Here is a 54,470-nt window from a genome sequence, read left to right on the forward strand (position 1 = left end):
AGGCTGTCATGGATACACTACACTTGCAGGCAATTCAAGCTTGCTATTTCAGAAGAGTCCTGCTGCTGCCATAACACATCTCAACACAGAAACACCAGTCAGCAGCCTTAGTAGTGGACAGAGCATGAAAGAATTTTCCCTCTTGTAATGCTCTTTCTGCCCTAAAATTCCCATTCCGAAACAGTCTTCTTCATCCCAGGTACTTTAACAAATATGTCACCAAATGGTGACATTCCCAAACTTTTTTTTTTTTTTTCTGGTGAGGGAGAGCAGGGTGGAAAATTATTTACATTCTGCTTGCCTTTTTTTTTTTTTTAATTTCTTTTATTCTAATTTCTGTTGCTTCTAAGTGGTAGAACATCTACATTAGTCATAAACAGTACCAGATATTGTAAAGCAAAATAAAGTAGTAAATCTAGTATCAAAATTGAGCATTTCATTTAACTCTCTCAAGCACTGGGAATAGCATTTGGCAGAAGCCACCTGGTTGGTCAGAACTCTACGATCTATCAATGGAGATGGTCCTGCCCAATCCAGCTTCCTCAATACTGTAGAGGGAGATAAGGTCCCTGCAGTACATGTAAAGAGCGTGTTCGGAAAAGTGATTTGTGTCCTTCCAGCTTCAGGAAAGGGTAAACCTCTCTGTGGAAAAGACTGCAATAAGCAAGAACAGCCCTTGGCCAATCACCACTCTCCTTGTAATATCTTACAAAAAAGCCCATTCACTTTTGTTACAGTTTTTATAGAAAATCAGTGAAAGTGATAATCAGAGAATCAAAAGTAGACATAATTTCTAATGTTTTTATTTTATTAACAGAGAAGAAAGAAAGTTGAAGTTCTAACTATGTTACATCCTACTTATAACAGCCTGTTTTCATGCCATGGTTATGATGGAGAAGAGACTTATAATGTCTACTCTTGAGCAGCATTACTCTTGCAGAATTCCATGTTTCTGACTGTTATGGCCACTGATCAAAGCTGGCATTACAATCCATTAAAGGACAACATTGTCCCATTATTTTTACTGTTTGAGTTTATTGAAACATACTATTAAAACGAACTATTAAAAAGTATTTAAAACATACTATTAAAAAGTATTTAAGTAATCATTCATAAATTGAGACAATACAAAATTTGTTTAAATAATCTTTTTTTAATTTTGTAAAGCAGTGTATGAGAATATATGATTAAGAAATTTTTTTTAATCTGCAATATTTTATACCCATTTAAAAATAATCTCTGGCAGACATTACTAAGAGTAAAGAGGCTATTTTTATATCTCTTTTTCTATTTTTCTTATATTTTTATATTGTTAGTCAATATGTATGACATAGAGCACTTTAATCATTCTTCTTATCCTATATGAGTGATTTTTTCCCGTTAAGTGTGGACATTGTCTACTTTTGATCTGTTGCCAAACATTTCACAATATTTTGGTCTGTCTTCATACTATGATACTCTGAAGAGTCAGTTTAACAAATGAAAGAGTATGGACTAGCAGGCTCAGTAGTGATGTTAGTATGAACTTTTAAATTTCAGGTTTGTTTGGAGGGCTTTCTTCTGTTTCATCCCCTTTTGTTTTACGTTCCATTATAAAGGTCCTCCATGTAAGATTTTTCTTCCAACTACTTTCAAGTCTATATTTTCTAAAACACATATTCTTAAGTATATATTAGATTTATTTAAACTATGTTGCTGGCATATTTTGTCTGCATAGAATTAATAACAGCTTCTGTCACTACATTTTTCTATGTTTGGTCTTTTTACTATGTATCATTCATGTTCCTTTAGCACTAAGAAAAACCATCAGATTCTGCACTTACATTCCAAAACTAAGATTAAAAAGACTTCAGTTTTGTTCTACAGATTCTTAACTTGTATTTGATCTTAAGTGGTAGTAAATTATTAGTGAACTATGATCAAGTGAGGAAAGATACAAGACATATTTGAAAGTTAATATGAACTACATAAGATATTATTATTATGGATAACAACTTTAGTAATCATTTTTACTGCTTCTCACACAGTAGTTCATATAAACTGTCTCTTAATAGCTTTTCATCAGGTTAATTAAAGTTTGATTTGACCAAATAAGATCCTCTCATATACTTCTTCGGTTAACAAGATATATGCTTGCTTGGAATTATCTAAAAAATAAAGAGGATCAGTAATTGTAGATGGATTAAAACCTTCTTCCACTAATCTAAATTTTTGTTGTTTGAAAGTTCCAGTCATTTCCATTGTTTCCTGTAGAAGAGAGAAAGATTTATTATTTTTTGACTCACGCTTCCACTTGCTTTTAAAAGTTTTACTTGATACTGTTTGGTCTCGTTTCTCCAGAAAACTGTTTTTCCCAGAACTTCTATTCTGCTGTGGACCAACAAATGTTGATATAGTGGGAAGAAGCTGCAGTCACTTGCAAGCAACTAAGAGCGCTGTGAGGGTAGTGTGGCACTGGAACAAGTTGCCCAAAGAAGCTGTGGGTATTCCATAAACCTGGAGGTGTTCAAGGCCAGGTTGGATGGGGCTTTGGGCAGCCTGATCTGGTGGGTGACAACTCTGCCTATGGCAGAATGGGACTGGATAATCTTTTAAGGTCTCTTCCCACCCAAGCCATTGTGTGATTTTTTTCTTCCATCTAAAATCTTTGTCACAGACACCAGTAAACTCTGTAATGATTACCTTGTTTAATTTTCATCTCAAACTGAGCTTATGATTTACTACCAGCCCTGAATTCAATTCCTCCATTGCCAGTCTGGTTAAATTACAGCTAAATTTCTGACCATTGTGCTCCTTCCTTCATTAAGTAATCTTGCCAAAGTTCCTAATGGACTCTTACTTGTGAAATTTTAGTGCAGTTGTTATCCCTTTGGCCTGCCATCAACCCTCAATGCAACCATTAATACTGCTCTTCATACTTTCTCATACTGCATGGACCTCTGAGAGTGTTTCTTCCTCAAGTTGCACCAGGGGAGATTCAGGCTGGACATCAGGAAATACTACTTCTCCAAAAGAATGGTCAGGCGCTGGAATGGGCTGCCCAGGGAGGTGATTGAGTCACCAACACTGGAGGTGTTCAAGGAACGTTTAGACGTTGTGTTGAGGGACATGGTTTTGTGAGAACTAATGGTGATAGGCGGACAGTTGGACTGGATGATCTTGTAGGTCTTTTCCAACCTTGGTGATTCAATGATTCTATGATTCCTGGATCCTCTTTCCTCCCTCCTTCTTCTGAGCTCCACTTCATGACCTCTCTTCCTTTATCTTCTGTTTGTTGTGTCTCCTGCTTTACCTAAACTTTCCTATTCTCTCATTTCCAATGAATAAAATGGATTTTAGGTTATTTTCTCCAATTGAAATAGTTCACATTTTAGTAATCCGAACATCTTGTTTCCCGTGTTCATGTTTCTAATCTCCACAAATCCTTTTGTGTGATATCTATTCTTACTGATTAATACATTTCCTCCTATTTTAAAATAATCTGAAAATTGTATTGACTTTTTTAATGTAACTCCCCCCACAAAATTCCATTAATGAATACAGAAAATAGGACGAGCTCTAAAATTAAACTAAAAGTAAATCATATGATATACACACATGAACTTTCTGATATTCCATTAGCATTCTGTGTTCAAATGGCATAGATGTTTGTATGCACAGTGCAGACATCCAGCTTACCTGGACTCTTAGAAAAAGAGGACAAGCATAGCCTGGGAGATAAGTCACCACTTGCTTATACATTTGCTCCAGGTCCATTGCTCTATTCTGCTTTAAAATAAGAGAGACCATTCCCGCTTTTCCTTCATGATCTGGAAGAAATGAAGTGAGATGAAAGCATTACAAAAAAGTAATAATGATGGACTGACAATTACATATAATCTTCTGAGTTTCAGTAAAAGAGTAGAATTACATTTTGATTTTATACACTATTACATATTTTGGAGCTTACTCAAGTGATGAGTTAAGCAACAATGCTATAAATGAGTAGAGAACATAAGAGTAAAATGGAGAACCATCATGGAGTACCATGCTCAACATTAATCAATATATGAGGATAAATAATAAATTCATCCTTCTCTCAAAAACAGAGTGCTGATGTGCTTTCCCGGATTAGTCAATTGTATGTTCTCTTCACTTTCAGCCTTTCTCTCTTGCCACTATGTCCTCTCAAAACTGTGGATCTGAATGTTGTCAACAGAGAAAAAGATTAAAAGCCTTAGTCCATTTGAGTGGAAAGCCAGTAGGTCTTTGAGAAAAATAGGTAAAATATAAGAGAAAAAAAAATCAGCAATAAAAAACCCTTCACATTTTAACCACTGTTTAAGTTGTAACAGCTAACCTTTTTCTCCTTTGTATCTCTTTTTTCCTAATGCTACAGTTTCTGTATTCTGTATTCCTTTCAGATATTTCTTCATACAGATAAGAATCAGAAGGTAAATACTGTGTATGAAATGAGAAACTCTCGTATTTTTGATTCAGATTTTCAGTCAGTCTTCTTCAATATGATTTTTCTTGTTTTGTGGCTTTAAACTGGTGGCAAGTGACACCTTTTTCACATTTTAAGCTTATCATTTTGTAGAGGTTTGACCTTGGCCAAGGGCTAAATATCCACCTTGCCTTTCACTCACTCCCCTCTCCCACATGACAGGGTCAAATTGAAAGAAGCTGAGAAGACTCATGTATCAAGATAATGGCAGTTTAGTAGGGCAAGAAAAATTTGTGTGCACAAGCAAAGCCAAAAGCAGAATACATTTGCTGCTTCTCACTGGTAGGCGGAAGTCCAGCTAAGCAGTGCTGTGTTATCAACACTATTTCAGCCACAAAGGCAAAACACAGCACCACACAAGTTGCTAGGAAGAAATTCATCTCCCTACGAACAGACTTGCTATACAGTTTTAAAAGCCTTTAGGATTAATGGGAGTCAGGCCCAAATAACCTCAGGAAAATTAATTTTAAAAAAAATATATAAAGAAAATAACATAATTTCTTTACAATAATTTCTTTTTCTTCTTTTTATTCCTTGTCATGACCTTGGTTTTCTAATATGCCTGTTTGTAAATGGCTTATGAGGCTTCGTTATAATTGAAATAAAATAGGATTTATTCATACACTTTCCTTTAAAGCAATGTTAATTCTTACCTTGTTGACATTATTTTATTCTGATACATGAAAATGTGAATTTTCTATGTCAATTTAATAAAGCTTGAAACTTTAATTTAGATTATGCACCTATCACAAATTCATGAAAGATAATTTTTCAAAAGTACACATCATTGCACGCACATAATAATGCACTGGCTCATTCAGAAACAGTTGGCATTTTCGTTACCTACATACACATTTTAGCTGGGTATTAAAAAGATGACTCAATCAGAAATGATTCATGGGCTTACAACATGAAATAGAAGAGTTATGAAGGCTTTTACCTGGCACCGATACACCATACACATTTGCTTCTTGTATGAAGTCCAACATTACAATGACATCAGAAACTTCCGTTGTTGCAACATTCTCCCCTTTCCATCTAAAGTGTGGAAAAAACAATATTTTTATCCTATGGACACATATGGGCGTATCTTTAAAAAGCATTACCTGTAGTAAGGATTCCATTCATTTTAGATTATTAATAGCTCACATTTGTTCTTGCTTGTCATCTCAGTATGTTGATCTGATCATCAGAAGATATCACTAGTAATTAAAGTGCTATTGGATATTATCTATCATTGTAATGCACAATGAACATTTATCATAATCTGATGATTAAAAAATTTGATGTATATCCAAATATAGCAGATGAGGCCACGTGTTAGTATTTTATATGTTTTTATCTGTTTCTGTATCCAATTCTTCTTGCCTGCAGCAAAACTATCATTGGTAAGTATGATCACTGGAAGGATTGTTCAAAGACCTGTAATTCCTACAAAATCATCTGGAAATCAATTATTCAGCTCTGCAGGAGCACTTTTTGCAAAATTAAGCCCCTATCTTCCTTTTCAAGATAATTGTAAACTGCATCACCATACTTATAAACTGGCCACTTCCAGCTGAAAACAAATAGATCGCTATTATTCTAACCTATATGTCTGTTTTTTAATGAAGAAATGTGAAAAGAAATATTGATTATACCTGAAGGTATCTCCAATCCTGTCCCAAAAATACAGGAAATTCTCATGGTCTTGAACCATTAGGTCTCCAGTATTAAAATAAAGATCACCCTTCTTAAATACCTCGCTGAGTAATTTCTTTTCTGTATGTCTCTTATTGCCAGCATAGCCGAAGAAGGGGTTCTTTGCACTTACTTGGGAAATGAGAAGACCAGCCTCACCTATAAGAAGACATGGAAACAAATGTAAACTTAAAATACACAAATCCTGTATTTTGCATTGGTGTTAATTTGCTACATAGGACTTTACAAAACCAGGAACCAGGTTTAGCAGGGTTCATTATTGAAGGCGAAATTATAAAAGCTTAATAATCAAATAAAATAATAAAACCTGTTACCACTGCTTTGCAATTCATTTAGTCACCTCTACATACAAAATGACCATAAACACACAGTGCAACATTGTGTATTCAATTTCTTCTTGTTGACTAAACAGTTCTCATCCATCAATTCTGAGTTCACTAATACATTTTTTTTTATCATCTCAAAGTGCACAGAGCAAATAGTATGTCCCTCTTCCTACACCTTACTGACTTTCTAGTGATGAGTCCCAACTTTAGCAGCTCCCTACTTAGTTAAAAAGCCAGTGTATCTAAAAGAGCAGCTGTTTGACCAAGGCAGTAAATCCATACTTCGGCTCAGAACTTCGGAAGTTCTGAGAAAAATTCTGAAGAATTTTCAGTAATGTGATAAACATCATTCCTTTCATTTTAGAGTAAAATCTAGGAGTTTTAATATAATTTTTCTTCCTCAAAAATCAAGGAGATATGAGATTAGGGTGATCCTGTTATGCATATCGAACATCACAATGTTACTTACTGAAGATTGAGTTGTACAAACTCCTTACCTTTTTGGAAGCATGATCTGAACAACAAATCTTAGAAGTTACATTATTTTGTCACAGACAAGAATTATAATAGTGAATATAAGAGAAATAAAAATATGTCCAAAGATACGAAAAAAATTCAGAAGTAATTTAAGACTGCCTCCTTGTAAAAGAGCTGTGCATTTTTTTAATTATCAGTAGCGTTTGAGGTGAAATCATTTAGTTCACTGTTAGTGCATCCATGAAGGTCTGAAGATAAAGGGCATGAGTAAGACATAGAAAGAAATAGTACTTCTTAGACTGATTGGTATACTTGTTAAAACATAGACAAGGTTTTGAGCATGCGTGCCCACTTCAGGTCAGTCTGACATCCTTACTTTTCATTTTCTACAGCATTTCAACCACTTACACCTTTTGGGAATAATATTTTCCTGGAAGTGCCAATATTTGTTTAATATGTCCAGGAGAATTGCCAAATTGCTTTGAAAAATCTGATCCAGCTCCCTGTTAAAATGGTCTGCCTGACCTTTAAATGTCAGTCTTATTTCAGCTTCCAGACATTAATTACAGTTGTTATCTTCCCATAGTACAACAGGGATGCTTTAGAATCTTTAGTATCTCATAAACACTTTGAAAATAGGCATAATCAAGAGATACTAGATATCTGAGAAGCATTTTGAAAACAGTTATAATGAAGCAACTTAGTTGATAAACTAAATACAGGAGCATTTAATCAAAAGCACTTAATGTCTCTCCGAAAAGCTTTTCATCTAATCCAGCAGTCTTTCTCATAGATCTCCCAGGCAATCACCTCAATATGTTAACTTCTTTTAAAAACGCAGATCACATTTCCTTCATATTTAAAGACTACATCACACTGTCATTTTTGCACGCTGCTCTTCTGTGAATATATCCAAGGATCTCCTAAGTTCTTTTGGTGTCAGCACTGCAATGCTTAATAATAGTCTGTCTTACAACAAAGCTCCTATTGCTTTTGTTAGAATGAAGATTAATAGTTTATGTTGGTACAGTACAGTATCCCAGTAGTAAGGTCCCTTAAAAAAAAAGATCCTGGAAGTATTTGTATTACCATTGTGTCCTATTATAATACATACTTACCTTTCTTAACTTTCTCACACCAACCATGCTTATTTCTAATTGGTTCATCTTTCTGGAAATCATACTTGATTAAATCAAATGGAAAAAAAAACTGAAAAAGGGGAAAAAGGTCATCAGTTATTCATCTTCACAGTGACATCTGGTGGCAGCAGATATAAACAAGAAAACTTTTAGTCTTGCTGATCTCAAAGTAGAACAGTTTCATCTGAAACTGAAAATATTCTGTCTGTAAACTTACACAGTTTCCTGGAGATAACTAACACACAAACATATTTGTGATCTTGTAACTTTCAAAATTACTTGGTGAAGACACAGAATTGTATTGTTCATTTTCTTACAAATGAATCGTGGGAACCACATATCAGTAGCACAGTCTACGTGGATCAGAGTAGTAGAAGCATATATGAAATCTGAACTGACATTTTGAGCTGATACAAAAAAGCTTCTTGGGGTATTTTGGTGTCTAAAACAACAGGGAGTGCACATTCTTAACTGCTGATTGAAAGAACAAAGTTGTATTGTGCAAAATCAAGTCATGATCCAGAAATGAGACACTTTTTCAATAAAACCAGGGGGAATTTTTTTTATATAACACCATAATATAGCTCCTAAATTCTTGCGTTTGATAAATGCTACAGAATTTACCTTAATTTCAAGATAACTGCTTTATTCTTGATAAGTAGAATGGGAGGTATCCTTCACAAATACAAGATTCTTTTTTCCTTCGAGTCTTTTCTTTGCATTTCTGCATTAAATTGCTGTTCTTTTTCACTTCTTTTTTGCACTGATACTTACTACTTCAATGGGTTTCATATAACAAAACAAATGCAATGAATAATGTAAATAAGACTGAAACAGTGTGATATGTAATTCTGATATTTGTTTGACTAGAACAGCAGCATGCCCTGCTCATGTTCATTTTTATCCATCTGCTCCTTCAGAGATCAAAATCTGTATCTGTATCTGTAGCAGACTGTTTGATCCATTATTTTATGTTCTTTAAAATGCTCAGAAGCTTTAAGATAGTATTTGAGATCATCTAAATGACCACTGAGGTTTTTATTATTTATGCTGCTGCATACATCTATTACTGCTTCCAACTGTGGAGTATTAACTGTGCCTATTCCAGTTAGATAGTTGAAATAAGTCATGCAAATACACAAGTAAAAGGAGAAAACAGCACATATTAGACATTAGACATTCAAAATGAAAGTATATGCAAACAGCTGTCTCTGCGCAGACAACTTTCTTTTCATATTAAATAATACAAAATGAAAGCTCCAGAGCAAAGCGTTTAGTCTGGTTCTGGCCTACATTTCTTTTATCTCATTTAAAATGTACTGGAAAACAGCCTGAACTACTGAAGCATTACAATATTATTTTCACAGACTAGTGCATGCAGCACTCATCATTTTAATCTGTATTTTATTCTCCAGAATGCTATGTAAATGGATAAACCAAAAATCACCATTCATCTAGCTGAAACTTAAAATGAGTTAAACTGCAACATTATTGTCTGTTACTGTGCCACCTGGATGTTGTTTAATAGTGGTATTGCAAAACCCTGTGTATTTTTTAAAAAATGGACTGGCAATGTGAGTGTTTAAATATTGCTTTAAAAATAGTTTTGAAATTCCTACAGTTTCAATCTGTAGTCAACAACAAAAAAAGAAAGTACCAAAAACTGACTACAAGCTATACTTGATACTAAGTGAAAGCAGAAGCAACATTTATTTTTAGTTAATCTTATATCGTCTTTCTCATCCACTGGTCAATGAAATTCCAGGAACACATATCAAAGTTTTGCCTGTGAATACAGTTTGCCAGGATGTTAAGACATGGTTAAACACGACTTCATTTTTAAACTAAAAATTACCTCTTCTGCCACATAGTTCTATAGCTGTATGGAAAAATTCATAATACTAATTCAGCGTTGCTGTTTTACATAAGATGTTTTAAATGTTGAGATGATTCCAAGTTTGTTATCAACTTCTCCATTAAATATGACTTAAACGTATCTCAACTTACATATGATTATCATCCAAACTATTCTGAGTAAGAGATTTAGAATTGTACAATAGTTGAAGCCTTTAAAATACATTTATAAATAAAACTGGAATAATCTTGCAGAGTTGTCAAGGATTATTTTTAGTTTTTACTATAAGATTCCTTGGATTTCATCAGTTCTATTCCCTCCATTGCATATTCTCTGCTGTCACACAGAATATATTTCAGTGCAAGACATAGATTTACATACATATTTGATAGATGCTGAGAGCATGGCTTTTTCCCATAACCAATTTTTACAAATATATATGTCATAATACTTTAGAACTTGTTATGTCATAATAACATTAATCAGAAACATTAGCTATATAGAGATGTGTATCAAGTGTAAATTTCAGACAGTAGTTTATTACATTAGTAATGTAATCATCTATACACAATCTCCTCTGTAAAAAAATTTCAACAGCTATCAAATAAAACACTAGCCAGAGTTTTCTACAATTGTGTTCACTGAGTCTGTATTTACATTATGAATATCCGTATTTAAGGATTTCTTTATATACCACACTAACACTTTCAAGCAATCCTTCATATAAAGAGTATAGTTTGAAAATAAACAAGTGGAAACAAGAGCATTGCCTTGAGTTAGCATCTCCTACACAATGGCTTCTTGGGTATCTGGCAATTACTATGCCATTCACCTGTTTCTATGCATTAATTTGCATCCTCCAAATTATTCAGGAAAATAAGTGTGTAGAACCCCAATATTTATCAGTATGATTTCCCACCACCACCACCACTTGGCAGGTACTGACAGAAGACTTACTTTCCTCATTTGGAGTGCTCAGTTTGTCTTTTACAGCTGTATCCCTTGTCTGCATTTCACCTTTAGAAACTGCCTTTAGGGACAACAGAAATGACTTAAATGACTTCATACCTGTTTAGTTTTTCTCCATTAAAAATATTATACCTGGAACGTACCTGTTGTTATTCCAGCTACACATCTCATACCTGTATGGATGGATGGACTTTTATACTATATTTAGTTCACCCTGACTGTGCAGTTATGCCAATAGAAAGTGTACGTTTCTTCCTTTAATGCTACCACATAATCCCACAAATCTCTTTTCCCCTTCTTCAAACTTCTTTCTATTCCCTTGTTAAGAAATAGTTGTATTGGAAATTCCCAGAATGTTTAAGGATATTTCTTCATATCATCCCACGTCAAGAAAATAAGATTTCAAATGTTGTTCTTTGATTTCTTTGCAGAAACAAGATAATTTAGTAAGCAGATGCGTGGGTCTTCCTTGTGCCATATTCTGCTTTCCAGCAGGAGACAATCTCCCTTTCCAAATTCAGGTTGCACAAGAATCAGAGAATGAGAAATAAAGCTGCTATCCTTTACGTATTGGTAAATAATCAGTAAATGTTATTCAAACTAAGAAAAACAAACACAACAGCTACACTTCAGAATGTATTGTCTAATAACCCGCAACCTGTAAGACATATTTAAAAACAACAAAAGCCTGAAATAAGTCAACACTAACTTATGTCATTACAGTATAGAGTGAGCTTGTGTCATGATACTTGATTGCAGAGTAATCAAAAACACAAATGAAAGTAAACAAACTGTAGTATTTAAATATGAAAATCACCAAAAGTATATCTTACGCTGTTTTCACCACTGTCTCTCTCTCTGCCTCTCTTTGACTTCTCTGCAACTGCACAAACCTTTGCTCATGTCAACACTGCACTGCTTCAGCATACGGGTGAGCTAGCTGCTCCTGCAAACTAGTGAGTGTCACAAAGCAGACTGAAGGAGCTGTTCCAGAAGGACTGTGCAGGTAGTAAGAGCAAAGCCTCAGCAGTTAACATATTAGAAAACTGATAATTTGACATATCTAAGTACTGTAATAAAAAAAAAAAAAGAGTCATGCCATTTTGTTCTGCTGGCAGAAATTCTTTGAGAGAGACTGGGTACATTATGCAACTATAAATGCTCTAGATCAGCACATACTGGTTATGAAACAATGCCTGATGCTGCTTTGCAGAAGTCTTTGAGAACTCCTCAATTTGGAAGATAATCTTGGCTGATATGTTACCATGTAATAGGGGTCATATAAGTTACCCAACACCCTAGTTAAACATACCATGTCCACATAACTGAGGTGAGGTTGTGTGTCTCCACGCTGAATCTGGTTTTCAGTTACAACCTTAATTCTTCTCAAACTCTACAGATATAGAATGCCAAATTAATATACACTGGTGGAAGAACCAGTATACCTCAGATCCCTGAGGAGAATAGTAATAGCTAAAAATTGTGTCTGCTGACAAAAACGTGCTTTAGTTACTTACAGTAGAAACTACAGAAATAACTGAAGACTTACTTATTTTTAGGGAAAAGAGAGCACTGAAAAAGACAGAATACACATTGATTTAAAGTCAAGACAAATACAATGAATGGCTTTTTCTCATTCATAAAATCTATTATCTTTCCATATACATACTAAGTAAGAGGACACTCCCTAATTATCTTAGCAGACTATGCTGATGTTTCTATAGACTATACCAGTTTGAACTTGGAGCAGTATACAAAGTAATGGAAAGGTATCTAGTGGAATCAAGTATTTAGTTATGACTGCATTCATTTATTTTTAATTGCAGTTTGCAAAAGGTATTTTTCTTCTAATATGCTGCAATTTTAAATGGTCTTAAATTTTAAGTGTGATCATTAAAGAGGAACAAGTAGTATGTTTCATGGGCAAAAAAAGAAAACCAAAATACTAATTTTCCTTTTGGAAACCAAAAAGCAAATTTTATTAATATATGAAGTGCCACTATTAACACATAAAAAAAAAAAAAAAACAAAACAAAACAAAAAAAAACCACTAACTGATTAAAAATACAGAAAATAAAGTAAATAAATAGGTAATTTCAAGTCTGATCTTCTATGTGCTGAAACCTTCCAGGAGGTTGACTTCTGACTAAACAGTCAAAAACTCTAAAATTCTGAAAACAAATTTATTGAGGTTTTGAACAAACGTAAAAATTCCTAAGAATTTTAAACCTTTTAAAAAAAAAGGTTTACAAGTAATCACAACATGTTGTTTAGAGTCATCTGAAAAAAAATGTAACATTAGCTCTAGGGTTCCTAATTCAGCTACTGCTCCTTACATTCCAGATTCCTTATCTCCTGTAGTGGATCTGTATCTTTCTAACGATATCTATTAGCACTTCATGTCCACTGTGTGTACTACAGAGTACCAATGATATAGATCACAGAAAATCAGAAAAGTCTGATTTAGTTCCTGAGAAACACAGTAGCTCCTGTAGACTCCCTCTGAGTGTTTCCTGGTTGTTCCCTGCAGGGTCCGATGAAACACCAGCTGAAAGATACGGGAACCGTTCCAGCCGTTGAACTGTGAAGTAGTCTATGTGATACTGTACTGAAGTTGTGGACCCCAGAACATATAAGCTGTAAACAAACTCATTTGGTCTTCATCTGAAGTCATCTCACACAGATGGGCTTCCAAAAAGTACTGTTACTTCTCTGTGATAGCAGATTGGACTTAACATTTTTCTATCACTTTTCTTCAGAAGCACAAATGCCACTTAAAGTATGAGGATTTGTATACACAGGTAGGTATTGGTTACTTTTGCAAATTCTAGGTAATGTGCATAGTCCTAGTTATTTCAGGAGTACAAATTTGCATAAATATATTATTAAATATCTAGTCTCCTTGCTAGAAAGCATTACTAAGTAATCCTTCATGTTAATAGCCAAAGCTTGAGACCTATGTTATTTACTGACCTCTGTAGCCATTTCAAAAATAGTATTAATAGAATCCAGAGGGCGAAACCCATGAATTTCTTGGTGAAATACTTGAAAGTATGTGTATGAACACACAAGTTGTAAGCTGACCCTTTTCAAAATTCTTCCATTACTTGGATAGGTGAAGGAAAAATGTGTATAACATAAAGAACAGGTACTGCTCTTCCTCAAGAGACATGACTTTGCCAAAGATACTAAAATACAAAAGATAGACTATACAGTAAGTACTGAAAAAAAAACTTTCTAAGTTTAGTAATCTAGAACAAACTAAGTAAATATAGAACACATGGTAGGCAAACAGGCATGGAATTTTTAAATTACTACAACTGCTAAGTACTGCCTTTCATATTTATACAACAATGTTTATATATGGAATATATTAGCTTTGAAATTTAAGAATAAGGAAGCAGATTACATGCAGGACAGTTTGAGTTATATTTAATTGTATCTAGATAAAAAATATCCCTTAAGGTTATTTATGTTACTTTATTACTGCCAATTCTCATTTATGCCAAATATCTACACAGTATTATATAATATAAATATACTCTTTGAAAACAGCTTTAAACATCATATGTGGATCACTAAGTCAGAGCAGAACATTTGTATGTTTTCTTCACAGATGCTAAGTTCATAGGTACTAAAACAAATCTAATTTCCTTTTTCATCCTTTAATGTAGTAGAGATTTGATCTTGATATTCAGAACCTACTAAAAACTCTTCTAAGAGTAGCAAAAGCATTTATGACTTCTGTAGATTCTAAAAATCTCAGTGTTACAGCTGAAAGTGTAGCTGGGTTGGGTGCTAAGCATTATCAGCAATACTTTGGCAGCCAAGGTTTTACAGACAGTCAATCAATCTTGCAGTAACAAAGAATATTTACTTTATACCTCAAGTCCCATGTCCTGTGGTCAAACCGAGAACCACAGTAACTTTCAGCATTCCCCTTTACAAAGTAAAATGTAAGTAGTCACCTTATAGAAGAAATTGGTGCGTCCAACAGATCCAATTTTTCCTGTGTGGTTCATGAAACAAATGTTTCCTTCAGTAGCACCATAAAACTCACAGATCTTAACAGCACCAAATCTGTCTAAGAATTCTCTCCATACATCATTTCTTACTCCATTTCCAACTGCTAGTCTGACTTTGTGATTTTTCTCTCCATCCTTCTGTAAATTAAAAAACAAAACAAAACAAAAACATTAAACCAGAACAGAACTGCATTTGATTGTTGCACACGTGTGAAGAAAGATGGCATAACTAGCCTGTAGCTACAAGTTAGAAAACTATTAAAAAACAATCAAAAAACTATTGTCTTGTTGAACATGTAAATGACTGGCTGAATAATGGCTACACTAATTTGTATAAGTGATTACATATCATCTACATCTGTTTTCATACAGAGTAATTAGAAAAATAGGAAAATTACAGAAAGGTAGGCATTGTTTCTGACAAGTAATTAAAGTCAGCAGAGATTAATAGTAACTTTCTTGTATTTTCAGACTTCTTAAAAGAAACAATCATTTTTCATACACTTGTAGTATCTGTTCCTTCCTACACATTACATGAGTCATTTTCCATATTTTTTAATATTAAGACTTGCAAAGTTTTGTTCAACGTTACTTGGAATACAGTATATCAATATAGGCAATATATACATGGCGATCTTGAATCTTTACTGTTGTCAACTCCCATGTTTTATTACAAGAAACATTACAGTATGTGCTCAGCCAGTTCAGTGAGACTGATTTTAGGAATACTTTCCCAAACCGTATGGTTGCAAGGAGCACCTTAAAAATGCAATCAGATTTATGCTGAAGTGCCAGAAAGCAAAAGACCTAAAATGTGGGGTTTTTTCATTTCACCTATTTTAAAACAAGACTCCCTTTTCAATCACTGCAAGTGGCAATAGAGAATACCACAGAAATGAGACAATGCAAAAAAAATACAGGTACCATTCTGTTACCATATACCTTTAGAACTCTGTATCGCTGCAGTACTCCAACACCATCTATATGTATCTCTGTATATATATACTTACGCATTTTTATGCAATCTCTCTATATACATACATACACATACATGCACACATATTTGTTTCATTTATATGCATATATATATATCTGTGTACACACATATATGTCCCTAATTTCTTTATATTTCAATCTCCCTTTCTCTTCCCAACTCCAGTCCAGGATAAATGGAATTTTTGGAATGAAAATCCATTTTAGCACCTTTATTCTAGCATAAAAGCAGAAAAAAAAACATTACTGGGAAGAGATCTGGTCAGCTGACTCTATGTATTTTGCATGTTAAAAACAGGAAAGTTTCTACTGAGTACATGACAAGACTGTGTCTCAGAGGCTCACTGATGAGTGAAATTCAGGTAGTTTTTCATGAAGGTAGTAAAATTCCCATTTCCATCACATGGTAACATTTCAAATTCATCACCTAAATCATGAAAACCAACCAAGTTTTTCTCTCATCCCTTCAAAATCAGTAACTCAGAAAATTCTTCATCCAATTTCAAGAGTCTTTCTTCAATGGTTCAGTAAGGAATTAATACATTTCACTAAATGCTGACAGCTCTTGGCAGATTAAAATCTGTGTCACTATCCTCCTATACTATCCCAGAACTACATCACTCACAAGCCTCCTTCAGTTACTATTTGTTGGGTTTTTTAAACATCAGCTCAATTCTTCCGTTTCTTCTTTCTCCTCTTCTACCTTACTGTCGATAAAAAGTCATTTCTAATTACATAATCACAAACTTCACGGACTTTCTGCTAAATCATTACCAAGTGTTGTATTACATAGCACAACGAAACCATCCATGGACATGAACTGTAATAAAGTGTCTAAAACTGGCCTAATGATGAAATTTTTAGAGCAATTTGTTTCCTCTATATTGGATGCAGTACCACAAAGCAATTGTGTAGATTTTCATATATCTGAAGTAATAAAGTGTGTTCCACATTCAAAGATCAATACTGTCAAGGAACAATAAGTAAATAAATAAATAAACAAACAAATTTTTTAAAGCAAGTGTTTCAGTTCTACTTTGAACATTGTCTAGGAAGTCTTTTTTTTCCCCCAGAAAACTATCTGCCATCTTTGGAACTTTCCAGTCAGCTCAACTTAAATTTTTTCAAAGTGAGCTATTTTCCTTAGAGTTTCAATGCTAATCTGAAATTAATTTATCAGTAACTGAACTGCAGTTACCCCTCACTAACACCACTAAATTATTCAAATGTATTGCCTGTGCTAAGGATATGAAAAGTCACACAATAGATCCTTTGTTCCAAAATGAAGAGAAGAGACAAATAATTATGTATTTATACACACTAATTTAGTGGGGTCATTCATCAGTCTGGGAACATCTAAAGCTTGTGTTAATAAAAAGGTGAGTTAGAGTCTGTATTTATATTTTAGATTAATAAAAATATTGTTGACATTTTGCTGAAAAGACTGCTTGGATGAGGTAGAAAACAATAACATACACTGCTTATATTTTTTTCAAAAGGACAAGTAAAGCATCATTTATAAAGACAGCTACCAGCTCCTTGACTTCTTCACATTATTTTGGCCAGTTTGTATCACTACAGCAGAAGGTTGTTTCTCTAGCAGAAGGGACACAAAAAAGGATCACAGAATTTCCCAAGCTAGAAGAGACCTAAAAGGACCACAGAGTCCAACTCCTGCCTCCTCAGAAGAGCACTCAACATTCAAACCCTACATCTGAAAGCACTGTCCAAATGCTTCTGGAATTCCAGCAGGTTTGGTGATGTGACCACTGTCCTGGGGAGCCTGTACCAATGCTCAACCATGCTCTGGTAATAAAGAACCTTTTCCTAACCCTCCGCTGACACAGCTCCATGCCATTCCTTCAGGTCCTGGTCAGCATTGTATTGTGCTTGCAACTATATACTGACTACTTCATTTTAGGAAGTACTCTCTTACACACTGAGCCCTTCACAAAAATACAGAGAAAGTGTCTTAGGTCACCTAAAATACTGTAGAAAGCAAGCCTTCTTAAAATAAGGAATAATAATTCAATTATCATTCACAGGCAAGATAAATTTTCTATCAGACTGCATTCCCGCAACCGCAATACTTGTGATTTAGGAAGACCATCATAGTTATAGCTGTTGATGCAAGATTCCCAACAGGTTCTGCAGGTCTTTCTGGGGAAAGAGCATTAAAACTAGCCTAAGCTTTAGCAGTTCATCAACTGGAAGACTGGAAACTATATGTAATTAATCTCCCAGCAGATGTTTTATAAGTACGAAGAGATGGATTTTAAGTGAGGTACATTTTAAACAGTAAATTCACAGAGCTGATTTTAATATATTTTAACCTACTCTTTAATATAACTAATAGAGAACATCAACTACCTCTACATATAACCAACTTTAAATGAAAGTGAACAGTAAAGTAAATAGATTTAGCCATAATAACACCTACTTCATGATTAAATCTGTATTTATTTATTTACTGTCCAGCTTATTGCCAGACTGTAAATCTTGCAGACACACATCTATCCCACAGGCAACATGGCAGAATACTCAAGCAGTAAATAAAATACAAAAAATAAGAAGGAAGGAAAAGGAATGATAATTCCAAGAAATTCTAGAAACGTAGTTAAGCGATGCACAATATTCTATACACATGAAAATCTAAATAAAATAACTATGCAGGAACAGACTATGGCACCAAACAGTCATACTTTGAATTTCCACCACATTTGAATGGCGTTTCATCAACTAGCTTCACATCACCATAGGATACAGCGGTATAAAATAAGGAGAGATTTCAAGGAGTCACCTAGTGCACACCTTTGCTGGGAGATAAACTCTGCAACCCCTAACAACCAAACAAGCTGCAGCAAGTCAGCCAGATACAGGACCACAGCTGGTATGCAGTAATTGCATGTGTATTCCTGCTCCGGCAGAGCAGGAATAGATGATCTTACGATGTCCCTTCCAATCCCTAGTATTCTTTGATTCTGTGATTCTGCTGCAAAAGTGGAGTACCTAGTTAACACTCCCTTCACTAAGAGCTAAATTTCCTCACAATAACTCATTTAGCAAGGGCCTTGCCCCGGCTAGCTGTCACAGATCACTTCCAATAATGTGTGTGCTGTGATAATTTCATCATGCTTTGTGTTTCCGAATGTGACTAATATTTCTCAATGGGTGATGGCAAAGATAGTATTCGTAATATAATTTTAGAATAACAGAATGTTAGAACACTTTCTCAAGGGTTTTGAAGTTATTTATTTTCTTGCACTGTGATTTTATGTCATTATAGAGTAATTCTGAAACAGCCCATATCCATTTACGTCTAACAGTAAAGGTGAAAATATTATTTTAACACTTTTCTGAAACATTACCAAGATAGCATTGTTCATACCTTACATCCAAACTTTTCTTTGGTGTATTCAGCCAAGATCTTTGAACCATGTACAAAATAGCTGCATACATTTTAAATGAGTTTCTTTACACACCATTTCTCCATTTTGACTGCTTGTTTCATTTGTACAGTGATTAATTGACAAGTCAAGATCTGCCTTATTAAATACCACATAGCTAGGATTCTTCATCTGCCAGTCCTTTCCTCCTTAAGCGTTCTTTGTAAACTATGTGGACTATTTACGTAACTATGTTGCTGATTAAAGAAAGTCTTTTAAAGGGCCATCAACAGTTTATTAATTGGTTGTGGGAAGCACTCATGATGGCAGCTATATAGAAACGTACCTAGCAAATGCATTAGAGAAATCCAAGAAGTAGGGTTCATTGCCCTACTTTTATAACTTGTGCAGCAAGAGAAGCTGACTGGAGAAAAGCAAAGGCAGCCTAAAATGCCTCCCCTGCAAAGACAGGCTGAGGGAGCTGGGCTTGTTCAGCCTGGAGAAGAGAAGGCTGTGGGGTGACCTCATTGCAGCCTTCCAGTACTTAAAAGGGAGCCTACAAACAGGAGTAGAGTCAACTCTTTACAAGGGTAGATAATGGCAGGACAAGGGGAAATGGTTTTAAGTTGAATGAGGGAAGATTTAGGTTGGATATCAGGGGGAAGTTCTTTACTATGACAGTGGTGAGGTGCTGGAAGAGGCTGCCCAGAGAGGTTGTGGATGCCCTGTCCCTGGAGGTGTTCAAGGCCAGGTTGGATGGGGCCCTGGGCAGCCTGGTCTAGTATTAGATGTGGAGGTTGGCGGCCCTGCCTGCAGCAGGGGAGTTGGAGCTTGATGATCCTTGAGGACTGTTCCAATCCAAGCCATTCTATGATTCTACAATGATTCTATTACTTTTCAGCTTATATTATTTTGTAAAATAATTTAATAAGTTTATATGTTCACTGTGGAAGAAATATCCAGAATACTACTGTAGTGCTGACAAATTTTGTACTTTTTAGTATCTCAAAAAGCTCTCAAAAAGTACAAAATAATTTGCAACATGTTTTTAATTAGTTTTGTGATATGTACTTGATTATCTTTCCTGCTTTTCTGACCATGTGGGGCAATTTGAGAATAGGTTTCAAGATTGCACAAAAAATCATCAATTTTTTTGTATTTTTGATACACCGTTTTCAGTCAACATAAATACACCACCTACAAATTTTCAAATGGAATGCATGTAGTTGCAATCAGATATTGAACTCAAATAAAATTTGATCATTTTTCCAGATTTTTCCAAATTTCCTTTACTTCATGTCTTATTCATGTCATCACTTTTTGGCAGTACATACATTTGTGAACAATTATTTTCTAGGATGAAACACAGAGAGTAAAATTAGATCAAAAATCTCTGACAAGCACCTTGAGAACTCACCAAGAGTTCTCAGCAACCCAGATATCAATGCATTATTTACACAAAAACAAGGTAAAATATCCCACTAGTTTTATGGGTTTGTTGCCCTCTTTGATGTTTTAATAAAAATATATTTTAAAAAAAGTTTTGCTACCTGCATACATGAACTACATTATATATTTTCTATGCAGCTCCAGACAGTTCCTCTTCACTCAATGGCCCAGGCAAGCCAAAAGGTTAGACATCATGAACTATTAGGTTTAAATTTTAACAGGAGTTTCATTTCTTTAGTTGTTCTAAAGGGAATGTTTTCTTTAGCTGTACCTTTAATTCCTCAGAGAATATCTAACCAAGAAAAAGTCCCTTTTGTCTGTGTTTCACCCAGTAATACAAAGTAGATCATTGTATTTTTGGCAATAGCCCCAGGAGTCCACATGTCAAAACAAACTACATAAAACTTTCCAAAAGTCAATTCAGAGAATTAAAGCATGCACAGAAACTTGCAAATATGGAGCTTCCCTTTGTAAAATCATGAATGTGATTTCTAGCCTTCGGTATCAAGACATCAGAAACAGCATGGTCAGCAGGACTACAAAAGTGACTGTCCCCTTTTACTGATGAGACCACAGAATGAATACAGTATTTGGCTTTGGGGCCCTGGATAAAAGGACAGTGAACTTCTGTCACATCTTCAGAGAAGAGCAACAGAGCTGGAGAAAGGAATAGAAAACAAGACACAAGAGGTCTGCTAAAGGAACTGGGGCTGTTTATACTGGATAAGAGAGGGCTTCAGGGAGACCTCATTGCTCTCTACAATTAACTGAAAGGCTATAGTGAGGTGGGTGGTGGTTTCTTTTCCCACATGACAAGTGAAAGGATTTAAAGAAATGGTCTGCAGTGGCATCAGAGAATGTTTAAACTGAGTATCAGCAGGATTTTTTTTTTCATGGAGACAGTTATCAAGCATTGGAACAGGCTGACCAGGGACTAAGTGGAGTCTCCACCCCTTGAGATATTTAAGAGACATGCGAGCACGGCAAAAAGGGACATGGTTTAGCAATGGGACTGAGCAAGTCAGGTTGGTGGCTGGACTTGAAGATCTTGAAGGTCTTTCCCAACCTAAACGATTCTAACATTTTCTGAATGACTGCACTAGTTTAACTGAAAAAAATGAATGTCTAAGGAAACAAGTTGGAAAGAAAGGAATTCACCAAAATACAGGACCTCTTAAAGACTCCATTAATCTGGAGTCACCATATTAGAACCACTAGCTGATATCTCAACTAGCTTTCAGTGCTCATTTGGGTATGAAGAACCAGTGCTTCCTGAGGCCAACAGAACTATAGGAGCAACACAGAAGGCTTTCAGGAATAAAAGCAGAAAATCTTCACCCTCGTGAAGAACCAAAAACCAGACACACAGTCATCCTGTGGGCAGATTCCAAGAGAAGTAGGTCAGTACATTTAAACAGAAGAAGGAGACAGACAAAAAGGTCAGGATCATAACCTGTTTTTAAGTCCCATTTTAAAACAATGCTGTTGTTGTAGTCATGACAGTTTAAAGCTACCACAAAGGCAAAGTTTGTTAGGATATACAGTTTATGTTTTTTAGATCAATTGATGTAATCTTGAGGCAAAAAATAAAAGCCTCCAAATCCTCAGTCTGTCTCTAAGCTTATTCATCTGAACATTGCATTTTCTCTAATTATATTAAGTTTTACTAACTTGTACAAATATTGGTTCAGTTCTTCCTTCAGGCATTGTTAATACCAGTAAATAAGTAACAACTTGGATTAAGAACGCTGCCTGCTTATGACATATATAACTGCTCAAAGATTTTAAAAAAACATAGGTTACTAGAAAAATTAAAAAGTGCAAAATCCGACTCTCATCAAGTAAAATATAAGTGACAAAGACAGAGTATTCAGAGTATTAAGATAGAAGGTAGAGATATTGTTGTCTGTAAATGTGATACATTACTGGTTTGGGATATTTATTAAAATGTTTATGCTGAAAACCTACAAGGAGCTTCACAAACTTCCACATGTTAAGAGAAAGAACAATTTCTAGTACTGAACGTAAATTGAACAAAACTGTAATTGTATTAGGGAATAAAATGAAATATCAGGTAAATGTTGTGTTGTAGAGAATTGCCTTCTGACTTGCCTCTTCTGATATCAAAATTGCTGCCTTCAAAGAAACTTGGGCCCAGGTGAATGATGGCGTTATCCAACCAACATAAGCACTGTTCTTACACCCCTTCTCACACTTGAGTCAATAACAGGGAACTAATTGACTACTGTTTGCTGATCCCAGCAGTGTCAGCTTCCTTGTCTTCCCCTTTTAAAGTACTGTTGTTCTAATGCAGCAGAATTTAAATAAAATAAATCCTTAAGCATCTTTTCTAAAGTCAATGCAGCACTTAATCCTATCCAAAGAAAACCTTGGCCAAACTAGTAGTAGAGATCGGCTTGCTTCAGCTTAACAAAATTAAGTCTGAAAGCTTATATACACAATCTTAAGCATTAGAGGTAACCCTAAGGAAATGCTACTGATGCCAAAGGATAACACTGACTCAATATCAAATGGAGATAAAACAGGACAGATACTTAAAAATACTTAAGAACAGTGGCTTATTGAACTGTGAAACAGACTTTGAATACAAGTAGAAGTGAACTCTAGATTTAATACAGAGCTAAAGTAAGTTCATGCAAAGGACTGTAAATGAAATAATTCATGTCATAATGTACAACAGCTTAAGACACAAAAAAGAGGACAAAATAATCAAGAACACTGACTTCTAATGTACATTTGTAAACTATTTCAAGATTCATGTCTCCTTTAGAGAAAAGCATGAAAGAAATGCTGTGTTACCATTCCTATCTTTCCAAAAGCTTCAGGACTCACTACGTTATTTAAGTAAATCATTACTCTAAATTGGAAAGAGATTGTTTCTGTTGACTCTCTCCCATCCTTGAGGAAAATATATCCACAGATTAATAGAAAAGTCCTTCCAAGACCTTTGCTTAAAGATGAAATAGGGAGCTATACTGAGTCAGATTTTCTCGTTAGAGCACTGTAACTAGAGACGGTAAGCAATATCAAGCAGCAAGACAAAGTTGTTAATGTGCCGAATATGCTCTTTCATAGGAGAAGCCATACTAATACATCAGATTTGTTGTTTACATTTTCTATTATACTGAATGTTATACTTTCAGTATGACCAAAAAGAGCAGCAAAATTGTTGGGAAGAGACAAGGCATGAGGATTACTCATTTAGGAGCCCAGAAAAATCCGTAAGCATAACATAATTGTTATATGTTAACACTTGTTGTGCTTTTACTTAGAGAAAAAGGACTTTCTTTTCTAATGAATGGTCTTTGTGGACAACGTTACTAAAACAGACTGGATGTAGAATAGGTTTCAGAAAAATTCTACTGCAACAAGTCTTCAGGAGCTGCTGCAGATGTGAGAAGCAGAAAGATCAAACAAGAGAGAACTCACAAGGACAGCTAAGCTAAGAATCTTGGACTTGCAAAAAGTTCTGTTCAAAATCTTTGAAATAAGAAGCATCACAGAACTGTAGACTCCAACTGTACAAATACAACATTTACTTCAAATTTAATATTAAAGATAAAAATGAAGCACTTGAGAGAATTGCTGTGGTTTTAATATATGTTTAATAGAAGGATATTAGAGTATTTGAACCTTGAGAACACTTCACAGAACTTTAGCATTTGTATTAGCTGGACCTTTTTCATGATGGCAGTATATGTGCTACGTTTAAGTTGATGAAACTTAAAGAGACATACCAACTTGGCATTTTATTTCCCCAAATTGAAAAATAACAATGGATTACATAATGTACATAAAATCCTTACTTGTGTGAACATGTTTCCCTTCCAGTTTAAACATGACAAATAGTTAGTACTTTTTTTCAAGTAGAATCTAAATAGCTTTCAAACTCATTCATTTTATAATTTTAATTTTTCTACAGAAGGACCATTAGGTTTCTCTTCATCCAGCTAGTAAACAAAAAGTAGCCTCACAGGCTAAAGAATTTAGATATGTCAGCTCTTGGAAAGTACATAGATAAATTAACAAATATAAGGCTTATTTACTGATGGCATAGCTAACCTTATTTGCAAAATGTAAAACCTCTTTAAATTTACAATGGTTTGGGAAGGTTTTTAAAGAAGACTTTGTTTTATAAAAGAAGTACATAAATCTATCGTTCTTGCTTTAAGTTCCTGAACAGGATAAAATGGGTAAAATAAAATGCCGTGTTCTGAAAGACAGAAAAGAGGAACAATTAATATCTGAGGTTGTAAACACAGCAAAAGATGCAGTGTTGGAGAGAAGGGGTTTGTCTCTGGGGAAATATGTTGGCTTACACTGAAGAAAAATCACCATATAAAAAGCTGTGCCCTTTGTATTTTCTGATCTTTCTTTAAGTCTTTAACTGGATTTTTCTCTACCCTATACCTTTTTCTCAATTTTATTATAAAATTCAAAAGAAAGAAAAGAGATAAAGGTATCACTATTCTGATTCCACATCACAGCCAGTGGTGGTTGCTACTATATTACCTATATTCTCTATAATCCAGAAATATTTTCTTTATTAAGGCATGCATGGATAGAATGGTGTAGGTCCACTCAAACTCAACATTAAATAAATAAACTTCTGAAAATGTTCAGGAAAAAAACATCCAATTCTGAACACTGATCTTTATCATTAACTTCTTTGGAGAGCAATTTGAGATAGAAGTGTATACTGGTACTCTGGTCTAAAGCAAGGGCTATTTTTATTATTTTTCAGTTAATAGAACACTACTGAAGGCGATTACTATTCTTTTGAGTCATAAAATGAGGATCTGGATAAGTAAAGAATTTTCAGATTCATTCATTTGAATTATTATCACCATTTCCTAAGTGAGGAGTTATTTGAATAAAATTCAGCAAAGAAGAAATAATCATCGAATTATACAATACTTAGAGTTGGAAGGGTCCTTTTTGCATTCTCCTAAACATCATGTTAAATTAAGAGGACGCCATTCCATATGCATAATATAGGTACTTCCCAGCAGTTACTTGTTTTTATTTATTATTCAATAAAAGCTGTTTATGATCATAATTTACCATTCAAAAGCATTTACTGTAATGTTTTACCAGAGAAGGTAATCCATGATGAAAGATTTAGCATTTATTATATAGTCTATTACTGAAACATAGTAGGACAACCTGCAGCTCATAAATGAATAGAACAGTAGTTGCCAGCATTAGGAATATGAATTTTAATACTGGACTTTGAATATTTGTTTCATAGTCATTTGGACACACACAAGTGTTTTCTATGAAACAAGTTATTTTCTTTATCCATTCTAGCTGTATTATTCTATAACAAATCTTGAATTAATGCAAACAAATTTTATGCACTTAACTTAGCTTAAATCTTTGTGTCTCTCTATCATCAAGGAGTAGATATAGGAAGATACAATAAAGTAGTTAGACCAAGCGTTAATTCAATTAACTAGAGTCAGCTCCGTCTGATATTTACAATAGGTTCAGCACACATGGCACTCAATAACCTGCAGAAAGAACATCACACTGCTGAGTACCAAAGGAAAAGAAATATTTTCAAGTTAAGGCTTACGTGGTGTAAGGGGGGAATGTCACTTTAATGAAATCTGCATTGTTCTCTGAAAAGGCAAGTCCAACAAACCAAAACAGTGATGAAACATAGCCTGCAAAATTTTAGACCTCTCAAACACTTAAATGCCAAAAAACAAAGTTTTGAAAATTCTGAAAAAGTATTTAAGAGTAATCCAGGTTTCCTGAAATTAGTTTGTAAAACTTTAATAGTTATTCACTAAATGACACTGGCTCCATTTTTAATCTCTAAATCTTTTATTTTAATACCTTAACATTTTCACAATTCAAACCTTTTTTTTATTATTTTTTATTTATTTATTCATTTATTTTTTTACACTCTACAGATCACCAAATATTTCAGGAATCTCATGCAAGATGAAGGGCAGAAGAACAAGCTGTATACAGCTTTACTTCCTTTTTAACATAACCACTGTAAGAACAATAAGTGTACGAGTTACAGATGAATAGCCATCATCTTTGTTCCACTTACCACTGGTTGGCTGCAAAGGTAGCGGCAAAGTTCTCCAATGTACTGGATGACAGTCACATTGTACTTTTTGCAGTCACTCCAGAACTGACTAGCTGAGAACTTCTTTCTTAAGACACACGTTGCACCTTAATGGAAACAACAGAAGAGGAAATGAGTTGTTTTCTCTAAATGGCAACTTATCTAGCTGTGTTTGCCAATCTTTTCAAGTTCACCAAAGTACATTTTAATTATACTGTAGTGTACGATACTTAGTCTGTACATACACTAATGTGCTATGCACCCTGTCAAAATATATGCTTCTATATATGTAATATATGTATTTTTACCAAAATACAAAAAAAGTAAAAACATTTTTGACCCAAATAACTGTGTAACTACTGTTCAAAGATGGCTAGCAAAAGAGGTCCTTCTATATTACAAGACCCTCCTATTTCCTCAAAATACAGAACCATAAAGCTATTCAGAAAATATTCATTTGATTTAGTTTCTCTAAAATCAGTGAGCCCAAATTTGTTTAAACACATTTATAATAATTAATTCTCAATTAAAAATTAAATAAATCCCACCTAATTCAATGCATCCACCGATACCAAGAAGAGATGCTGCACTGTGGTAAAGAGGCAGAGTAATATAAATTATGTCTTCTGAAGTAGCACCAAAAGCCCAGAGTCCAGCAGCTGCTTTAAGAATTTGCATGTGACTGATGACTGCTGCCTTTGGAAGACCTGTAATGAAAACACAAAACTTTGCATAAAGCTTACCTTCAAGATAAGCCATTTTTTTCTTTCAATGTGAGGTCTCTAAAATCATAATTGTATCAATACTTTCTTTGACAGCCATCTATTCAGCTAGATAGACAAGTGGATCTTTAGGACAGTATTGTATGTTTTTTACACATAGTGACATGAGACAATTTGTAAACTCATGTGTTAGTTATTAAATCTGATGTAAATCAATTCAAATAAGAGGAAACATAAAGAAACTTCATGACCAATACACTATCAAATTATACAGAACTAGCAAAGGGTCAGCTATACATATGGACTTCTTTTCACATAAAACAGAATAGCACTAGGTCTTTTTCAGGCAAGAGTGTCTAGTGTAATTAAGAAAACTATGGGATCTGCACCAGATAGACGGAGTACACTTATCTAAAGATATGTTCATCTAAGTCTAGATGCTTGTTTTAGAACACTGTGAAGACAAACAGCTGATAATAGAGTGTGCAAGACAGTACTTACTTTAAAGTCAGCTAAGAGCCAATAACTTTATACTAAATACTAGGCTCTTACATTATCAAAAGTGCTTAAATGTTTAATTTCTTTAAAGTAGGTATCCCATACTCCTCAAGCTAAGAAATTCTTATCCTTCTAATTACATTGCACAGGAATAAAAAAATGAAATGTAAACTAATATAACGCATACAAGTATCCCACAACATCCTTCTCTCCAAATTGGGAAGATATGGATTTGATGGGTGGACTATTCAGTGGATGAAGAACTGGCTGCAGTATCGAGTCCAGAGAGTGGCAGTCAGTGGCTCAATGTCTGGATGGAGATCAGTGACGAGTGGTGTTGCACAGGCGTCAGTGCTGGAGCCAATGCTCTTTAATATCTTCATCAGTGACATTGACAGTGGGGTTGAGTGCAACTTCAGCAAGTTTGCTGATGACGCCAAGCTGTGGGGTGCGATCAACACACCAGATGGACAGGATGCCATCCAGAGGGACCTAGACAGGCTTGAGCAGTGGGCCCAGGTGAACCTCATGAGGTTCAACAAATCCAAATGCAAGATCTTGCACTAGGGTTGAGGCAACATCCACTACCAATGCAAGCTAGGGGATGAAAGGACTGAGCACAGCCCTGTCAAAGAAGACCTGGGAATACTGGTGGATGGAAGCTGGACATGAGCCAGCAATGTGCCCTTACAGCCCAGAAAGCCAACCAAATTGTGGGCTGCATTAATAGCAGCATGGCCAGCAGGTCAAGGGAGGTGATCCTGCCCCTCTACTCTGTGCTGATGAGGCCTCACCTGGAGTACTGTGTCTAGATGGGGAGTTCTCAGTACAGGAGAGACATGGAGCTGCTGGAGCGTGTCCAGAGAAGGGCCACAAAAATGATCCAAGGGATGGGACACCCCTCTTACAAGGACAGGCTGAGAGAGCTGGGGCTGTTCAGCCTGCAGAAGAGAAGGCTCCAAAGTGACCTGATACTGGCATTTCAATATCTAAACGGGCACTACAGGAAAGAAGGAGGCAGATTCTTTAGCAGTGTCTGTGATGACAGAACAAAGGGAAATGGCTTCAAGCTTAAAGTGGATAGATTTAGGTTGGATGTCAGGAAAAAGCCAGTGAGGGTGGTGAGGCACTGGAACAGGTTGCCCAGAGATGTGGTGGATGCCCCATCCCTGGAGACTGTCAAGGGAAGCTGGATCAAGCCCTGTGCAACCTGATCTAGCTGTGCATGTCCCTGTTCATTGCAGAGGAGCTTGTCTAGAAGACCTTCTAAGATCCCTTCCAACTCTAAGGATTCTAGAATTCTATGATTCTATGATCTCTGTTAGTGTTATTTCAAATATAGCTGACATCTGGACATTTTGAGCTTTTTAATTTTTTTATTCTAGGCCAACATTTTTACTTTTTAGATCTTCTCCCAGAAGCAGAAATAAATACACTAAATAATTATTGATATGAAGGAAAAAAAAAACATTAAAAAAATCTTCATTTAATTCCTCTTGTTGCTAAAACTGAATGAGAATGCCAATCTGCTTATCTTAGCAACGTCGTTCTCCTTTTCAAGTCACTAACCAGTTGGTGATGGTTTTTAAGTCTTAGCTTCTTAGCTGCTGGACAACTGGTATTAAACTCAGCCATCTGTTTCTAAACTAAAAGGATAATAACTTAATCCTATTTTCTGTCACTACATAAAACATGATTTAATGAAGAAAAAATGTCTATTTGTTTGATTTAAGATTGTTTTTTAAAGTTCTGGATACAATGTTAGTTATATTAGCCGTAAAAACACAGGAAAACATTTTATAAACACTTCAGCAGTTAAGTAGGTAGCAAAGCTTCTCTCATAGTATTTGTACAATCTAGCAAATAAGAAAAGAAAAAGCACATAATACTTTGAATATAAACATCCATCAGTAAGAAGAATGCTAATTTCCCACCAAAATGATATGAAGTATGATATTCTACTATAAAAAGATTAATCAAAAGATGAGAGTGTCAAAAAAATCAATCCTCTAGATGTCAGCTTTAGGAAAATACTATCTCTTTAGGAGACCTGTACCTGTTGTTCCTGAAGTAAATATATATAAAACAGATGACTTGAGGTTGCTGGCAGAGCGTCGACTAACTGGAACGGGGTCTTCAGATGCATCCTCCATTTTGTCTAAAAGGCTATGCACACTTGGAGAAGTGGAATCCTTGGTCATTACCCAAACACTGATGTCTTTCTGAAGATTTGGAAGAATTTCTTCTAATGTTCCAAGCAAATCTTAAAATTTAATATAAAATAATGTTAGTTAGATTATGTCTTCAAAAATTAAATGCAAATAAGGAACGTTTCCTCTGAAAGTTTTAATTTTTATAACGGAAAGAGGAACATTATTCATCTTCATTGATGTAAATAAATAAGATAGTGATGAGCTAGAATGGAAATTGAATGAAAACAGGATCTAAAATAATAAGAGTACTGCTGACACCACAATGTCTAATTGTCATCTAATTTGCCATCTTGTCTCATGGCAAAATGGTGATCCTTGATTATTAGCTCCTGCTCTCCCACTTATCACTGCATTATTGACAACTCTTTGTCATTGCTAAGAATAGAAAGCAGTATCATTAAGCTTCAACTTCAAATAAAAGATGAATAAATATGTTAAAAATGAATGGTAAATATATACACAGCCACCAGTTAAAATGCAGGTTTCCTAGGATGTCCTCAACAGCAATCTCTTGAGTATTTTTTTTCTCAAAAGCACGGAAGTGATTCAACTGGGGAAAAAAAAAAAAAAAAGGAAGGAGAAGAAGAAAAAAGAAAGCCACTATGTTATGTGTACAGACACTTGAATTTCAAAGAATACAAACATGATACAGACCTGTGGTTTATTCAAACACTTTCAGAAAAGCATGTGGCTATTTCTGTGGTTCTTCAACTGAATCTTCACCTGAGTCTGATTTTAGGTTTCAAACAATTTTATTTATTTATAACTACAGATTCATTCACAAATAACAATCCTTCTATTAGCTTTTACCTGAGTTTAAACGCAAACTCACTTAAATAAAATAAAATCAGTAGTATAAATAAGATGTATGTTGTTTGCTTAAGCAGGAAAGAAACTGAGAGAGAGAGTCCCAGATTAAACAAAAAGAAAAAATATAAACAGAGGCCAATTCCTAAGTAATACATTTGGTATTTATATTTTTAAGCATTTTTTTCAATCTGTCACTTTCACAGAATACCAAACAGACAGTAAAGTACTAATCCAGCAAAAATCTTAGGTATACGAATAGTCACATTGTTTTCAGTTCAAACATTCATACACTTAAAGGCATGTTTACGCTTAAGTGCTTTACTGGATCACAGCCTACACAGTTAATCCTGTAAATATCTCCATGGGTATAAATGTATGTTATAATCTCAGGTTTTATAAATGAATAAACAAATATAGTTGAAATGACTCACCCAGAACCTCACAATGAAGCACTGCCAGAGTTAGTATTTGAACTCTGGATATCAACCCCAAGCTCATTTTGCAAATAGAAGCCTTTTGCATATACTGTACACCATAATGGTGCAAGATATTTAATCATTTTTTAAAAAATTTCCTCTTGACAGACTGCTGTGTTTGTTTCAGTTAATGACACCTCTATTACCTTAGAGATACAGCCTCCCGTCCCCAACTACAGGAATGCCTTATAAACCTGAAGATGACAGAGGATGGTTTCTGTACATTTTGTATATGTTTTGCAAATATATCTGATGGGGTGTGACATAATCATTTTTGTGTCTGCATTCTCTGCAGAAGATATTTTTGCTTAGAATTGTACAACATAGAGAAATTCACAAATATTTCTGGTGCTGGTTTTTTTTTTTTTGCACTCAGAAATTCCAGATAAGATAAGCACCTGGCTCTTCAAGTGTTTGAGTAATAAGAACTGCAAGTCTATAAAAAAAGAAAAAAAAAAAGAGAGAGAGAGAGAGAGAATTTATCTCTAATTTCTTTTTTTCCTTTTTTCCTTTCTTTCTTTGAAGGAAAGAAAATGGTAACTACTAATATCAACTTCACATGTATAATCATTTAATATTCAAGAATGACAGAAGGGAATAACTCCCTTTTAATACATTGAAACATTTTTACTCTAAATAAGATCCAGCTTCAGATTAAAAATGCATGCTGTTTGCTGTTTCTCGACTCACCCAACCGAAGACCATTTTTGCTGTACAATAACTTGCTATTTTTTTTTTAACTACTACTGAACATTAGTTCTATGAGTAAATTGTACAACAGAATAGCATCTTTCTTGTTTGTTCAGGAATCTAGTACTTGGAACAATATGTGAACAGTTTGTAATGATAAAGAAGAAAGGGGGATTTAAAATAGCAGTTTTCAAAGTGCCAGGAACATAAAATTACTTCTGGAACAGGAATGAGCAATAGGGTGTTGAAAGACAGAACTCTCAGTTGTACTAAGACATTTCCAAAGAATAATTCTGATGACAGTCAACTAGTCGTTTGTTCCATGAACAAAGAATTTACGTGCCTGATGTTGCATAGAGCTCATTGGTCTTTACAAATCATCTTGTCCTTGTGTCGGAAATAAACAGCCCTCTTAGAGGAACTACTACATTTCATAATTTCTAGAGGTACCTGGCACGTGTACTTAATCATCTAGCAAAGCAATAATAGTAAAGCAATTTAGCTATTTAAATTTGTGGTTTCTCTCAAGTACTTGTTTGCTCTTTAAACTACACAATTTTATTCAGGTTTTGGTTTATTTGTTTTGGAAGAACTGACTGTTTATCTAATGTTTGGCAATATAGTCAGCAGCTCTGTGTGCACTATTCACATAGTTTGTATATGAATATTCACCATTTGCTAACTATTTGGCTTCCATTGGAGAAAAAAAAAATCTATAAATTTGTCAAAAATGAATACGCTTCTCCGAATATTTTTTTTCCTTTTTATAGCTACTCATTCTTTAACAGAAAGCTTGTGAAACTGTGTTACATTAAATTCACATGCATATATAAATATTCATCTTTTGAGAATCTTTTAAGAAAGAAAGGAAAATACGCTTTGGTTATAAGCTACTGTCCAAGACTGCAAGGTGTACAAAAGGTTTTTTATATTATTTCCTAGTAAAGAAGCAGCATGGCTTATTAGCAAACAGACAAGGGTACTACACTGATGAAAGGAATAAACCAGATTACGAGATCAACTTGCATTGAACAAAAAGTTTTTCAAAAAGCAAGCTGTAAGAAATTGTTCTTACATAAATTTGTTGAGCACCCTGACTCAGTAAACTATAGCAAGTCCAAACTGTTTCCCACACTGTCTGGCATCAGAAAAATTACTGTTCCCTGTACCTGATCCCCAAGTGACTCCTTACACTCAGTGCCTATTCTCACTAAGTAATAAGAACAGAAATTTCAAGTCAGTTGCAGATCAGAACCAGTGATGGAATACTGAAGTGCCACTGTAGGCAGAAAACATTCAGTGGCACCACCTTCTCATCAAAGGATATCTTGGGACAAAGACAAAGGCTTAAATAAAACAAATGATCAAAGAGATATTGTGTCATATAGAGCTGTTAAGAGTGCCTTCTGTGGGTCTGCTATGCTTTCCTTCTGTATGTTTAGGTCCAGATACCTCTGTCCACTTATTCCAAAGTTTAGAAAAGATGAAGGTCTTGACAAAATCCAATTTTTTTTTTACCCAGTGACTTACACATGAAAGATGACACTGCTGTTTGTACGTAATGCCATAAATAATTTAAAAAATACCACAAATACTTTCTTTACTCGTAGACACATTTCTGTCTGAACTTTATCAGCATAAACCATGGTTCTGAGCTCAAATGACAAAAATGGTTAGATTACACTAAGCAGCACAAAGCACTGCTGATGACTAAAGAGTAAAGAACTCTGGCCAAGAAAATGCTGTTCTTTGCACTGCTGGGAGATATCATTCTGAATGGCAGAATCACAGAATGAATGAGGTTAGAAGGGATTGATTGTTGGAGGTCATCTTAGTCTGACATGGTCATCGTTTTGCTTAAACACAGTCCTCTAAGAGCAGCTGCCCAAGCACATCCACTCAGCATGTACTCTGAATAGCCCTTGCTGTCAGGGCTGCTGTAACACAATTCTTTCACAGCTAAATCCTTCAGACAGAAGTCTTGATGGCAATCAGGGCTCAGCTGAACCCTTCCCAGTAGCAGCATGCTACAAATGCACTAACAAATTCCATATGTATCTTTCTGGTGGGTCACTAGATTATCACTGTTCTTTAATGGTATTGCTTTTACACAGCTGTTGTCCTAAAGATAAAATGTAAGTTTCTTGTTCAAGCAAGACTTCAATTAATAGAAATATTCCCTAGGAAGGTCAGGGTGCCTTTAAAGTTAACACATAACTCAATACCTTAATCCTCTGTTTATGCTCATAGTATTTAAATGAATAAGGGTGATAGAATGTGGCAATATATGTAGTAAGGATAAGCACCTTTTACCAGATCAGATTCCTGATAAACTGACAATCTGATAGACGGAAGCCATACAGCTTCCTTTTTCTCCTTTACAAGTTCCTTATTTACCCAGTTCTTAGGTAACTGCTGTTTTATTAAATACAGTTTCAAACTTCTGACTCTTAAAACAAGTATTCCCCAGAATGGGGGAGGTGATAGAAAGTTACATGTTTTCACGTTACATGAGAAATTAAAGCAAGAGCTAAAAATCCCAAAATCATTGAAATGCTTTTGAAAAGACAGCAGACAAGTGAAAGTAGCTAAAGCAAAATTTCGCTCTGAACTACAATGGCAAGTGGAAATACTAGAAAGGAACACAAAGTGTATATATTGGCAAAACAGAATCTGTATTTGGTTTACAGGCTATGTTCAAATGAGAATAAACTAAGTTACTAAACTGTGCTAAATGAACCACAAGAACATTGCTATTCCATTAAAAATCCAACTTCCTAGAGATATTCATTTCATGTAAGAAACCAATAAGAAGGAGACATTTTGCAGCTCCTCAAGCATGTGAGAGGCTGAAGAATCATAGCTTCAGGTATTCTGCAACCTTTCTGCAACTAAATCAAAACGAAACCCTAAAACTTCAGTTCTACTAGAAGACCTGAATCTGAAGTTAGAAACAGCAGTGAAAACATCAGAGAATTGTCAGACAAGAACAAGATCTGACTGCAAGTGCTGAAGGAAATATAAGACTATATTAAACCACAGCCTCTGAAAAATTTGCAGAAAAAAAGGACAACTTAGGAGTACAAAGTCCACTAAATGAGAGTGATCTTGCAAGAAGCAGCATGAAAGTCACGGAATAAAATGTAACCATAAATATTACCAGGACTATTTGGATAGAAATATTACAATTGTGGAAAGTAAAGCAAACTGAAAAAAGTGAAAGCATACTGAAAAAATGACAAGATGTACCAAAAGAAGAAATAAGACACAACTGTCACACACAGAGGAAGACTACACCAACATATTCTGCTCAAAGATACATCAATAAAAAATTGATCTGTGGGTAGTGATGCAGGTATCAACAGAAGGATGAAGGTCCCTGGACACCTAAATGAAATCTTAATTGGATTTAAATGCAGCTTCCAGATTTAATGTGCCATTAACAGACACAAATGTCAAGAGAAAATTTGGTCTTGCTGAGCACAGACTGTTAATGACCAAAATGTGACAGGACGATGTTCAATGTGGTGCAGTGTATGAACTAGATCAAAGGTAATCCAAAGTACTGAAAAGATAGCTTTGTAACTCTTTAAGTGCAATTGTTACCTCAAGCTCATTTGTGGGGGGCGCAGTGCATACATACTGCTAAAAATCAGGATTTCTTCTACGCAGAAACAATACCGTTATATAATGATCTGTAATTAAAAAAAAAATCCTTATATGACAATGAGAGATAATGGACCACAAGATGAATGCTTTAGTGTATGTATTTTGCAATAGAATATCCTATTTAGTATGCTGAGTTCAGGCTATTTACAGTCCTGTATAAAAGAGCATCAAAAGAGCAAAGCACACAAGAAAAGCTCAGATCGTACCTACAGGTAAGGCAGAATCCCTTGAAACAAAAACACTGGATGAAAAGATACTAATACACCTCTGAGGATTTATCTAATCAACTGTGTAACCTCAGTGTTAAATACCGACCTACAATTTTTATAAATATTATGGGGAATTATGTGCAATAACAACGTATGATCCAACTTTTTGTTTCAAGTGACATGAGTCAGTCCCCGCAGCCACTGGACAGTGTGTTAACCTTCAACTGCAAAACACGGACCTCTTTGGAGAGGCTGCTTCTCCAAATGACATGGCCAACAAACAAGTACAAAGCAGAGCTTCAGCTTCTTTCACAGAAATGGACAAAAACAGCTCTAAAATCCTGAAGAATACTGTAAAGCCCTATACCTCAAGGGTTTGAGGAAGTGAATGCAGAGACCCATGAATAACATAAGAACACCAACACATAAAAGACCAACCCAGAGACTAGCTTGTTGGTATTACCTACTTACACATAGCTTTTCTCCTCTGAGCTGAGATGGCCAGACTCAAAAAATAACCGCAGTCAATGTGCAAGAACTGCCTTAAGATTAAATCAGTTCCTCAATCAATACACTCAAAAGCACATATTTAAGATATGTAAGAATATGTAAGAAGGCAAAACTTAAAACTGACAGTTCAGAAACATTGTCGCCATATGCTTTGGGATTATATTTAAATTGGCTGCTGTTTCATTAGTTTAGTTATTAAGTATTCTATTATTCTTAAACCAGCATAGCACATACAATTGGAACTACATAATTAATAATTTAAAAGTATGTAAGGGAAAAATATTAACTACAACTGTGAAAGCATAAATTTGCAATAGCAGCATAGAGCAGACAGAAGGAAATGTAACCAGTTAGGTGTCACGGATGCAAAGCCCTACGAACTTTGTTAATAGGAATAGGACAAGAAGATGTGAGCTAGAAATAAGGCATAACATTTGAAATAATAATTTTAGAGAGGCAGAATGAAGCTTACATTTCATATTTTGAACTACCCTCCTCCACCCAAAGAGTCACAGTTCTGCATGATCCTTTAGCATTGTGGGTTTCACTAGCAATTGATCAAAAATGTAGACATGCTCAGGAGCCCAATTTTAGGTTATATCTCTCTGGCTTTGGTTTAAAGATCTCTATAACTGAAGCTTAACTGCAATAATGAAATGCACAGTATATCTACATCAAGTTTTTAAATTATTTTGACGTAGATAATAAGAAATGTACTGGAAACACACAGAAGACATGGTTATCACCTATTCAGATACAACAATTTCTTCTGTAATCTACTTACAAAGTAAGTTGGTTATGGCAAATCAATCTTCTACGTGTTACACCTATGAAGTAAAACTCCCTGTTCTAGACCCTGGAAAACAGGCATATCTTTGTAAACAGCTGTAAAGAAGAATCTGCATAGCGCGTAGCTACAGTACAAACAGTCTGGTTTTAACAGGTTTGACTACTACAAGGATGGTAGAATAGTACAGAAAAATAAAAATCATTACTTGGATAACAGAAATTGACTGTTTCAAACAGAGTAGGAAACTATTCTCAATAGCTGATTTTAATTAATAGCTATTGAATTTCTCTGAGACATATTAGGCAATTCTTGAAGTAATTAAACATTTGGAACAGGCTACATTCAGATGTTGCAAACTTTTCTGCAATGAATACTTTCAAGAACAGGTTAAATCCATGTCCACAGAGCATGGATATACTTCATTTAAGTGGCTTAAGTTTATCCTGAAGCCTTTTCTAGCCCCAGATTTCTTTCATTCTGTGAACACCTCAAACAGGTTTTCAGTGAAGGAGCTGAAAAGGCATACACTGGAAAAATGTGACATTAAAAGCTTCAGACATATAAATCAACTGAATATTTTACCTGCTCCCACTATCAGTATCTTGGGTTCACAGCTACTGACACAGTGCAGGAGAGACCTGCTGCGGACATTGAAGTTGAGGAAAGCTACCACACATCCCAGCTTGGCCAGTCCAAACCACACGTGGATGAAGTCAGGCTCGTTGCCCATCAGCAGGGCCACTGTGTCACCCTTCTTCAGAGTGCTGTGGTGAAGGAAGACCTGCGCTACCCTATTACTGCGCCTGTCTACATCCTGGTAGGAGAGCACCTTCCCGTCACAGATGAGGAATGCCTTGTGGGGCTGCTTCTCAGCCAGCTTCACGAACTTGTCCAGCACGGTGACAATCTTCCCTCTCTGCCTGTAGCTCTCCACTCTCAGCCCATAAAGCAGTACCTTCAGCAAGTACCTCAGGTCAGCCCAGAAGTAGGGGAAGAGAAGTTTCTGGATGAGATGCAAGGAGGCAATCCCGGCCACAACGCCCGGTACCCAGGAGGGAAGAAGCATTGGGAATGGAGAGAGGTCGTCCCAGGCACGCATTTCGTTACAGCTCGACACCCGGCTGGGTGCAGAACCTGAGAGGAAACTCGCCGGCAAACACCCGCCTCAGCCTCGGCCGCGCCCGGAGCCGCCCGCCGGCTGCAGCCAGCCCCGCACCTGCGGACGGCACGCACCGCGGGGAGAGGCGAGGTCAGAAGGGGCGGGAGCGCTGCCCCCACCGGCGGAGTTGGGGCGAACGCAGCACTTCCAACCTTCCCCTCCGTCCTCGGGACTCCCGGCGCAGAGCTGTTAGCGAAGTGGCGAGGGCCGCTCCCTGGGTCGGTTGCATAAGGCGCGGGCCGCCTCACTCCACCCAGCGCTCACATCCCGGCGGGGGGAACACGGCCGGGCTGCTGCGCACGATGGCGGCAGAGCAAAGAGAGCCTCACCCCCGGCAGACTCGCCGTGCCGTGCCGTGCCGTGCCGTGCCCTCCCCACTTATTCGATCCTGTGATGTCCTTAGGCCTCCACTCTCTGCTGAGGCTGCAGCAGGACTCGAGGTTCACAGGCCTTGACACCAGCACAGCCTGGGCCCTGCCGTGGCCTCGGGAAGTTTTAGACAGAGGAGACCAGCACCAATACCAGGGTCCCGGAAGTGTGCTTGTGACTGCCACCTGGGAATGGCAGGCTGGGTCAAGGCTGTGGGTCAGTGTACCATGCCAAGGTCTTTTTGGAGGAGGGCAACTAAGCTGTGAAGGGTCTGGAACACAAGTCTTACAAGGAGCGGCTTGAGGAAACTGGGATCTTTACTCTGGAGAAGAGGAGGCTCAGGGGAGACCTTACTGCTCTGTACAGCTAGCTACCTGAAAGGAGATGGTGGCAAGGTGGGGGTTGGACTCTGCTCTCAGGTAACAGAGATAGGACAAGAGGTAGCGGCCTCAAGTTCCTAATATACAACCGTTCAGGTTGTATATTAGGAAAAACTTCTCAGAAGGAGTGGTGATGCATTGGCACAGGCTGCCCAGGGTGGTAGTGGAGTCACCATCCATGGAGCTGTGCAAGAAATGTGTAGATATGGTACTTAGAGACATGGTTAGTAGGCATGGTGGTGATGGGTTGGCGGTTGGACCTTAGGCATCTTTTCCAACCTTAGTGATTCCACAATTCTTTAAGGAACACCACTGGCAAGAAGCTGTCAGCATCTGTACACAATGTTGGTACCACTTCTCTTGAGGTCTGTCATTGCAGACATATCAATGTTCTGAAGGAACCACACTTCCACTGTGGTTGTACATGGTGAGACACTGAACTTGGTGTTTGTGTACTTCAATGCAGCTGAATTTGTAGTCATACAGACCATGAAAGGATGAGGTCATTTTTTGGATGACACATTTTCTGCACTTGAGCTTACTGTAAACAATTTCAGCATGAGTTGTGCATCCTGACAAAAAATTCAGAGGTACTTATTTTAAAGCTGTATAGTACATCCAGTTTTTAGCAGTATGTAAATGCACTCTGGAATAATTTTTACTTTAGTAAAGTCATGAAACCATAGGTACTGGCTGACAGCGTGAATTCCTCTGCAGTTTAAGTTCCTTTTCCATGCCACATCCAGCTCTGATAACATCTCAGTTCTGCCTATTGTTCACCTTCACTGCGCAATCCATCAGTGAAGCTCAAAATTCTGTCTTGCAACAGTACCGCTTGATGTTCTGTCTTGCCACTAAGAACAAGGCCTGATTAGGTATGAATGCATAGACATATTTTTGTCATATGCATTCTGTCTGGACAACCACCAGAAGTAAATTCAAGCAAATGAAGTTGCTCAGAACTAGATTACAAATTATTTCATGACTGTAAAGGCTGTGGTGTTAGTCGGCTGGCAGTTTATATCAACAGTAATGTACCTTGTTTGTAAGGTAATAAAAATTGCAGTAGCTAATATGTAATTGATAGAGCAGAAAAGGAAGATAAATACAGAATGAGCTGTGAATAAGAAAGATGTGTTTTAAATATACTGTGCTGTGAACTAAATCAGACAGGCAAGTGAGCAGAAGTCACTAAGGTGACTGACTGATGACTAGCACATGGCCAAATACATTAATAAAAAGAACAGAGAGAATAATAGAATGGCTTGGGTTGGAAGGGACCTCAAGGATCATCAAGCTACAACTCCCTTGCCACAGGCAGGGCTGCCAACCTCCACATTTCTTACTAGACCAGGTTGCCCAGGGCCCCATCCAACCTGGCCTTGAGCACTTCTAGGGACAGAGCATCCACAACGTCATTGGGCAGCCTCTTCCAGCACCACATCACTCTCTCTGTAAAGAACCCCCCCTGAAATCCAGTCTAAACCTTCCCTCCTTGAGCTTAAAACCATTCCTCCTTGTTCTGTCACTATCTATCTGAGTAAAAAGTTGATTCCCCTCCTGTTTATAATCCCCTTTTAAATACTGGAAGGCTGCAATGAGGTCTTCTTTCAACCTTCTCTTCTCCAGGCTGAACAAACCCAGCTCCCTTAGCCTGTCTTCATAGGGGAGGTGCTCCAGCCCTCTGATCATCTTAGTGGCCCTCCTCTGAATCCTCTCTAACAGCTTCACATCTTTCCTGTACTGGGGGCCTCAGACCTGGATGTAGTACTCCAGATGAGGCCTCACCAGGGCACAGTAGAGAGAGACAATCACCTCCCTGTCCCTGCTGGCCACCCCTCTTCTGATGGATCCCGGGATACCATTGTCCTTCTGAGCTGCAAGAGCATACTGCTGGCTCATGTTCAGTTTTTCATCCACCAGGACCCCCAGGTCCTTCTCCGCAGGGCAAAGGAAGAATTTTGTGCTATAGATGTTATTAGTGCTACTAATCCCAAAGAACTGAAATTATAAGCAAGATCCTAATATAAAGACAGTGATACTTTGAAATTTGCAGTTTTGAAGGAAAGTTCTGGTTCTGCAATCTCTGAATTGTCTCAGTTCCTCTCAACTGTGCATAGAAATCCAATCCTCTGTATTCATTACCCAAGTTTCCTTGTAAAGGTAATATTAACTTCCTTCTTCTCATCCTCCCAATGGGGAAAGGGAAATTTAAATACTGTATCTGTTGATTTTCAAGAGGTTTATAATTTGTTATAAAAACAAGCAACCTCAGGCAAGAAATTCAGTAAATAGTGAAAGAGTTACAGAATTTAGGCAACTAATATTGAAAATGCTTTTGGTCCCTGCCTGTGCCAGAATTCCTGTGTGATTCTGGATTAATCTCTTAAACCCTCCACCAGGTGGGTGATTTAGCCAAGCTGTATGCCTCACCTTATAATTTAAGATCCTCTTACACTCCTGATTCAGTGGTAACTCAAACAACTATAGATTAAGACACTGGGAGCCATGCTTTAAATCAGGCTTATCCAACCCATATTCCCATGTGGGCATGGACAGACAGTAATGCAGTCCTGCAATATTGTAAACTTTAAACATTATGATGTGATTTTTAGCAATATTTTTCATGAGTCAATTGCGCGTAGCTTGAGCACAGAGTGCATAGGTTACAGTAGAATGCTGTGGGAAGGAGGGTGTGGTGCATTGCTAATTCTGCCTTTTGTGCCTGCCACACACACTCTGTCGAACTGAAAGCTGCGTGTATTGTGCATTGCACTTGTGCCACTTGGTGAATAAAACTCAGTAACTGCCAATTACAGTATACATCTTCAAGGGGAAAGTTAACCTGTCTGTGCTAAGGTTCAAACCGTAATGGCATTCAAAATGGAACAAATTACAGAATTATGGCAAGCTCAAGTTACAGCAAATAATTTTATGCATTTTTATACATTTGCTATACACAGTCCTGTGAACAGCAAAAAATATACAGCCTTGCTTTCCATTTTTATAGAGAAATTTGAGAACAGGTTTCAACATCTAAAAAAAAAAAAAAAGTTTTTTTTTTGTATATTTGCAATTACTTTCAGTCAACACAAATGTACTACTTGCAGATTTTCAAATGGATTATATACAATTGCAGTCAGCCATTTAACTCAAAGAAAAATTTGATCATATCTCTTTACTGGACTTTTTTTTTTTTTAACTTATCTCACCAGAGAAAATTATCTTTTGCTTTGCAGTGGAAGTGCAGATGAAGCAAAGGTGTATCTTTGAATTCTTCTGTGCAGAAGGAATGGTACCATTTGACATTCATTGATGCTTGCTGAATGTGGAGCCCAAGCAGTGAATGTGAGCACAGTGAGGCTGTGGGTCATGTGTTTGTGCAGTGGTGACACTAGGACTGGGTCACCTCCACTTGTGCAGATTACAAGAGTATGGCACTCAGGCTCTTGTTCATCACTGGTGAAAATACATACCTCATTGTGGTGACTATGCTGACAAATAGCATTTGGTGGTTGAGAATTTGCTCTGTCAAATAGTGTTATTGTGCTCTTTGAATCTGTTGTAGTTTCCATTGAAATAAATAGGAGGCATGACTCTCGGAGCTAACTATTTATTTCTGTAAACTATTTAAGAATAGCAGAGAAGATAAAGTTTCCAGAATGCATTGGTCAGTGAGTGTAACACATATTGATGACTTAAATGCAAGTAAATAGAAGCCACAGTTTGCACTCAGTCTGCATTGCAATAGTCGTCTTGGAAAAGTTGTGTGTTCATTTGTGATTAAAACTATTAACATAGCACATGCTTCCAAGTGGCTAATTTGCATTGTGAAGAAATACTAAGGCTATTCAAAAGATTTAAAAACTCTCATGTTTTACATGTAGTGATATATAAATTTTGGTAAATAAAACTCACAAGTTTAACAAGAAATTTACTCATTATTCAGCTTATTGTTACATTTCATGAGCTGAAATCTGTTTTGCTGCTGACACTATGTAGAACTCATGTAATATACAGACCACTGGAGTTTGAATTACGTAGTACACTATAATTATTCTGCTCAATTTCCCTTCAGTAGAAAACATTTTGATTCATAAGAGGATGTTATGACCCAATAATGAAATATAAAGGAGTTTAGTTTTCTTTTGTTGGAACAACTGAAAAAAAATTATTGTCGAAAAATATTATCAGATAAAGCTAAAACATTTTCCAGTAACATCTCAAGGTAGTAAGAAAATATACAGAAATTGCTACTTGTAAAAAACATGTTTCAGTATCATCTTTTGACATATTACATCTTACTATATTGTATTGCATAGATATTGTACTGCCTACGTATTTGCATTAACTCTGTCCAGGTTAAGATTAATCTAAGGGGATTCATATGTGCTATTTTAATAGCATAAATGTCAAGAAAGTGAGATACCTCAATTTTGTGGTTGTTTTGAATAACATCTTTTATGTGTATGAAAGTTTTTTTTCCCAAGGAAAATGATTAATTTTGAACAGTCAGCTATTTATTTCAATTTTTGATTAATTTTAAAATACTGACATCTATTGTGAAATAGAAGTATTAAATTTTACAACAGAGTAAGATGAAAGAGAAGTACTTACAAGTGTGTCTATGACATAGAAGTAGCTTTTTCAGCTTTTCAGAGATTGCTGTAGTATGGAGAGGGACGAAAAACAGCTTCACAGTTTAAAGATGGATTTGCATATTATGAACTTCAAATTAGAGGGAAGGTGAAGCAGATCCTGAAGGGGCAGGAATCTGAAAATGCTTCAGACGCTAACAAAGGGAGAATGTATGAAAAGAATGAGGTTCTCAGTACAACTACTCTTAATCAAAAATAAGCATTCCAGAGTAGGCAGACTTTACATGAGAATATGCCAAGAAGTACTCAGTATTGAGCTGTCTTGTTTATACGCTCCAATTTAATTACTTTATCCAGAAATCCACTTAAGAGGAAGATCTCTCTCTTTCTAAGGTTATTACACAATTCCATGCGTTCTCTTAGTACCTGATAAATCTTTATCTGTTTTAAAATATAAAAAAAAAAGATAAAAAATATATAAATGCTAACATACCTTGAAAATCTAATCTCTTAACTCTTCATTCATCACTATTCAGCTACATCTCTACTAAAGTAAAATAACTACATCTAAATGATTAATTCTACTAATTTTCACAATTTATATTTGAAACTGATATCTAGCAAATAAATCTAAAACCAAACAAGTAATAGGCAAATCTGGAATGGCTGGCTGAGCAGCCAATCAATAAGTCACAGGTCTGAAACAGCCACACAGAAATAACTTTTGACAAATAATATCACATGGACAGCTTAAAGATGAGTGCTATAATCATAGTAATGGCACTGCAGGGACCTGAGGAGACAAGGGTTGTTGCAGTGACACGGAAAGGACATTAGGCACGCTTTTCACCTTTGCAAAGCAGTGGTCTCAAGTCCATAGGGAATGAGATGTCATTTTTATAATATTTTAGAATGCTTTTTTAATTGTATTTCTGTGAGGATATTAATTTAAAATACTTATTTTACATAAAGTTTTTTTTTTTTGTCTCAAGACATTCATTATAATATCTCAAGACTACAGATTTGTGTCAACATTTCACAAATATAGTGAAATAACATCTCTGATACCTGTAACATATTAGCAGAAAGCCTTACTGTTAGTGTAGTATAAGCATAAAAAAGTACACTTTACTACTTTCTGTTATTTTTTTTAGTAAGTTCCCTGGGTAAATCTGCAGCTTTGCCAGAATTTATGAAATTGTATTCATTCTAAGAGCCATTTTCCTATATATTATTCCAATTTCTTAATATTCTGGTAAAATTTAACTATCACCTTCCGGAAAAGCAAACTGTAGTATTCAGATTTTCTCATTCCTGGACAGTTTTGTTGACCACTGGTGGAATAAGCTCACAACAGTGAGTTTTTGGATCCTGCAAAGATAGAGTTGGGATTCAGTTTATCATTCAAAATGATATTTTGAATATATTGCAAAAATCTGCAAAAATAAAACCTACTTCTTTTTTTTTTCTTTTTTTTTTTTTAATTTACTTACTGGTGTGGGTTTGTACATCTGAGGTGAAATGTACTAATGAGATGGAAGGTTCATGTTTTACTCTGATAGCCTCAGGCAAATATGAGGGCTGCTCCAAAAGTAATATCTCCTTTGTATCTGTTATAGTTTCTGTGGAACTAAGTTGGAGGCATTACTTTAAGAATGACCTATGTATGTTTTTTTATTTTAATCCTTACACAGCTACTGTCTGTCGTGTATAGCAAATGACAACTGACCTGTGCAAAGGGACACTTAGCCTAACTTGACTTTGGAGGATAGCTAATCGCTTGCAGAGAAAGATCAAAAGCACCTCTTAAATAAGAGACAAATGGAGATTTTGAATCTAAATATGAATTCTTTAGGAAGGCTGTAATGGTGAATATAGTCACATGTAACATGTGCAAGAAAACTAAGTCTTTAAAGCATGGGGAAAAGCCAGAAAAGAAGTGAACTGAATAAGAGCGAATTCACCTCACTATTAAATGCCATCTGCTTTAGGTCCTTTAAGTGTGTGTTTTATTGTCTGTTATTATAACTTAGCTTAAGTTATGAGGTATTTTGAAAGTGCCTCACTAACCTATAGACATTCCATTCCTTCATTTTTGTCTATCCTCATAATTTTCTAGACTACTAATGCAGAGCATAATTATCCCAATACATTTTTTAAAGAGATGTCAAATAATAAAAACATACTTCTGTGTAATCTTATCCTTCTTGGAATAGGACAACAGTATGTCTAGCAGAAAGTCTTCTAGTGATCATCAGGGAAATGCTTTGCCATGTTGGCATATGTTAAAATAACAGGGAGCGTATCTGAAATTTAAAGGCCTTGAGCAAAGCTACAGCAGCGAGTGACCATAACAAATTAGCTATGAGAAGTTATCTCTGAACCAGGTGCCTTGCATTTGCATTCTGTTTGCTTCTACTTTGTTGGCACTTGCTAAAAAGAGCAAAGCTGGTTTTTTTTCTTCCAATAAATAAATCTTTCTTTCTAATTGAGATGCTTTGAATAGCTACCAGCTGAGAATATTCCAGTCCTTTTATTATCCTACTGAATTTCTAGGTGAAAATGCTGTCAGAATCATCCTTCAAAGGATTAGAACAGGGTGTTTGCTTTCTGTGCCTTAAGGCATGCCTAAGATAGTTTTCAACTTGCCTCTGTTTTTTGAGCTTTAATATTTCCATTGAAAAGCCAAACAGTATGCCAGAGAACATCTGTCGCTTACGTGAGCTTTCATTATTTTTTGGTTTTGACTGCATTATAAATTTTTTTTTATTATCTTTAAGAAGGTATTACAAGCAGTTTGTTGATACTACTTCATGCTCTCAGTACTTTCCTATAATTGTACTGCCAAGCCTGAATCTGTCCATACATTTTAATAAAAGTATATTCTATGTGTGACATGATTTGCAAAAATACTGTGTCAGATGGTATAACTGAACAATATGCTAAAATACTGATTTCTGTAAATTGAATAGCAAAAACTTACGCTCTTTTTTATTATTATTTTTCTCCTTGTATCCTATTTTGTGTTGTCTGGAAATGAACAGGGGAAACAACTCCTTTGAAGATGAAAAACCATCTTACAAGGTGTGATGAGAGGAAAGAATTTCAGATACTTAAAGTTACAGGTACCTGTACCTGCACTTCTCTACACATGTTTGGGCCATTTCTTCTGAATCCTTAAACCACAGTCATTTTGTGGTGTGGTAGACTCATTCCTCAGTCATCTGCTACCTAAATCCTGGTAAACAAAATCATGAAGCAAATTGTTCTTGTATTAAGACTTCTGTATTGAACATGTGTTTTTTCTTTACATCTAATAAGAGTTTCTGGCACGTTCAAATTCCAAGCATGCTTAAAGCAATGTTTGATATGCCCTTTGTGCTCCTCATTTTCCTGGTATTCTCCTTTCTCCCTTCACAAGCCAGCCTATTTTGAGAGATGACTGAAAACCCCCATGTAGCCACGGCCACCAAGCAGCAACAGCAGGGCTACCCAACAGGATGGGAACAAGATAGGTCCAGAGGACATCCTCAATAGAGGCTGTAGTACCCTCCATTGGCAGAGGGCAGTCCTGCAGTACCCAAGCACATCTGTATGGGGTAATTCAGCATAGAGCCTATTAACAGTCCCAGACAGGGCATGGGGAAGAAGCAGTTCCAGGATCCATCTAGTGAGTCCAGGCAGGCAATTAAGCCTGAAAAAGGCAGAAAAATCCATCCACAGCTATTTATCAACATAGCTCGGGTAGGAGCAGCTGTCCAGGCCTGAGCTTAAGTAGAGCTCTTAAGGTGTGGGTGTCCAACCTGTTGGCTTGTCTGGGCAACACTGAGCAAACAGGAATTGTCTTGGTCTATATATAAAATATATCATACAGTTAATGTGTATAAGGACCAAAACTTATTTTTTGACTTTTTTTAAACTAAAATGTAAAAAAACAGCAACAAAAACATAAAACTAGTAAGATATTTGACCCTGCTTTTGAGAAACTAATGCATTAATGTCTAGTTCAATGGAAATCATGGCAATTCTTAGAGAGTTCTCAAGGTGTTCGCCAGTGATTTTTTGTTAAATACTCCTCTTCCTGAACTTCATCCTTGACAACAATTAACAAATGTACATACTGCCAAAAGGTGATGACATGAATGAGACATGATTGTGAAGTGAGGGATATTTTTCTCTGTTAAGATAGGTCTTATAAAAGTCTAATAAAGAGGCATGATCACATTTTTCTTCGAGTTGAATGTCTGACTGCAATTCAATACATTCCATTTGAAAATTCACAGGTAATGTATTTATGCTGACTGAAAATGGACTTGTAAATATACAAAAAAAAATTAATGATTTTTTTTAGAAACCCTGAAACCTGTTTTCAAATTCCTTCATCAAAACAGAAAGCAAGGCTGCATATTTTTTGCTGTTCACAGGATTACGTTTAGTCAATGCGTAAAAATGCATAAAATTATTTGCCATAACTTGAACTTGCCATAATTTAAGTTTCATTTCAAACACTGTTAATATTTGAAGTATAGCATAGATAAGTTGATTTTCACCTTGAAGACACATATTTAACTCATTTAAATGGGCAGCCAAATCTATCTTTAAATCTGTGAGCAATTTTTCATCTTCATGTTCTGACAGAAATTTTCCCTTTGATTCCATAAAGGACATGATTTCATTTCACAGATCATAAAATCTTTTTAGCATTTTACCCTGACTTAGTCACCTTCCTCCATAAAAGTAAATGATGTTCCCACAGTCCATACTTTTAAGAAAGTCCTGGAATTGGTTATGATTCAGTCCCCTGGACTATATGAAATTCACAGGTTTGATGATGATTTGTGTGGCATTATCAATTTTTAAAGCTTTAGCACATAAATTTTCTTGATATACAATGCAGTGACATTTCATCAAATGTTGAGTTGCCTGTGGCAATTGCCCCATCTTCTATTGATTTTATAAGGCCCTCTTTTTTACCAACCATCATTGTGGCACCATCAGTAGCTATACCAGATATGTTGACCAAAGTTAAAGTAAATTGCTTTAATGGATTTTTTTACTGCTTCATAGAAATCAAGAGATTTAATTGTGTCTTTTAACAGCACTAAAGAAGCCATTTCTTCAGTGACATTATATTTGTTATCAAGATCTCTAATGAAAATGGCAAGATGAGCCATATCTGTAGCATCAGTACTTTAATCTATCGCCAAAGAATAAAATCTGAAATTAGCATCTTTACTCTCCAGATTTGTTTCCTATTTCTTCAGTTCATCTGGCTACAGTCTGGTGAGGAAAACTGATTTTAGAAAAATTACTTATTTTATCAGGACAAATTATATGAACCATGCTTTCCAAACATTATTTAATAAACTCCCCACCAGTAAATGGTTTTTATTTTTTTGCAATCAGATTTGCTACATCAAAACTGCCTTTTATAACAGAGTCTGTTAGAGTTTAAACTTTTTAAAAAGATTTTGGTGAGGTGAGACTTTTTTTCGCTTCTACTGTTGTGTCGATGATATTTAAGGTCCTTTCCAACCCAAGCAACTCTATGATTCTAGGTAATTTCTCATAAGAAGTGTAGATTAAATATGACATATTGAATCACCTTGCTAATAAACCTTGTGAAGTTAATGAGAAAGAAAAGCAAATTAATCAAATACATTAATATCGTTGCATTTTTCTTATATAGTCACTACTACATGCACAGAAAATATTTTTATATGTGCACATGTCCCTTCGTGGTTTTGTAGGCCATGAATGTTTTGGACAAACTGGCAGTTTTCTTAGCTTCTAACTGCTCGGGGTGTGTCTGTATTATTAAATTGTTATCTTAAGAACAGGGTGGTAAATATGTAGGTATCTCCTAATGCTACCTTGGCAACAAAAGAAAAGGAAAAAAAAAAGGGGTAACAATTAGGCAAGCATAGACACTTAGAAAAAAAACACAGAATTTTGTGAGCAAATATATGTGCTTTTGTTTCTGAAAGGGTTTTTCTTGCCAAGAACTAAAGCTGGATGAAGATTAATAAATTTTTATGTGTATGAATTATCTTGTCGCAAAATGTACCTTTCATGCCTTGGTGTTTAAAAAGCAGTTTTCAAGGATATGTCTACGTGTAGTGGCCAATTTTTTTTTAAAGGACCTACTGTAACAAACATTAGTAACCTATGTTGCACACTACTCTGTTAACCACATAATAAATAGCCTGATATTGCCACACTGCAAATCACAACTTCGTACTCCTCTCTCAACACAGTTGAAAATCCTCTTATAGCATGAGTGTTAGTGACTAATGGATGCTGAGGTAATTGCTTTTTACGTTTCCTCAGCTAGCACACTGTCTACTAAGATGCCACTATGTTGTTGACACTGAAAGTATCTAAAATGTTGAAGTAGCCCACTCCATTTAAGACTGACTGAGAGTGAAAAAAAATTAAGGAAGCTCTCTGTAGGGTTGCTGACTGTGCAAAGATAGACAGAGATGACCAGCCAACAGATGGTCAGACTGTAGTCTTTGTGGTTAGTATATTCCTACATTTCAGTTTGTCTATAAACCATGATAGATGCAAAATAACAGACAGTGGAAATGAGCTTGAGAGTTACTTTTGCAGCTGCTACAGTATGCCAAGGCAGGAAAGTTTGTGCCTGTTCAGTTTGTGGAATAAACAAAGCAGAAGGGAGGAACAAAAGCACAGCCTGTAGGAGAGTTTCTCACTTGTGGTAATAGTGGCTACAACAGCCTGCCTCAGACAGAACACAGCAATACATCATTTTTCTGTGGTACTCTAGTAGCTTAATAGAAAGTGTCATCTTCTGCATTAAAATAGAAAGTGTTTGGTTTGGCTTGGTTTTTGTGTTAATAACAAATGTTGGCATATGTCAAACTTGTTTATTGTGTAAAAAAAAAATGTATACTTAATCATAGAGTCATAGAATAACCAAGGTTGGAAAAAACCTCCAAGATCATCCAGTCCAACTGTCCACCTATCACCATTATTTCTCCATAAACCATGTCCCTCAGTCTAAATGTTTCTTGAACACGTCCAGGGTTGGTGACTCCACTACCTCCCTGGACAGCTTGTTCCAGCACCTGACCACTCTTTCAGGGAAAAAGTATTTCCTAACATCCAACCTGAACCTCCCCTGTCACAACTTGAGGACATTCCCTCTAGTCCTATCACTAGTTAAGTGGGAGAAGACACCATCTCCACCTCACCACAACCTCCCTTCAGGTAGTTGTAGAGAACAATAAGGTCTCCCCTGAGCCTCTTCTTCTCCAGACTAAATTATCCCAGTTCCTCGTAAGGCTGCAGCCTCACCAGGGCTGAGAACAGAGGGATGATCACTTCCCTGCTCCTGCTGGCAACATTATTTCTGATACAAGCCAGGATGCCATTGGCCTTCTTGGCCACCTGGGCACATTGCTGGCTCATGTCCAGCAGAGCATCAACCAACATCTCCAGATCCAATTCTTCCACACTCTCTTCCAGCCACTCTGCCTCAAGCCTGTAGTGTTTTCTTGCCAAAGTGCAGGACCCAGCATTTGCTTGTGTTGAACTTCATCCCGCTGACCTCAGCCCTGTGATCCAGCCTGCTCAGATTGCCCTGAAGGGTCTTCCTACCCCCAGGCAGATTGACACTTCCTGCCATTTGGTGTCGTCTGCAAACTTACTGAGGGTGCATTCAATGCCCTCATCCAGGTCTTCAGTAAAGATATTGAACAGAACAAGCCCCAGTACTGACATTTGGGGAACACCACTCATGACCAGTCGCCAGCTGGATTTAGCTCCACTCACCACCACTCTCTAGGCCTGGCCATCCAGCCAGTTCCTTATCCAGCAAAGAGTATACCTGTCCAGACCATGGGCTGCCAGCTTCTCCAGGAGAATTCTCTGGGAGACAGTGTCAAAGGCTTTGCTAAAGTCTAGGCAGATGACATCAACAGCCTTTCCCTCATCCACCAGGCAGGTCAGTTGATCATAGAAGGAGATCAGATTGGTCAAGCAGGACCTGCCTTTCATGAACTCATGCTGGCTGGGCCTGATCTCTGGTTGTCCTGCACATGCTGTGTGATCTCCCTCAAGATGATCTACTCCATAACCTTTCCTATCAACCAAGGTCAGTCCTGTTGTTCCCCAGATCCTCCTCATGACCCTTCTTGTAGATGGGAGTCACACCGGCATGCCTCCAGTCCTCTGGGACCTCACCAGATGACCAGGAACACTGACAGATGATGGAAAGCGGCTTGGCTATCACCTCCGCCAGCTCCCTCAGCATCCTTGGGTGGATCCCATCTGGCCTCATGGACTCATAACAGTCCAGGTGGAGTAGTTGGTCTCTAACTGTTTCCACCTGAGTTGTGGGGGGTTTATTCTGCTCTCCATCCATGACTTCCATGTCAGGAGGTAGAGTACTATGAGGATAATTGGTATGACTTTAAAGACAGATGTAAAGAAGACATTGAGAACCTCAGCCTTTTCCTTATCCTCAGTGGTCAAGTTCCCCACTGCATCCAGGAAAGCACTGAGATTCTCCTTAGCTCTCCTCTTATTGTCAATATATTTGTAAGAAAGTTTTTTGTTCTTCTTTACCCCAACAGCCAAGTTCAGTCAAAGCTGGGCTTCTGCCTTTCTAATTTTCTCCCTGAACATCCTAACAGCTTCTTCGTACTCTCCCAGAGTTGTCCATCCCTTCTTCCACAGGAGGTCAATTCTCCTTTTCTCCTGAAGCCTCAGGAAAAGCTCCCTGTTTATCCACGCTGGTCTTTTTCCCTTTCAGCTCATCTTGTGGCTTGCTCTTGTGTCCTTAAGACTTCCTTTTTGAGGAGTGACCAACCTTCCTGGACCCTTTTACTCTTCGAGACTGAATCTCAAGGGACCATCACTACCAGTGCCCTGAACAGTTTGAAGTCCTCCCTCCACAGATCCAAGGTAGCAGTTTTGCTGGTCCCTCTCCTGACTTCAAGAATTGAGAACTCTACCATTCTGTGGTCATTCTGTCCAAGACAGCTCCCAGCCTCCATATCTCCCACCAGTCCTTCTCTGTGAACATCAGGGATAGCAGGGACTATAGCAGGGCACCTCCCCTGGTAGGCTCTCCTACCAGCTGCATCAGGGAGTTATCTTACGTACACTCTACAAACCTCCTAGGCTGCTGCTTCTGTGCTGTATTGTATTTCCAGCATTTATCAGGGATGTTGAAGTCCCTCATGAGAACAAGGACTGGCGATGACACAACTTCTGCCTGCGATTTGTAGAATGCTTCATCTGTCTCTTCATCCTGGTTAGATGATCTATAACATTCTCTCACTAGGATGTCTGCCTTGTTGGTACTCCCCCCGATCCTTACCCATAGAGATTCAACCTTATAATTTCCAGCCCCAAGCTCAAGAGCATCAAAGCACGCTAAAACAGAGAGTCACACCACCACCCCTTCTTCCTTGTCTGTCCCTCTGAAGAGCTTATGGCTATCCGTTGCAGCACTCCAGTCATGGGAGCAATCCCACCATGTTTCACTAATGTCAACTAAGTCACAGTTTGCCTGCCACATGATGGCTTCCAGCTTCTCCTCCTCGTTGCCCATGCTGCCTGCATTGGTGTAGATGTACATCAGCTGAGCCCCTTGCCTCACCTCCAATCCTGCCATAATTCCCCTAGGCTCATCTCTAGTGGGCCTAGTTTTATCCCCTTCTCCCTTCATATCTAGTTTAAAGCCTTCTCAATGAGCCCTGCCAGCTCCTGGGCTAGGATTCGTTTTTCCCTTTGAGATCCATCAGCAGCCATCAGGTCAGGTGCTGAGTAAACCACCTCATGGTCAAAAAAAAAAAAAAAAAACCAAGTCTTGCGGTTGCACTAGCTTCTCTGTCTTGTATTTATGAGAGAGGCTTTCCTGCTCCTCTCAGTATCCTTCCCTGACACAATCAGGAAAATACAGTCTGTACATCCGCTCCATCCACTAACCATCCCAGTCTCCTGAAGTCTTTTTTGGTAATCCTCATACTTCTCTTAGCAACTCCATTTCTGCTGGACTGAACTATCAATAAGGGATAATAATCAGAGGGGCACATCAGGCTAGGATTTTCCTAGAAATATCCCTGATGTGGGCCCCAGGGAGGCAGCACACTTCCCTACAGATAGCATCAGGTCAACATATAGTGCCCTCCACTCCTCTCAGAGGGGAGTCACCTACCACAATCACTCTTTTGTCCTTCTTGGTGGAGGCAGCCTTAAGGTGCGGAGTCGACCACCTCACCCTAGATAACCTCACTGTTGGACCTCCCACCACATCCTCACTCACCTCTCCTTCAAGTTCTAGAGCCTCAAACCTATTACAAAGGCACACCTGGGGAACTGAGGTAGGTTGGAATGGGAGTTGTCTGTGATGCCCAGCTGGGACCTGTTTCCACCCCTTCTCTTCTCTTAAATTGCCTCCCTCTGCTTGAGGATGGTAGGGTAGGGGGTCCAC

At 36.7% G+C, this 54,470-nt stretch overlaps 1 protein-coding gene across 2 annotated transcripts; it reads right to left on the reverse strand.

Moving 5' to 3' along the window:
• Positions 788 to 39,142, reverse strand: SLC27A6 (solute carrier family 27 member 6). 2 transcript variants are annotated; one of them, XM_021380760.1, is made up of 11 exons: positions 38,082 to 39,142; positions 30,189 to 30,395; positions 27,461 to 27,619; positions 26,895 to 27,019; positions 14,922 to 15,116; positions 12,266 to 12,346; positions 8,109 to 8,199; positions 6,127 to 6,325; positions 5,427 to 5,524; positions 3,679 to 3,809; positions 788 to 2,247 (listed from the first exon to the last, which is right to left on the reverse strand). In XM_021380760.1, the coding sequence occupies exons 1-11, from the start codon at positions 38,596 to 38,598 to the stop codon at positions 2,071 to 2,073; spliced, it is 1,980 nt and encodes a 659-aa protein (XP_021236435.1). In that variant the 5' UTR covers positions 38,599 to 39,142; the 3' UTR covers positions 788 to 2,070. The 2 variants fall into 2 exon arrangements, with proteins under 2 accessions (XP_021236435.1, XP_021236436.1); XM_021380761.1 differs by lacking the exon at positions 12,266 to 12,346 and having other exon boundaries at positions 38,082 to 39,140.

Source organism: Numida meleagris, chromosome Z, assembly GCF_002078875.1.
Source record: "Numida meleagris isolate 19003 breed g44 Domestic line chromosome Z, NumMel1.0, whole genome shotgun sequence".
Lineage (NCBI taxonomy): Eukaryota > Metazoa > Chordata > Aves > Galliformes > Numididae > Numida > Numida meleagris.

Excerpts from the sequence above, each read along its gene's own strand:
- SLC27A6 (XM_021380760.1), bottom strand. The coding sequence starts at position 38,598 with ATGCGTGCCTGGGACGACCTCTCTCCATTCCCAATGCTTCTTCCCTCC. Across the intron at positions 8,200-12,265 it reads ACCTCAGTTATGTGGACATG|TTTTTTTTTCCATTTGATTT; the intron begins GTATGTTTAACT and ends CCCCTTTTTCAG. Across the intron at positions 5,525-6,126 it reads AGGATTGGAGATACCTTCAG|ATGGAAAGGGGAGAATGTTG; the intron begins GTATAATCAATA and ends TCCACACTTTAG.